Source organism: Larus michahellis, chromosome 6 (genome assembly GCF_964199755.1).
Source record: "Larus michahellis chromosome 6, bLarMic1.1, whole genome shotgun sequence".
Lineage (NCBI taxonomy): Eukaryota > Metazoa > Chordata > Aves > Charadriiformes > Laridae > Larus > Larus michahellis.
The window spans coordinates 48,781,394-48,853,482 of NC_133901.1; the positions used below are offsets into that span (position 1 = coordinate 48,781,394).

Here is a 72,089-nt window from a genome sequence, read left to right on the forward strand (position 1 = left end):
GCAAGAACCTTTGGCAAGGGAAGAGGTAAAACCAGCGTGAGTTTTGTCTTAAGCTAGTAAAGCAGTTTCTGCAGTGAATGTCAGACCACAGCCTGAATCAGGTTCAAAACTTGCAGAGAAAAAGGTGGGGGGGAGAGACAAGGAGGATGGGGCAAGAGAGAAAAAACAATGGGAGAGAGAAGCAGAGAGAGACTACTCTTTCCCTCTTTAACTCTATGATCTGTTACCAGCCCTCTGAGCAAAACATATCTGTCTACCAACAAAATAAAGGCTAATGCATGTGAGCCTTCTCTAAGTTTCACCCAGTCATTTATTTGTTTTAGTGATTTTCTTCCCTGCCTTGAATAGAAAAAGATTACTTTTTAAAAACCAACTGCAGCAGCGGTGACATGAGTTATCTTCCAACCAAAGTACATTGTCTAGGATTCAGTTATCTCTGAGACTGCCTTTTTCTCTGTATCTTCTGGTGGTTATAACTTACAACTGCCTGGAGTGCTTTTATTGTCTGGTTCAAACATCCTGATGGACAAAACATTCCCACTGACTCTCTCTGGAACTCTCTCTCTCTCGAAGTCTGCCAAAGCCTGAGCTTCAGCGTGCACAAAACACACTGCAAGTAAAGTCTGCTTAATCTCACTTTGCATTTAGCAAGAGGATATTGCGATAGTCCCAGAAAAATGCTGAGAGATTTCTGTTGATCTAATGAAGAAGTTAATAATGCCATGCTTATGTGGAAGCATGTACTTGTGTACACTGGTTAGTGTGGATGAGTTGTGATACATAAAGAAAGGAGATCCCCAGGATAAATTCCTAATTCCAGCAAAGTCAGAGGTAAAACTGCATCTGACTGTAGTGGGACCAGCATTTTGTCTCTGTAGTTTATCCATTAGCATATCTGTATGCGATCAGGTCTCCGTCTGTATAAGACACATAGAGATTGCTGTCGTACAAAGAAATATACAAAATTTTTAATGTAACTTTCCTCAAAAGTTTCTTGACAAGAAAGTCAAGAATCCACTTATTGTCCATTAATATGAGCAGAAATATTAGAACACAGGATAGAGTATATGTGCGAAAATAAACTACTGCTTATCTCATTGCTGAAGTTTTTAAAAACCATTTTTAATGGTCTTGCAAGCAAAATAGACTCAATAGGTCTGATGTACCAATGTGTTACTCCACTTGTACATCAGTGAAACTCCATTGATTTTTGTGCTATTATGGCAGTGTAAAAATGAAATAACAGTGTTGAATCAAACCTACTCAAAGGCTGACTGATGGTCCTGTTCAGAAATCAGATGAATTAAGCAAAGCAAAATATGTTGAGAGGAGGTGACGTTCCAGCTGTGCTGTAGTGGGAGGAAGGATCACACACTATAACAAATAAGCTGGTTTCAATGATAAAACACATGTTTCACAGTGGAGAAATGATGTGAAGTGTCAGGACTATATACGATTTATTTAAAAGCCTCATCATTGCCTAAAAATAGCCTCTAGCTTGTGTTTTTCCTCTTTGAGAACTATACCGATCCTCAATTCTGCATCTCTCTCTCTTCACAGAATAAAGTTTGCTAAGTACGGGTTGCACAAGCAGTAAGATTTGTTGCTTTGGGGCTTGGGACAAAATCTAATTTTAGTAGGCTCTATGCTTCTGCTTATAGCGGCGAGGCAGAATATCAAATGAGCTTTTTAGCTGTGTTAGAATCACACGTTTGCACTGGTTACAAGGTTCATTTTCATAATTCTTTAAATGACTGGCCTTCACCCTAACATGAAAACAAGCCTTATTCCATTAAGCCCTCAGTTCACCCAACTTACTGAAAAATGGGCCCTCTGTATATTCTGAAGTTTAGTTCACATTAGCCAGCTGCTTGGTTAGGGTAATTTAAACCAAAACAAGACTAGTGCTTTTCTCTAAATAGGTGCTGTAGGCCACAATATGTTGTGGGCTTAAACCGTGTTATATCACTTTAAGATGTAAGTCTCAAACGTGAGAAAAACGTGTGTGATAAAATAAGACCAACATTGTTTTTGACCTAGTTTGAACAAAGGTGCAGAAAATCAATGAGCCCCGGAGCAGCCTAAATGCTTTGTTAGCCTTTTACTACAACATTATATATTACATGCAAATAATGGCACAAATTTAATGCTACTATTCATGTCAAGTGATTTCTTTGAATCTATATTTTATATTTTACAGATCTTGAACAGTAACATTTTTCTTTTTAGTGCAAAGTTGCTCAAGGTTCACTGGAGACTCTTTTAAATTGCTGCTTTCAGAGAAATAACAATGTAAAATGACATTATGATGTATAGCACCCTTCTGAAGACTTGAACCAGTGCAGCAGCAAGCCACTAAAACCTCTGGGAATGAAGCAATCTCCAGAGCACTATTGTCCAATTGTCCTAACTGGATCATTTTTAATTAGCTGCAATTAATTTAAAGTGACAGCACACTGAAATATCAAATCAGAAAGCACAGAAAAACACACTGGAATTTGAAAATTATCATTGCTAGATAGCTTTTCTATTCCAGAAAAGAACTGGATCCGAATATTACCTGCCTTAATCTGTATCATTTTTCATTAATTTGTTTCTGTAATGAAGATAAGACATGCAATGATCTTGCTAAGGTAGTGACAGAGCTTTAGTATTTAGCCAGCTGACATGCATCAGGCTAACAAGTAGTCCATACCCTTTTGCTGTTGGAGAGATTAGTATCTATCAATTCTAACAGTTGTCTCTGTTATGGCTAAAATAGTTTAGGATTACGGAGACAACAGACTAGAAGTTAGCTACATTTTTGTCCCATCGTGTCCCAATGGATTGGTTATTCCTGGAGGGGACGTAAAAGACCCCAGTTGAGACACAGTCCTTATCAGTAGAATTCAAGAGAAACTGAGATTTACCCCTCTGTGAAGGTAAATGTCAGAAATCCTGCACTTGTCAGTGCCAGAGGCATCCAAACAGAGGGATTTTGCTACCAAGACATGAAACGGTACCTATGCCCACACAAGCCTCCAGGCAATGCTAGCCTTGCGGCAGTTACCCTATCCCTGACTGCCCTGGTATGAGTAACCTGTACCCAATTCAGCATGGCTTGAGGGTGAGGAACTGCTGGATCTTCTCCTTTCTGATCAGTGCAGTCAGAGCATTAGAGAGTTCACGCAGAGGTTTGCTGTATCCTAAGGCTAGAAGAAATACATACCAGAGAAGTGGCTGTCTTTCCTTCTGCGTCTCCTTAGCACCATCAATTGGCACCAATGTGCCTTAGAGATATAGGCAGAAGTGCTATAGATCATATGTATCACACCAAGGATAGGTCACGGAATTTAGAATACTGAATTATGCAGTTAAGTGTTTCGATTTTGTAGATATTGTCAGGCCATATCTATGACAAATTAAAACGCTACATCATCTAATCTTGACACCACTAGAGGAAAAATATGTCCATGAGGTTAAATGGGGCCAAGTTTTCAATAACGTTATTTTAATGACAAGATATACCTCCACAATTCACCGTGCAAAACAAACGTTCTTGAGTGAACTTAATATGAATGAAAGAAGCTAAATCATCATCTGCAGAAACTGAAATCCTAGACTGACAACACAAGAGACAGGGGAAGACACAGTGGTCACTATTCTGTATGACTGTGCCCTTCCATCGCAGCCAAAAGGGAATAAGTCCTCCAAGGAACTGGTGTGGGTCCATCCAGTCCTTACTAACTGCACTGAGCTTGCTCAGAGGAGATCAGGTAGTATCATGAGGTACTTGTCCCCTTCTCTGCCAGCTCCTCTGCATGTGAACTAAAATAACTAGCTTGCTTCACAAACTAGTTTTCAGATGACAGCTACTGATGTAGTCAAACCAGTTACATACAGCAGAGAGGTTGTGTATGATCTGTGTAGTCTCCTCTCTTATGAACACCATGTTATTCTGCCTCTCTTACTCATCAGATTTTTATAGTTTGAGAATTTGATCATGAAGATGACTGAGTTAAGGGGACTGACAATTGTCTGAAATAATAATAATTTTCTGAGCATTAATGTATTAATATGATAGGTGGGTCAGTCAGCCATATTTTTTTCAGGAAAATGCAGTTGGAGGGGCAGTTATAGTTTCACCACCATTTGCCAAAAAATGCAAAATAAGAACCTGTGTAATTGTCAGAAAGGAACTTGTACTCCCTCAAACAAGGCCTTTGTTATTGAATCATGTTTGTATACCAAGAACGTCTAATTGGCCTTATGAAGTCAAGGAATCTACTAATTATCAAATGATTTCATGCCAGCAAATATGATAACTAAAAATACAAAAAGACTTCCATGAAGGTAAACTACTTATTATATCCTGTATCTATCTAAACCACTTTCCTTCTCAGCTGAAAATGTCTATATTTGTTCATGTAACAAAGGCAAAATGTTTGGAACGATTGAATAAAGTTAGCTCAAGCATTTTTAAATATGATTTACTCAAAACAACTTGATTGTTCTGTCTTATATTAGAGCCCCCGAAGATCAAGTTTATTTTACTACAGCATCCTGCTCCTCCACCTGCAATCAGGGCTTCCGCTAGGCCAGCTGCAGTGAGCACACACAGCAAGAGGCCGTCTCCTGGGACCTTAGGCTAGGAGTGGGCAAGACTTACGAATGATACAGTAAAAAGCAAAAGCATGGTGAAGTGAAGTCTCAGTACAGAAGTTCCATGAAAAGCCAGGGTCTGATCCAGAATAAAATTCTGGTATTTTGGTACCCTATCCAGAGTCCTCATTACTGGACAGATTGATCTTTAATGAGAAACTAGACAGAACTGGACCAGGCTCCCTTTTACAGCACAACCTATCTAATGTCTGCTGCATCAAAATGTCAAAAGTGATATAATTTCTTTCTTTCTTTTAATACTTTCAAGGTCCTTTTTTCCTTAGAGAGACAGAATCTATCTATAGCTGAGAACCAATGCAAACTGCAATAGGACTGAGGACTATCTATCACTAGAACACAACTTGTACATTCACAGCAAGACAGAAGGAAAAAAATACAGAACTATTTCTTTTTAGTTATGTACATGATTTTCTTGTTACACACACTAGATTGCCCCAAATTACAGATGTGTTAGTGGAAAAGATTAACAACCTCTCTGTACTTCTAAATGCTGGCTAGTGCAAGGGTTTATTTTTTCTTGTAGGTTTCTTTTTTTTTTTTCCTCCTCCTTTTTAGTTACTTGGCTAAATTAACAAGATTCAAAACAATATGACCTTTGATGCTTTTCTCTGATTCGCTATATCCAAGAGCATCTATTTTTGTTTGTATAATATCACAGCATAAACAGTATCGTCTTTTAACCGAGTGTGACAAGAGCTTAATTCCTGGCGCCTATGAATCAGGTCAAGAGCTCTGTTGATGACAGTGAGTTAGAGATTTACAGTAGACCAGACAAACTATAAAAACCTATGGTAGGGATTATGAGTTATCAAGATGTGCTGAGCTGGCACATGCTGCTAAGTCTGCGGTCAGCATTATCCAGGGGGAAGCTACAGTGCCACAGCTGCACAGCACTCTATTACTACCAGTTAGCATCACAGCAAGTATCAGCAATGGAGAGACTTTAAAAAGGTCTGAAGGCAGGAGGATAAAGAAGGGAAATCAGAAGGAAAATGCATGACAAACAGTAACGTCTCCAGGACTGGCAACTCGTAAATCCAAAGGTTGCTAGCAAACAAACTGTACGTTCAGCGCTTTAACAAAACCATTCAAGGAAATAACGTCAACATCAAATTGAAAGCTTTCTATTCCCTTGTTCTGGCAGGAAGCATGAGGAAAGCAATAACTGTGGGAGGCTGCAGTTTTTCATGCAGTGATTCTTTGCTCATTGCACATATCATCAACTGATTATTTGCAATGGAGGAATGTGCCAGGTAGGAAAAGGGTTTCCTGTTCTGTCAAGCTTTTCCTTGAACTCTATTCATTCCTTTCTTGATTTTTAATATATATAAACACATTGCTTATGGCTCTATGTACTCTTGCATCAATAAAAGCATAGGGGCAAACCAGCCTTTCTGAATCACTGGCTCTTCACAGACAACAATGAAGTTCACTGATTCATATAGCAAAAGGTTAAGCCTAAGTTTTACTTGCTCCAAATTAACTAGGTATCCCAAATGAGAGTCAGTTTGAGAACTAAGGTATGTTTAACAACGATTTGCCATGCTTCCAGCAGTTTTCAGCCTTCCTCACTGCAATATGGATAGGACTTGCTAAGGTCTTATATGTTCGATTATTTCACTTTTCATTTAGGTGATGGGCCTTCAGGACAGACTGAGAAAAATCATGGCCACTGTGACAGCTTTTGGGTTTCTCTAGGTGCTCTCTTCTGCACAGAATTTAGAATAGAATGAGAAGCAGGGGGTATGATACTTATTCCTGCCATGAGTTGTCCATCACAGCTTGCAGTTTGAGGTACCAGTGTTCTGTTTTTCTTCCAATGGCCTGTGCAGGGAACTCGATAATACTGAAAAAGGTAGAAAATCACAAGAACATACTGGTTTTACCAAAGGAAAATAAAAATGTAGTCATACTTCTTTAGAACAGAGAGAACATTTGCCCTGTCAGCAGTCATCTTCAGGAACATCCCCCCATCTGTCCAAATTCCATTTTATCTGAATTGAGGTTGGTCCAACTTGCCTTTTAGCTTCCCAAGTGAACTGGTTCTACAAGAGCAGAGAGATTAAACCTTCCGGTGTGATAAGAGAGAGGGAGACAGCTGAGTGCCATCTGCACATTAATAAGTCTACTTATGGTCTCAAATGTTCTCACATACATATCAAATAAAAGAGCTGCACAGAACGCCATCCTGTAGAGTTTCCCATAACAAAGAGTCTACTAAAAAAATCATCCCATAACATTCTTTAAGATTTATTGGAAGGAAAAGATCTGACTCAGCAAAGATCAACCATACCATTCCTACCAGATACCCAGGCAAGCCAAGAACATCTTGTAATTAATCGTACAAAAAGCAATTGAAAGATGCAACCATTACGCGTTTTGGTCTGAAATGAGCAAAGTATACATGACTTCCTGAAATAATTAGATGAACTGCATGCACTTGTGCCTTGCGGCAAAAGCCCTTCTTCCTCAATTTCCGAGTTTGATCTCTGTCAGGCTTAGCACAAGATTGATACAAGGCAGCTGTACCAGCTGTTACCCATTGCAGGAGATGGATTTTTGAAATGTGTTCCAATGACCTGCTAGAAGTAACCCACGTCTTATCCTTCTACACAGAAGTGCTGAAAACTCAGCCAGTGAACCACTGCTTTTTTCTCAGCCATTCTGGGCAACACTATCTTTCTGTCTGTAGAAAAGCAATGGATAAGTACCTCCAAATTCTGTATATAAGAATTAAACACCACCCAACCACTTTGATATATATGTCTCCCCTAAAAACCACTCCCACTTCACAGAATCTCCCTGTTAAATTTTAATATTATGATCTGCAAAGTACACTGAAATTTACCCACCACATGGAAAAGTGGGCCATCTCCGTGTCTGCAAGCAAGATGCACACTGACCTGCCGGCAGTGATTCCAGTATACAGAAGCTTACTAGCAGAAGACAGCCGTATAGCAAATGGTTTTATTTACCCCTTTCCAACTTTTTCAACATGCAGAAGCTCCTTGAACTCAATGGCTACTAAACCAAAATCCATATCAAACAGAGGCACTCCATGAACAGATTTCTTCCTTTCCCCCCAGTTTAAACAGCGATGCTACTATTAATGTACTGGGCTGTGGCCAAGTCAGCACTCATCGTACTGAAAAGCAAGGTCAGTGATCACAGACGATTGTTACTGGTTATGAAAAGATAATGGCTTACTATTCTTGAATTGAGCTATGCCATAAGAGCTGTAGTACTTTCCTTGAGATAGCCTAAGCAGAAAAAGTTTAGTAAGCCATCCTTCTGTTAGAATTTCCTGTTTCCAAGCTACGAATGAATGTTGGACAGATGTTTTCTCATGCAAAGCAAGTCCCCATTTTAGGATACAATGAATTCTGTAATACAAATGTGATATTTAAAATTTGAATAACTGATTTATGTTGGTGACCTGGAAGGCTTTATAAAACGTGGCAGAAAAGAGAACTAACTCATCAACGGCACAACGAATGTACGACACTTCACATACTAATAATGGCAGTACATAAGTGAAGTAAAATGATTTTTCATGAAATATAAGATTTTTTAAACTATTACTTACCAGAGTAATTGCAGTTGGCAAGGCTGAAGGAAGAGATTTTAAATCCTACGGTTTGGTGGCACCACATGGGTGGGAAAGCAGGAGCGAGTGGATTTTAAGACCAGGCACTTCAAAGCTGACTGAGAACTAGCAGTAAGCTCTATACGTGAGACAAAGGAATGAATTCAATTTGGAAAGCTTTACTGTGCCATCCTCGCACATCATATTACACGCTACAATTACGGGGGACATACTGTTTTTCACCCTTGGGACACTCACTTTATGATGAAGTGCGTGCTTCAAGAACAGCCGCTCAGTTTGGTTTCTGCTCACTGTGCAACTTATAACCTACATCCCACACCCCCTTTGCGCCTTTTGTGCCACAAGAGTCGCACAGGCTACGCAGCTTCTGGCCAGAGTGCAAACACTAAGCAATGCTTTTTCTGCAGTTGCTGTGGGCTCAGAATGGTAGATGAAAGATGGAGGAGACTCAATTGTGGGAGGAGTAAGGGTATAAAGGTATAGCCAAGAGGCCGTTTTCACAGGGGCTGAGGAGCTTATAGCTGCAGTTCACATCCTGGAAACTGAGCCTAGTGTTAGGCCTCGTCTTTTCCCCTGTCAGCCGCTGTTTGTGATACTCTTTGGTAAAGTTTGTGGCTAATTCCTTTCTAAAGGCTAATGTAGAGAGAGGATAACAGCCCTTCTTTAGTAACCACTTGATAATTCAAATGCTAGAAGTTTGTGCATTGATCTAATAATCTAAAATCCCCTGAAGATAAACTAGCAGTTACGCTGTAAGCATTGTCAGTTTTAAAGGTGGAACAATAGATAAAGTTATCTTATAGTAGTTCTGTCAATCAAGATTTAGCTAACGACAACCAAACTGGCCATGCAGCCTTATCATATTAGTTGCTTTACCATGTACACCATGAAGCATCCTATTTATTCCATAAAACTACTGCCCTATTCAGGGCACGGGTTGAATGCTGTGCCCAGGACAGTGCAGTCAATGAGCCTGGTGTGAGGTAGGATTCTTACCTCATCTCTTCCACTGGTTAAAACACATGAAAAAAAAGCAGTTATGGCTAAACCCACTGAACACCACTGTGAAGAAATGAAGCTTATCTTTCTTCTGCCAAAGAATTTTTATATGATGCTGAACAAGCCACTTTAAGACTTTAGAGGGAGTCACCAGCTGTGTTATTCCTTAAGCTTCAAGTGATCAACATGAAACACTGGCCAATTCAAACTGCTTGCTATTGACTGGAGCTTCATTTTGAACTTTAGATTCTTTTTGTAAAAAGCCGAATACTGAGGGAAATCAAAACTGTAGGTGGTTTTGAAGTTTGGGGTTTTTTTGGGGTTTTTTTTGGCCATGCCAGAACTTTGTGTATAAATAAGAAAACAACTGAGTGAGAAGGGTGAAAAAGGTAATCAGTAAGAAATTTTTCATTAAGAGGGTGGTAAGGCACTGGAACAGGTTGCCCAGGGAAGTTGTGGATGCCCCATCCCTGGAGGCGTTCAAGGCCAGGCTGCATGGGGCTTTGAGGAACCTGGTCTAGTGGGAGGTGTCCCTGCCCATGGCAGGGGGTTGGAGCTAGATCATCTTTAAGGTCCCTTCCAACCCAAGCCATTCTATGAAATAAAGTCTGTGGCCATACAGTGAACAGAAAATTGTAAAGAAAGGTAAACAACTTTTTTCTCACTGAGTAGCAGGAGTCTGATGGAAATAACATGGGATCACAGTAAGGCCTAATCATAACACACAGTTTTGGGTTGTTGGGAGAGGAATGAAGAGCATTTTAGATGTTCTGTTTCCTGAAAAGTAGTTGATTTAGAGAAACAACTCCAAGCAAGAACATTTCTGGAGAAGTATACAGAAGTCCTAGGAGGTAGGAGCTCCCAACCAACCTTCTGTACTCTATTGTGGCACTTCTTGAATCAAGACCTTAAGCTGGTGTAGTAGTCAATTAACAGTTAAACTTGGTCTTGCAAAGGTATTTCATTATTTGTGGAAGGTATCTATGTAAGGAGAGAGGGAAAAATCAAGACTGACAGTGATAATGTGTGTTACTGTCCAAGCTCTGGGATAAAAGCAAGGATTGACTTCTCATGGGGCAGATGATTCTGAGCATCACAGTGCGATATGGCAAACTCACACAAACAGTAGTCACATCTGGCTGCCGTGCTGGGAAGGGTTTGTGGAGAGGAGCAGAACAGGCCTGGCCTCTCTGTTTTGGGCTCTACAATTAGGTATTGCTAGTCAAACTGCAAACCAGCAGAATTTCTGACCCACCAGTCAGCCAAAGGGAAAACAGAAACGCAGCAGAAGCCAGCAGAAGTACAGTTGCCAAGAGATGTGCTGCTTGTCCAGGAGGAGAAATATGAAGAGATCAGTCTCCTTTATACCTGGAAGTGGAATATCTTTATTCTTCCCTATAACAGTTGTCTGGCAGGCAGACAGAGACAGTTCAGCAGCTTCCAAACACAAAGACACCAGGCCCTGAGTTCACCAGAACTCACGTTGAGGAGAGGCAGGTTTAACTGGGACTTAGATGAGAGACTTAAATCACAAATCCAACCAGGCAGAGGAAGTGGCACTTGCAATTTGCTTGAAAATGGTTTTGAAATAAGTGTCTTGCGGCACTGCACAGGTCCATGCACCAGTGTTGGTGGAGGGTTTTTTTAAGGCTGCAGTCCAACTGTCTTGTGACAATTACAAGTAATCTATCTTTTTGAAAAAGAGAAAGAAAGGTGATTATACACAGCCAACTAAAAAGCCCTGGCATTTAGATTGTTAACTTCCCTACTGTTTAATTAAACATTGTATCATTCTCCATATTAGGTCCCCAAATCTGCATGGCTGGTCCTGTTACATGTTACTTCAGGCTTTGGGGTTTGAAGTGAAGTTATTACCTTTGTAATGCAAAACATCTATGTTTATAAGAAAAATGTCTTTATGCTTATGTACAAATAATGATTAGAGTTCTACACAGGCTTTTGGAGGTTTGTAAAGACTTCCCTTTAAAACTGCTAATATAAATAAATTTACTGATATCTATCCCTACTGTTAACTCTTGATGTTTTGTACATCATGTCTGATACATATGATATACACAAACAGCAATATAAGGCCTGCCATGTTAGAGAAGCGTTAAAAATGTTTACTTCAAAATAAATCTTGGAAAAAATAACATAATCTGGATTATTTTCTTGTCATCTCATTTGCAGGACCAGTGTTAGGCACACTGTATTTGCTACTTTTTGCGGGACTCTACATTACTTATAGAAAGATATTTTCCATCTACTATTCAACAGACATCAATTTCTCACTTATTTATCAAAAGACATCACAGACACTTAGTTTCCTCTTTGTATTGCCATATTCCCCGTGCGCTGGGACTTTTAAAACAGACTATGCTTTCTTTTGCAATATGAAAGAAAAAAAGAAAAAGAAAAAAAAGATGTTCACTTTGGCTCATCTGCTACGTTAATCACAACTGCTTGCAAAGGATTGCCTTATGACCACTACTTTAGAGTTTTTGAAAGCTTTATAACATTTTTCTGTGCTATGTAAGCATGCTTTTGGGCAGCCTGTCAGTCAATACACTAGGGCTTTGAAAGGATTTTAATCTAGTACATGCTGATTGTGTATCTGGTGCTTTATATTACATAATTACAAACAGCTTTGCTTTAAACAGATATGGGCTTCCTTCATCCCAGAAGCACAACCACCTCTAGTTGGAAATACCAGCAGCTGGTTTTCAATTGGACAGGACATTGCAAAACCATTTTGGTCAAAATATGAAATTGCAGCAGCAGGAGAATACTCTGTTGAAACTATTTGGAAAATTCAAATGGTGCCATATCTCCAGACTGGAACACAGCACAGTGAGACAAATAACGCGGTCTTGTCAAAATACTCAGCTGGCGTAAGTCACTGTCATGCCACTGCTTTCAAAGTAGCAAGGCTGATTTACATCAAATGGTGAACTGGGCCCTCTTTCTCAATTTAGGGTCATTAGAAAGCTGGCACATGCAGCAGCGCAGACACCCCCCTTCATCCTACTGGGACACTGGCTCAGCGAGACGCCTGCCTCCTGCACCACAAGGCTCCTCCTTGCAGTTTTTCCCCTGATGTCTGTCATCCAAATATTGATCCACTGCTCAATTCACTGACAAGATTGCAACTTTGGCTGGTATGACAGGCTGGTTTTATTCCAATAGGGTTTTTTATAAGATACACCAACATTTAGCTGTGCATTTTGTAAAAAAAGTTTAAAAATCTCAAAGTTGTCTCTTAAGGTTAAAGGGACAACTTCTTCCTCCTCTCTCTAAAGAGAAGCAGGTAGATAAAAAATTCAATAGTTTTATCAGAGGCAAGTGAAATTTATTACATGAGAAGGACCTGAGAGGCTTGGGATTGTAGACGGTATTGATATATGCCTTCCAGGAGCTTAACTAAAATGTTATTTTGTATCTGCCATAAAATATAAGAAAATATTGATGGCTTTTTTTAAACTTGATGTCAGCAGGGTATAATCAGAAGAGGAGCGGATGAAATAAAACATGGAAGATCTTTCTTCCCTTGCTGAGGGGAACTTACATACCTTTATTTTTACAGATGAAAATCTAATGTAACGCTTATTTGGTTAACTGGGCTTCAGCTTGTGGTTTGGTTTAAACATTTTTTTGCTCACTTTAGTCTTACAGGGATTGTCTCTGTGACTGTAATGTCTTTTGAAGGGACAAATTGGCGAGCCCAACTATTAGCTGGGTGACATCAAAGAGCATTAATCTTTTGTTCTATAGCAAGGCCAAGACCACATTAGTGCATTTCACCCAGTCATTATTAAGACTGTAGCCCAAGGGTGTAATAAATGTTTTATGGCATGCAAACCAAGGTAATGGAATGCAAATTCCATAATACATCCATACATTTATTTTCTAATAGAGTAAATGATGATGTATTTTATCCAAGAAGAGCTGCTGAATGACAGCACAAGTTCAGAAATTCAGAACTGAAGATAAATTTAGCCCTTACTTAGTTTGGGACAGCTATGTGAAACAAAAGAAAAAAAAAGAGGGCTATTTGTTAGAAATTACTTGGTAAAAAAAGCTCTAAGAGCGAACACTTTCATCTTATTCTTTAATGTAAATCTCTTTTTGGGAAGGTGGATGTGGTTATCTTATATTTTTATTTCTAATTACATTTCCCTCTTTGAATACTAATGGATTATTTTGCTTATATTTGCCTTAGAAATACATGGGAACATTAATGCATGAGATTTTATAAGTATCAGGGAAGGCATTTTCCCAGCAGAACTTAAGTTATGCTTTATTATATTGTATTCAAAACCCGATGGATTAAGAATTATTCCTGAGGTACAGCAGTTTAAGTAACCTAAATAATAATATAAATACGTGTCAGTGTTCTTGCTACTTTAACCTCTCAAACTGCACTGCAAAGGTTCCAGTAAACACAGTGCTGGTTGACTGGATTAGTGTGTGAAACCTCTGTAAGCCATTTTATCTGCCCCTAAGAAATGTTTTCATTTCATTCTTACCTTATTTCCTGATGATGCACGGTGCTTTTGATCCCACCTAATAGACAGTTTCATGTTCATTCATTGCTGTGTTTCTCAGATAGAAATACAGTAACTGAGAGAGTAAATTGTATTACAGAGTATAGCCCAAGTACACACTCAGGACTGATAAGTAAGTTCTAAGACTATAAAAGGCCTTGTAACTAACTAAGGAGAATGGACAGGGAAAGGTTCTCAGAGACTGCTGCACACCAAGGTCTGGATCTTGCACAGCCAAAACAATACAGTGACCCACAGCAGGAAAACAAAACTGGTTGAATTCAGTTCTCTCAATCCTTATTCCCTGGGGTCATATCTTTCTCATGTCGTTCATAAGACAAAAGGTTTGTCTATGCAGCATAAAAGTTAATGACAAGGACATCAAAGCATTCTAGCCCCTCACATCATTTTTTACTGAAGGAAGTTGTCTCAATGACGTTGGATCATCTGTGGGATCCAGTTCCGTGTCACATTCCTGACTGAAAGCATTTATAGCTAATCCAAAGCATACAAGAGTTATTGGAAAGATTCCCACTGACTCCACTGATCTTTGGATCAGGCCTTCTATAGATCTACAGCATTTAACATGTCCCTACTTGTGTTTTCTATCCATGAGCGTAAATTTAGAAGAGAATAACTCAATGGGACAAGCTCATCCCTAGTGTTGCCGGAGTTACTCATAATTACACTTGGCACCTGGGAGCCTCATTCTGTATATGGAAGCAATCCCTTTACGTCTCAATGCTCCTGATGGCTAGGGCATGCAAGCACTATTCCTGTGGTGACTGAGTATTTCCAGGTGAGGGGAAACTTTTTCTGCCAAAGGGAAAGAAAGAGAATATCAGTTTAAAGGGATCCTTGAGCAGCACTGATTCTGATAGAGAAAGCAGAATTAGTTGCTGCGCTGTGATCCCTGCCGTGGTTGTCAGAATCTCACGGAGGTGGTAGCGCCCTTATTTAGGCTTCACGGCCCAGAAGTTCTAGAATGGAGTGATGAAAACAAAGACAGGCAAAACCAGACAGAAAATATTCTGAACAAAGCAAACCATTGCACTTAATTTCAATAGAACAACAGAGGAAAAACCTGCTGTTCAGACACACAGCCTGGGGTGTTGCTGAAATATGACTCTCTTAGCACACTAGGCAGTCAGACCTATTACTTTGCAGTGGAGAAGGAAGCCAAAATGAGGAAGAAAAGGCACACACTGTAGTGCATATCTCTTACCTAATTGTGACAAATATGCCCCCAAGAGAAGAAATGCAGTTGTTCTTAACTTTGGGAAGTGCAAGAAGGAAAGAGAACATTTCTTCTCACAGAGATATAATATACTGGATCCGCTAGTTGCCAACCATGATAACAACCTCTGAAATAGCCCAGTATTAGCATGATGTTTCTTTACAAGCTTACTAAATGTAGAAGCCCACCTAAGTTATGTCTGTGTCCTATCTCCTATGCAGAAAGCTCAGGATTGATGAGCGACGAGATTACACGGAATACCTGACTGCAGTCCTTTTGGGATTCAGGGAGCCTCTGGCAGGGTAGATTGAAAGCAGCGTGTTGGGTCTTATACTACTGCACCGTGGAGCTTTCATCGAGCACCAGGGGCTACTGGAAATTTTTAGCTGCAGTGTCCTCTATGACTTGGCATCACTTTAATTTCTCCTTATACTTTACTCATAAGAATCATAAAATTATTCAGAGTAACTGCCTAATATTCTGAGTCTACAAATACCGATACAGATGCTGTACCTTATGTAACTGAGCAGCTCCTTTGACTTTATTTTTCCTGAGAACAGGACCAGAACCACCAGACTTAAACGTAGTTTGTATTAGTAATCTAGGTTTGGCTAGTAAATTAAATAACTTCAGTAACAAGAAGGATAAAAGTTGTAATGAATGAGTAAATAAATAATCAATCAATATTCACCTGGCATTTCATATCCAAATTGAACATTTAAGATAGTCTTTGGCATGATGTAAGCACTCACTATCGCAACAGAGGGTATATTGAATATCTGATATGTGGTGATGGCCTTTGAAGACAGCTATTAGAAAGCACTTAAGTTTACTGCCCCCCTTTATAAGATTTTTAAAAAATAATTGTTATAAAACAAGATGCTAACTTAGCAGTTATAAACCTGTCTATCATATAAATTAATAAGGGGTGGAATCTCATTGGTATATCAATTAAAAAAAGTTTAATTTAATCCTTTGAACATACTCTTTTGTTTAAAAAATATGAAGCATATGGAGATAAAGTCTATTGGACTATTTATTTTTTGGACTTGTAATAAAAAAAAAAAAAAAAAAGAAAAGAGGGGGACACGGCTTGGACACTACTGAAAAATAGCAAGAACCCCACTCTCAACTTATCCTGGTTTTTTCCCCCCCAACTGAAAAATTCAAATGTGACTTTCTTAAGAAGTCCTTTGGTTTATTTGTATTTTACCATGGAATTTCATCTGCAAACACTGACTGTATTAATCATTACTTCATCAGCTCATTCCAATGACAGTTAGCATTAACCTCTGCTAAGTGATATGCTAAACTTACAGTTTGCTAAGTGTCAAAACTAAAATGCAGTTCACTTATCGGTGTGCTCCCCTCCCCTTTATTCTGGGAATGAGAGCTCTTTCATTTTCTATTTCCTTATGAATGATTAAGGTGAACTTGTTCAAGTTAATGTTTAATTCTTAAGCAGATATTAAAGAGCTTAAAAGGTAAAATGCACAGAAGTTTATGCATTTCTTAAGATTGTGAGAGGTTTATTCCATTTTATGTTCGAAAGCTATAGAGGCTAATTAACTTCTTTACATCATTAGTGCAGACAATTCCAATTTGAGTTTAGATTCTTTTCTTTTACTGGTAGTGTGGATTTTAGAAAAACAGGCAGGATAGTTATGAATACCCTACAACACAAATGTCTTGAAGTAGCACAAACGTTACATACAGACTAATCTCAAACTATTACAGCAAGACCTAATTTAAGGTTTGAAAAATCAGCTATGAATTTGGGTGCTCCTGTCTGAGAGAAAAGCAGTTCGACATTTTCTGCTTTAAATTGTCTCCAGTTAGCCATCCAGAATCCTTAATAAGTTATTAAAACCACAGGTACTTGTTGTAATTTCAAATCTATCCCCAATAAAATAAACAGTAAAGATCCTCTTGCTGTTGTGGTTTGGAATAAGACTCCATGGTACCCCTCACCCCAGCCCCCCAAAAATTCATTCAGGAAGGTAGATCCCAGCTTCGCTGAATTGCAGCTTCGCTCATTTACCACCAGAATTTGCAATTAATTAGGTGCATGACATTTACTCATATGAGTGCAGCTGCTGAAGCTAGAGGGTATAACAATCAACATTGCTCTTCCATGTTCCGCTCCACTTCCATTCTCCCTGCACCCCTCTGAGCAAAACTCAGGAGCCAGCAGAGTTGTTGAGGAGGGAACGTGAAGGCAGAAAGGTGAAATGACACCCTGCTAAGGAAGGACGCTATTGCTAATGGCAAATCCGGGGGGCGTGGTTGTTATTTTTATGGGTTTATTGAAGAAAAAATTAACTTGTACTTACAGCAAAGTAGTATAATGTGTCAGGGTTTGTTGGAATTGGGATCTTAAAAACCATGTACTAGAATCTTCTAGAAAATCAATATGCAAAAAAAAAAAAAAAAAAAGACTATACTGTTTAGCATTTCTCCTTGCATTGATTTGCTCAATTGTTAACAGCATGAATATGCTATATAACCCTTAAAATGCTAATGAATTATTCTGAGTCAGGTTCTCTCTATCAGCCTGAATATATAGTAACGTACAAAGGTGGAATGGGAAGGACATGCTTTACAGTTTTCCTTTCAGCTAATGGCTTGCCTGTAAAATGAAGACACCACTGAGTCTGGGCAAAGACCTTTTATATAGTGGTATATTAAGAGACAGCAAGTGATTCAGCACATTTCCTGTATGCTGCTTCACTCCCTATATAAGATAGAGAAGGTCAAGTGGTTCCAGACATTTTAAATGCCTTTTTTTTTTTTCCCTGCCAGAATATCTCTCTCTGCCTTTCTCTTGGCAGGTTAGGAATGGAAGCTTTTTTGACTCACTCACAGCCTTAGGATATTTTCTTGAAAATTTTCTTTTAGCATCATATTAATCTATTCTAGATGAGACTAAACCAGAAATTACAGTTACAATTTAAAATCTATCTGGTAGAAGAGAGTGATGTGGACAGTGGCAACTCACCTGTCACTTCTATCACTGCATGTGAGAAAGTAAAGATCTGTTTTTTAAGCCAATTCATTTCTCTGTACCATCCCAGGGAAGACCTACCCTTGTATCTTTAAGCAACAATCAAATGATCGGACTTAGGTCTACACCAGAGAAACAAAGAAAGAGACAAGAGAAAGGGAACTGTAGGACAACACAGATTAATTTTGTTAGCTGTTATTGATAGCAACAATTTCCTGATTTATGATACAGGTCTATGATTACAATAAGTCATTAGCCAGCCAGTAAGGTGTGAATGGGCAAAAAGGAGAAACAATTTTGAGACAGACAGGCAAGTCAACATTTGGCTACAAATGCTAAACGAGATGTTCCAGTAGCCTTGGTAATGTGGTATTCATTCACTAATTCGACTGAGAGCATCAGATTCTTCAGATCACAATGTGTGAACCCCATTAATTTGACAATTGTGCAATAGGTTTTAATTTTTTCCAGATTTCCAATCCCAAGCACCTTAATCTCCAAAAGCCTCATTTAGTTCTGTGCAATATCAGTGGGTGAGGACGGCGGTGGAGAAAAATCATTTGAGAGTCATATTACTACTTGAAGGGGAAGGTGAGAAGGAAGTTCTGCTAGAGATGGTACATGAGACTGCAGAGTGGACTTCTAAATTATTCAATGCTCAATTGATTTGCGCCCAATATTCCTGCTGAAATTGATTTCAATCCAAATTTTTGCTGCACTGATGGTTGGCTTGAGAGAGAAGAGAACTAACTGTTGGGAAAACTTCCCCAGGCCAAAGCCATAATTTTGGAGATGCCCTTACACACGGTCCTAGAGTAGCTGGATACAGTGGCCGTAAATGCAGCTGATGACATTGAAGTTAACATCCTCACAGTTCACTTAGAAATGTGAAAGTCCCTATATTATGTATTTTTTTTATTACAAGCTCAACACAAGTGTTCCTATTGTGGACTTTTTCAGAACCATAAAGACTAGATGTCTGTTTAGCAGATGACTGTTCAGCAGAAGCTGATAAAAATCACTAAAGAACAAGCTAGTCCAAGATTACTTTTGGTAGAGATTCAACATTACTTCCAAGAGTTTCATTGCCTTAAAATTTCACATGGTTTAAGAAAATATAAGTTTTGGTGCGTATTTCTCTACAGAAGGAAAAAAAAAAACAAACCACCCTCATTTTTCATGCCATTCCCTCCAGACGAGGTAAATGCTTTCAGCTAGTAGTTTTTAAAGTTGTCAACACAGTAATGGGAAGGCTGTTACTGTGGCTTGACCACAGGTAAGAGACATATTCTGTCACCCATTATCACATCTCCTTATGATATATGTGTCTTCAAAGAAGGAAAAGGATAGGCAGGCTTCTTCATGATACCAAAATATTTGTATTCGTTCATTTCCTTTCTATTCTAGCCCTGCTGCATTGAGACACTGCACTGACAAATACAGGTCAAATCACAACCAATAGTTTCCTCTGAACTATTTCCCCATGTCTGGAGAAGTTACACCTAGAGAGAATTGGGTCAATATGTTTGATTGGGGAGTTTCTAAGGAAAGGGCAGGCTGTAGCAAGAAGTGATTAAAGCTATTAATTTAGCAGCATTTTTCCCTTCTAAATCACTAATAAACCAGTAATAAATGTGCCCACTAATAGAACTACTGCCTGTTAGAGAGATGCTGTCTGCTACAGCTGACATCCTGACAAATGTGACAACTGTAAATTCCATTGTGCTCTTGCAAGAAGTCCTGAGGAATTACATTGCATGTACCCCAAATTCCCTGTTAAGTTTTAGCTGGAAAAAAAAAAAAAAGGCATTTTATGCAGTGAGTGTTTAAGGACTAACTAGCTCACTAGGAATTGCATTACTGGGAGAAGCGATTCACTCATATTCCCTTATCCCTGGAAACAACTGCTCATGGAAGGACTTTTATCTGTGCATAGATCAAAAAGTTAAGGAATCACAGCCCAGTGGAGTCAGCTGATGGCTCAGGTTCTACCTTGCAAATGATTTTCCAGAATTTCTAGAGTGTGCTAGGTATACAACAGATGAAATAGGCATTTAGCACGTTTATCATTCTTCCTGAATGCAGTGAGACTGTTCAGTGACTTTACAGGAACAGAGTGACTAAGCACTTGGGGGAAACTGCAATGAGAAGACTGTCTGCATGGTTTGAAACTGTTGTCAGTGCAACAACAGCTTCAAACATCTTTTTTCTGTAGGCTGATTCCATCATCTGCTTTCTGTTAATACCCACACACAGAAAGCTAGAGGGAGTAAAAAGGACAAACGATTTTTTACTAGCAAAATAACGGCTTAATCTTAGCACGCAAGTGCCATGGAAATTGGTGCCTCAGCATCCTGTAGGAGCTTTCACACCTGCAGACTTTACCCATTGCCGCGTCTGAATTGCCAGTCTGCATCCCTGATCTTTCTCGTGCTATGGTCCCAAGAACTCTGTCCATGCCTGCACTTTGAAGTTTGATCCTGACTTTCTGGAAAACCCTACTTTCACATATGGAATTAGATTCACTTCTGAGCTCAGGAGCAGCAGCACACAGACTTTGTACTGATCTTCCGAACAGGGATTAAATCCATTTTATAAAAGGTGGCTAAGTTCACTAAGTGAAGAAGCCTTGATCTGGGCAGAGCATTGTAAGTTCCTACTACAAAGGATCCAATTTCCTCAGGAGAGGCTGACCAGGAGAATCTGGAAACAACCTACCAAGCCGTAACTCCGACACAATGGCTCTGCAAGGGAAGGCCATGTGGTTAGAAGATCTGGATAGTGCCAACCTCTCTCATTTTGGTGGTGGTTTTTTTTTTTGTTTGTTTGGTTTTGGGGGTTTATTTTTTTCAAGTATATGTTTGTTGTCATTCTTTGTTTGCAGTGAGCAAAAAGCACCTTTCAGCTTCAACCTCCGAGTAAATTTTTCGGTGACTGGTCAAATTAGCTATAATATCCTCTCATTTTAAAAAGGACTTTTGAAAGGCTCAACCATAATCCTTAAATGCTGAAGGATATATTTGGGTGAGGGTCACTGTCCTAATTTATAAGGGTTTTCTTTGACCAGAACAAACCTGTAGCATTGATTTGTTTCTAAGTTTATTTACTCTCTATTCCACGCAAAAGTATTTTTCCCCTACAGAGAAAACAAGAATTGTAAAGAAGGATATAGTTAGCTTTACATGCCACAGTAGCCCATCACATTACTTACAAACAAGAGGAAATGTTAATTTAAAACCGCATTCCTAATTATAAATAGGAAGTTATTTCTTCAGGTGAAGGGTAGATCTGAGAACCTTTACTATTTTAGTGAGCTATTGTATGCCTTACAATAGAGGTTCTGGTGAATTTATACTTCAGATTTAGCATTTCAAAATTTTGCAGCATCAGTGACCCACAATCACCAATTGTCCTCCAATCTCACTCTTCAGATGTCTTTATGTCATGACTGTTCTCAAGTGATAAATATTTATAGCTAGCTGCAGATGTTGTTTCATTTGCAAAAGAAAGATTTGCAAGTAAGGAGAAACTGGAAAAAATGAATATTAATAAACTGCACAGGAAGAGAAAATGAGAAATACTATATGGCTCAGATCCATGAGAAGAGCAGGGCATCAATTTGTAATGGGCAAATAATTCATAACAAGTAACATATTCAATACATTTCATCTCTTTTTTTATTCTAGCAAATTGCACACCAGCAGATAGTGATTTTCTCTAATTTACTCGTAATTCACATTTTCCAACTAAGTACTTTCTGCAAAGAGTTATTGGTCCTAGATAGTTTGTTGCAAAGTATTCCATAGTAAAAGATAAGAGCTGGGTTTAGAGCAATTTTAATTACAAACTTTAGATAATTTTTTGTCCCCTGACTAGACAGGTGTAACTCTTAAGATTCAGTTTTCTGATCTAAATTCTCCCATTTACAGGCTTCCTTACTTTCAAGAAACATTCCTAATACCTAATTGAAATATTCTGCTACTACAAACTGCCCTGCTAGAAAGCTCATTGCCTTGAGTAACTCTAGGTGACTAGAAAAGTAGCAAAAAACCACAAGCAAAATGAAAGCATGTGAAAAAAAATGGAACTGATACCCAACAATGAGTCACAGCAGCCTTTAAGTATGTAATGGAGTACCATTTATCAAGAGCTACAAGACAGATGGAAGTCAATGCATTCAATAACTTTCTACATTAGCTAATAAAAAAGATGGAAAAAGACTGGTCCTTCCTTCCATGTGTGAGTGAAAAAACACGCACGTGAGTGGGAAAAAGGGTTGCTTTTGTATTCTTCTTTCCACTATTATAGACCATCCAGATTTTTTTCTGCACTGATGTAGCTTACTTGGGTTAATCAAAAAATAAACAGAAAATCAGAACTATACTGGAAATGCATAGCTGAGAGAAACATCTGTTTTTCTATGGAGACTTGAATGTCAAAGGAGATATCTTAGATCATATCTTTATGTGAAGGAGGCCCGGTCTTTTCTGGACTAATACAAACTCCGTTTTGACTAAAAAATAAATAAATCACATGCTCTGCACTACTCACTTGCCTTATTCACTCACAGAATTATGAGGCGGGATGCCCAGAGTGACCACTTCAGATACGCGCATTGGTGTAGACACCTTTTTGCGAAGCTGACTCTGAAGCTCCTGCAAGGCACAAGATGCCATGACCGAGTCCTCAGCCTTCGGTACTTTGGAGAAAGCACCTGGGAGAAGGATAATCTTGTGCAGAATTGCCATGACGCTTTGACAGCTCTCTGTGTGTGTGTATTCAGACTCCAGAACTGTTTAACTGATGCTGCATTCACATATGCGTAAGTGTGGGAGAATTGTTTGATTTCACAATGGAAAGAGAAGGCAATTTTTAGCTCTTTAAGGGAGCTCGCTCTTTGTGAGGTAGGCTGAGGGGAAGAGCCACAGAGCCATCTTCCAGCAGAGCTCAGGCACTGCTTGAGGAAGTAACAAGCAGTGACATTAGCCTGGGTCCAGCTATAAGCGTCAGGCATACATCTCTTGGCATACATGCAATGCTGCTGAGAGGGAACTCTATCCAGCATGACGCAGTAGTCTGCTCTACTGAAAGCATTTATCTTCGGAGTTGCACATTTTTAAGTGCTGTTGCTCATTTTTAAGTTAGAGATCTCATTTTGATAGGCAACAGAAGACCATGCATGCCTTCAATAAACACACAGCACGGAAGTCCACAAAAGATCATGCCAGCTCTGACACGCCCAGGTGGAGGCTCATGAATACGCTGGATATCAAACCTCAGTCTCAATTACAGTGTGTGTGAAAGATTGCTATCAAAATTCAGACAGCTTTGTCATTAATTAATAAGATCTTACTAAGGGCTTGTTGGCTCAGATATATTTTGTTATCTGCAGTTCTTCACTTTTAATGACTATACTGTTGAACTCCTGAGTGTCTTTCCAGGAGAGCAATACTTTTACCTGAACTCTCAAGGACTGCAATAGCACTCTCAGCCAGAATGAGAAACCTTGTTTTAGTCAAAGTAAAAAATTTATAAATAGGGCAGAACTGCTCCTCTTAAATGCAGTATTAAATGTATCAGCATTGCTACCTCTAGAGACTGTCCTGTCTTAAGGCAGACATTTTTTGCATTTCCTTCACATACCGTGGTCTTAATCCCAGAGAAATCTTTTCAGAGTTCTAGCTTAGACCTCACAGTACCTCACCACATATGATCAAGTTGTCCCTAACCTCACTGGCAGGCATTCTAATATCTCTCGGCTGTATCCTGCAGGTGCTGTGAGTCATGCAAGCTTATTCAAAAAGTGAAAGATCCGTGGGAATTTCCCCAGGAACGTAGTTACATCCACCATGAAGATTGCAATACCATCAAATACACCTGAACACTTTCGGGAAGACTGAAAGTGACAATGAGTAGCTATTTTTCTATAAAAGTTGTCTTACAACAATGCCATCTGTCCAACAGTCCATATGCTTTTACATGTACACTCAGGGTAACATGTAACCTTTTCTTCATTTCTTACCCAGACTGACCATGTGGTGCCAAAGCAGTAAAATAAGAGAAAGGCCACTCAGGAAAGCGTGAGTAAACTCAAATATCTTAACTCATATTTTATGAAAGTAGTAAGTGCAATATTGAACAATGAAATTTTGTTTTGTTAGAGTTCTGTAGGCAAAACAGATTCTGCTGCCCACAGATAAAGAATGTTATTATTTGTTTTGACCTTGTTGCTTGGAGCAACAACATTCCATGCTGCGGCAAAGGAAGAGTGTGCTGTATGGAAAGATTTCTCTTTTTTTTTTTCCCCCCCTTTCTCTCAGACTGTGAAATAAAAGTGGAAGTCTAGGATGTGGGAAGATTTAGGAAACCTAGTAGAAAAACTCTTTTCCTCCCTTACCTTTCCACCACTTCCTTAAATAGCCTGTTATCCACACCACCTCATTCCAATTTGCTGGGACCTGATTTTGTAGGACTTTGTGCTACAGCACAAGTGCAGGTTGTGCTGGCCTGGGCTCTGATGGCTCTGGTCTGGCTAACGAAGGGTGTTTTGTCTGCTCCCCCAGCCCACTGACCTCAGCCCCAAATCTCAAAAATTTTCCTTCATTCTAGGATGCTCGTTAAAGCCAGCCCTTTGTTCCAAAGCTATGCAGCAGTAATAGGGTATTTTTAATATAAATACTGAAGAAAGATGACAAGACAGACTACCACGTACATTAATCATGTCAATGATATTTTGGGTTTATTTTCATGCCATTTTTGGAGGGAGCTCTCAAAACATGCAGAAATCTGGGCTGAGTACTTTCTAACATATTACCTCTGTTCCATGGCTTGATTTTTGCAACCTGCCTTTCAAGTTAATGTAAGCTTTCCAGATTCGGATATCTTTTTGAGTTATCATCAAGGCCCCTAACACCTTGTAGTTTGTGGTTCACCAAGACACACTTTGTCTGAAAGTGAGAGTCAATATAATGATATCCTTCAAGGACAGTTTCAGAGAACAATGGGAAGAGAACAAGATGCTGAACGTAGTGGATTTTTTTTTTTATTGCCTGTCATGGATTATGTAGCCTGGCAGCTAGTTTGCATCTGTAGTTAAACTAATACAGCTTATCTCAATCTGCTTAACTACTTGGTTTATAATTTTTTACTTCTCTCCCCCCCCCCCCCCCCTTCATCGGAATCACCTCCATTTCCAAATATCATTAAAATTCACGGACCTAAGTTTTCCCATGCTTACTTGGGCACATTTCAAATGTTTTATGAATAAATTAAGTTCCCCACACGTGAAGTCCCATTGCTTAAGAAATCTCAGTGTACTGCTGGAAACAATCCTGGCTGGATGGGAGGATGAAACTGATTATTTAATAGAAGTTTTCCAACTCTCCCAGTTTTTTTACCCTGTGGGCACAATGCTTTGAACTGGACAACTTCAGAAGTTTAATGGAATTTCTCCTATTTATATCAAGGCCAAATCTAGTTCTGCAACAAGAAAGCAGTTTGTTGTTCATGAGCAATACCTTTTGCCTTTAAAGCCCAGTCAGGATGTCTTTCAAATCAGGCTACAGGAGGCAACGGAATATATATGAAAGAATTGGAATAAAGGAATGAATAATAATGTTCCAAAATACATATTTTTCTAGTCCTTATTGAAGGAAAATTCACCTTGATATAAGTGGCAGGTTTGCTTGGTTAGAGACAAGCTGAGTGGCCTATGCATGGAAATGAACAATCAACACTTCCAATATTTAAGGGTGTCTTTTCACCACAAAGACAGCTCAGAAACCAGCTTTATCATTTGACACACATAAAAAGGAAGGTTTTATGGACAATTCTGTAAGAACAAACACTCATTATTGAGTTAGTTAGTAAATAATAATGATAACAGCATCAGACTGGTGATTGCTGTCAATGAGTAATGAGCTTGTGCTCTTTGTGTATTTATTATTAGATTTTTCTGTGCTCATCAGAAATTGAGTGTAGCTTTGTTCACTACATATATCTTCATATTGCAATCAATATAATGGTAAACTTTTCACAGACATCAGACTTTAATATTAATTTGTTCTTATTTATACACCACAGAAAGACACAGAACATCTTCACTTCTATGATAAAGCCTTCATTCAAAATAAAGTATGGTTATATCATCACTGGGGTTAAGAAGATTTTATGTTTACTACTCAAAAGATTAATGGGTCACTCAAGCATTTACATTCTCATACATTTTTATGACAATGCTATGAAGTAAATTTGATGTATGTTCAGAAGAGAATGATAGGTTTAAATGTCTAACAGCTGCTCTTTTGAATTTCAGCAATGTTTTAAGTGTTGCTACCATTTAGCACTTCCACTGCTCACTGCAATTTACTGTTTGCCTGCATTCATTATTTGTATTTGCACAGAAAGACAAAAGGGAAAGAATTAGGTGCAGAGTAGAAACAGTTTTACTTCCTTTAAACCACCTGAATCCAATCAATCTTATGGCAAGCACCACTGGGGAAAAAAACAACACTTTTCAGAGTGTTTATTGAAAGATTTCAGTGAAAAAGCATCTCAGGCACAGAAGCTGTGTGCACAAATACACACCCTTTCCTGGATCTAGTTTGAAGATTATTTCATGTTTTGAAATGCATTTGATGTCCTCTATATCGCAAAACCAGTTTTGATGAGTAAACAACCCGGAGGGGGGCTGATTTCAGCAAAACAGGCCATTGAAATTGCATGGGGTTGGGAGTGGCAGTAGCAGCAGGAAGTTCTGGTCTTTTAGCTCCAATCAACTGAAACAGCTTCAACTGCTGCTGCAGCCTTTTCCTACGCGAAGCATACAACGCTGAATGTAATGCACTCTGTACACTTCACTTAAGACAAGACTGTTGAACACAGCAGGGAAACATGGTTCTCTAATCACCCCCTACTATGAACCAAAGCCAACACAGGGGCAATTAAATAAGAAAGATCAGAATGTCACTATAGGCAAGAACAAGCTGTGTCAAGGGACAGGGTAGTCATCACTAGGGACCACACAGATCTGCTTCCGCATGCCTCTGCGACTCCTTATTCCATACGTAGCACCAGTTGTTTCATGAATACCTGTGGACAGTAGCGGTCCTCGTAGCAACTGGAGCAGGAGGGGATGTAGCAGGGAGCTGGGGGTGCTGTACATAGCCCTTCTCTAGCAGAGTTTGTGCTGCATACAGAGAAGTTGCGTGTGTGTGACCACACATTCCCATTTGTCCCCATTTTGAAGCAGGCTTAGTTCACCCCTGAGTCAGGGTTTCACAACTGCCTCATTATGTGAGTGAGCAAAAAGACGACTACGCTGAATTCCAAAAGCAGCCAATAAATCTTTCAGAAGCCTAATTTTATTTTAGGAATGGTGCCTCAGGCAAGACTTGTGTGGCTTAGAAAGGAAAATGTTTAAAACATTTGCAAAAGTTCTGTAAACCTGGTTTACCCAGTTTCTGCTCTCTGTGTTACGCTATTCTGAAGAGACTCAAAGCTTAATGGCTCCATCAAGTTGGGAAATAGAAAGAATACCCTGTCACTTGCAGGAGACGCAGGCTGTGGTTAAGTCTAAGGTTATCATTGCAACACATTTATTTCATAGTCAACTTCGTGACTGCCTGGAGGAATATAACATGGAATTTAGTCAAAGGAGGACTCTGTTAGAGCTCTAAAGTTACAAGGCAGATGTTTACCACCCATCCTACCATCACTGTCTGGCCATGCAGAACAGACAACACAATCCTGGTAAATACCAACTATGCACCCTGCTGGGTTGGTTCTTACCTTCCTGAACAATGTTTTCACTGTTCCTAACCACGTTACTCAGATATCCTCTAATCTCAGAACAGACTGCAGAAATGCAATTGTAACAATTAGCCTTGGTCCCTGGCACCACGTAGCCCCTCCAGTCCCTCAGTACCATGCCCACCATTAGACATCCACAACAAGAATCCTGCGCCTTCTGCAGAGGCAATCTATGACTAGATATCACGTCCCAGTACAAAGGCATTTTACTGTATGAGAAGCAAAAGTAGAAAAATCACTTGCTAGCTCCACAGCAAGCCTTGCTACTTTGGAGAGGCTAGAAAGATAGCATCACAGAATTAAAGGGGGAGAAGGTGGTGGGGGGGGAAAAACCCTGCAGAGATTATTTTTCATAATATGAAAACTAAAGGGGGGGGGGAGCAGACAGTTTCTTTATCATTCTCTAAGTGATGTGCATCTGAGAATATTCTCAGCCCTCCTACATTAGCAGCCATCCAAAAATCTATAAAATTTGAAGAAAGAACAAAAGGATAAAACGTCTTGTGAACTTTTAGACGCCTCAGAGAAGTGAGGCCAGCTGACTCAGGCATGCAGAGAGAAGTAACTCAGAACTACAAAACAGAAGTAACACAATAGAGCCACCCATCCCTAATCTGAATGCTGGCTAAGCAATGCTTTGAAATAATCCACAGACTGTAGGAGAGACAAAAGAAGATGCAGAAAAAGTTTATACGCATCCATTACAGATAAGTTGACTTCTTAAGACATTTTAATTAAAGCGTACAAAAATTTGATTATTCAAATTATTAGTCACTTTATCTAAACTCATTATACCTTGTTTCCCTGGGACTGAGGTTTCTGCTGTATACGGTGAGGCTCATAATAGTTTTCCTCTTTTCTTATATATTGATGATTGATTTAAAAACATTTATTTGGACTGAAGGAGATGTGTCAGCAGAAATACAAATTCTTAAATTATTTAATATGTGGCATTATGCCTAAGGAATAACTCACTCCAACAGGAAGATTTGGACAACTTGAACTTCCCTAAGTTGGTAAAAATACTGGAATGAAACTTTTTCCCACAAATATCTTCCAGAGAAATTAATTTACATAATGAGGTATCAAATAATTGTAGGTTTGGTTGGCGTTAAGTTCTTTTAATAGGTGACTTCTGAACAAAAAAATTCTGAAGTTCATTTTTGGATTTCATTTCCAGTCTTAGATACAGACTTTTTTCTATTTAAACCCTTGTTATGCAGACCACTTTCCCTCAAATTAATTTTTTTAATATATTAAAAACCCTAATCGCAAATTTATGATATTATTATTTCTGTTCAGTAAATCAGAAACAGCCTCTTATTATTATAATGATATTGCCTAGCATTATTTTCTTCTATACATAGATTAGTTGCCTGATTTCTCCACACATACATCATTATGACTAATAAAAAACCCAGATAAATAGGTGTAGATACACAAATTAGGACAAATATAATGTTATTAATGTTACTTTAATTTATACTCCCAAGAAAACTTACAGCAAGGTATAAATTTACTTGCTGCAGAAAATAAATGAAAAGATAATTAAACTCTAATTAAAAGTACACTCTGATGTACAGCTGCAAGGATGAGCAATTCTGGCTAGAGCATCATTAACCGTGTACGTTAGCATTTGTTTGTACTTAAAGCTAGGCATGAATTTATTTAAAAAACCCAAAGATCTCATTTCAGCACCCAAGCACATGCTTAGTCCCCCCTAAAGATGGTGTAATTAAGTTGCTCAATAGCAATGGATTATCCATATGCTTAAGATCAAGCCTGAGTGCTTTGCTGAATTCAAGTCAAAATGACGCTTAGTCACAGGCTTAGATTGTCCATCTGTGCTGGGGGGGAAAGATGTGGAACCAGAGTGCCTCCTCTGTCATAACTCCGTATTAGGGGTGCGAATTGTGTCAGTCCTTGAACTCCTAGCGCAGAAGCGGGAGGATTTCGCTCTAGGATGTGGACAGACACAGCAAGACCACAGCTTGCCCACTGCTTGACACCCAGCCAAGCTGGACCAACAGGCGTGCACTTAAAAGCAGAGATATATATATATCAAGATATAAAGTATAGCACACCGAGATCATAGTCTCAGCACTCTGCATGCAAATGTATACATAGTGCCTGCAACTGATACCATTCCATGCGCAGCTGCAATTCTTTGTGCATTGCTTTGCAAGAGCGTACAACAGCTAAAACGGCATGCCAATTGCCTGTGCAAAACAAATATGCAAAGTGAAATGCATATTTGCATCCATGCAAGATAAAACATATAGCACCATAAAATTTTTTTGAGCCACATAATGAGTCACGGAAGAGCCATGAGTACAGGGTAGCAGTCCTCCTTCAAGTGCATCTACATATACCCCCACCGCAATCTCTCTCATCTACTTGATATGATGCTGAACAAGTAGGGATTGCACATCTGTGTTCACTTTGATGTCTTCAGACACCACAGACAGTCCTTGCATCCTACAGCATCCCAGCAAACTAGACTAGACCAAATAGCTCAGTTGCAGATTTTCTTCCTTCATTACCCCACAAGCGTATTTCTGTGGTACCGTGTTTCATAGTACCCTGACATTTGCATCAAAGACAATTAACAGATGAGTTAAGCGATGGCAAGTACTTGCCTCTGTAAGCACAGAGGAGGAGCGAACAAGCAAACATACTCTTCCCTGCTTTGTGGGGTTGAAAAGGTATTTCCAAAACACACGAAATGAAATTCACCGATTTCTACATCCAAAGCAATTTCTCAATGACTCTGAGTAGCTGGAGTGAATGATCTAAACCCTAAGGAATCCATACCTACGTTCTGAATTGCTCTGAAGTTTGCGCCACATTTTGCAACTGCAAAGTGAAGACAAAGTGGATCTAAAATTCAGCAAGTCAGAATGATTCTGTTTTACATTTGCTTCCCTAGGCTGATACGACGCAAAGATACTGAGCAGTCTAGAATTACCCACTAATTTTTATATGCTTCTGAATAGTCTTTATAGAAGTAGAAACCAAAGTAATTTTATCTAGTTACAATGAGGTCTTTGGTGTCAACTGCTATTTATATGCTTATGTTTTCATGACTATCTACGCAGACCATTTGCAATCATAAGAAGAACGGACAGCATTCACTTGGGCCTTTTTCTTTTTCTCATACCTTACTGACTATCCTGACCTGCCTTTGCACCAGCAGGGCCACACTCATGTTTTTTAACTTTGGGAAAGGCCTCTCCTTTGTAGCTGATAGAAGAAACATCATGGGACAAAATACAAAGCACGCCAGATCGGAGGCTTCAGCTCTCAAACTGTGGTTAGCATTAAAGCCTGGATTATACAGCTAGAAAACTTACAAAGAGGCATTTCTGACTGTCTTGAATTATTTCTTATTAAAAAAGAAAAATCTATCTTATAGTCCTTTCTGAAAGGCCTCACAGGAAAGGAATAATTATGGAGGTCTCTAGACAAAGCATTTTAAAAATCCTACTGTACTTCCATTGAAGTTAATAACAAAGAAAACCCTGTCGACCTCAGGAGCATATGTTTGTAAACAACACATAAATGTAGGAAGTTATACAGCATTACTGATGCCATTTTTCCTTTAAAATTAATCTCATGGAATTAAATCTGTCCACACTGTGTTTTCAGGAAAACTCTTCTGCACTTGGTTCTTCCCACTGTACTGCATTTTGTTTAATTTCTACTCCAATCGGCAGCCAAAAAGGTTTAGGGTCTGCCCAAACATTTAATTGTTTCAGGCAAGAAAGTATTCAGCACCCACAACATTTGCTTTATCCTCTCCTCCTGGTTAGGGTTATTCTGATTTGCAAAGCTAGTTCATCAAGACTATAACATAAGAAAGCTGTTCGGAGCACACATGCTGTGAAACACTAATAAAAAAAGGCACCGTCAGAGCTAACGCACAGAACATGGAGCAGACGCATCAAGTGCATGAGGAGAGTGCCCTTGGTGGGAAAGGGCTAGCTGAAATGTGCCGCCGCTCTCTGGCCCTTCCGCGACTCAGTGCCACCGTCTGGCCCCTGCTCTTCACATCTTGTCGCTGTTATTTTGCTGAGCTCGCTCCAACGGTGTACCTGGCCGTTTAGAGGAAAACTCGAGCAGTCCCAGTGTAGACCCTCGTGGCTAGGAGGGGAGAGGCCAAGGCGGGCTGCACTCAGCAGTGCTGGGCTTCCTCGGGGGGCTGGGGGCAACACCAGCGGCTGTCAAGGCCCTCGCACAACCCTGCATTTGGAAGAGGGGACAGTGGCTCAGAGCACTTTGAAAGCCACAACTTTCCTGATCTCTGTCTTTTGGGAAGCAGAGGGAGCTTGGGCCTTAAACTTTTATTTTAATTTTCATTCCTGACAGGCGAAAGCGTTTTCTGTTATTTGCCTTAAAGAAAAACGAAAAGAAAAAGCAGAGACAAACATTTCTAGAATTATTTGTTAATATTTTTTGGCAGCTGTACATATACTACTCTCTTGCTGTGACCATAATCGAAGCCTAATGTTGCTCCCAAGGAATGCTGTGGCAGTATTCCCACTGACTGCAGTGCGAGCGGATCTGGGGCCTTTGTTTGGTCAAAGCTGTTCCAGATGGAGTCCAGAGGATTCCCACCCGGCATTCCAGTTGTAAAGAACGACCCTGCCCTTCTCCTCCAAAAGGAGTTTTCTGGCTCCAACTACGGTCGACCTGTTGGGACCGATAGTGGAAATGACCCACCACCATTGTGCAGTACGACCCCGCAGGAGAGAAGGGTAGTGCTGTGTTTTATTAGCTGCATACCTGTGTAATCAATGTTAAGATGGTTACATGTGGTGTAATTCGGTTCAGTGTTGTATACATTGAAAGGGTTTTGGCTAGTCAAACAACTGTAGCTGCTCCTGGGATAGAAACGTAATTATGGTGCACCAATGAGACAGATTTTTGAAGGCTGTGAACGCGTAAATCCCAGTACTGGTGTACCTACCTGCATGAAACCGTACCAGGAGTGTAATGCAGGAAAAATCTAAGCTATCCCAAAAGGAAATCTGACAAAAAGGGAAAATTCTTTAGTTCTCCAGTGACGTTTCCCTGGGATCTTTAATGGTGAAAAATTGGTTAGAAACTCAAATTTGCATCTCACTTCATAAAATACTAATGTTGTCTGTCATTATTAGTGAACTATTAGCCTCACAATAATTTCTGTGACCAACTGAGGTGGGCCTGGTTCTCAGAGGACAGATGCACAGGAACACTTTGGTATTTTCAGTTTCAAGAAACACTGGTCACACTTTTGAGAATTTAGGTTGCTATCATCATTATGTATTACTTTTACACAAAACTTTCTCTCCCTTGACTTTGTTAACAACTCACTGCTGACCTGTGGCTCTAATTCTGTAAGCAAACTGATGCTTGTTCATGCAAGCAGGACTTCTGAGCAGAGACTGCAAATTTAGGCCAGTAGAAAAATAAGCACTACCTCCCAAGTTACCACAGTACCCAGCTTGAATTTTTTGCTCCAAAATGTTTGATTTGACAATACCATAAAGTGCTGCCAAGCTCTCAATTCAGATGCAAAGATTCAGCAAGTCATGCATAGCAGTTTTTCAAATCCATACTTATTCAGAAAGTTCCAGTATGAAAAATTAAACTTTGTTCTCCCTTATGTTATGTGGCTGAGCCTGTGCAGGCTAAAAGCCAAGCACCGTGATTAGTATTCTAGCATGAAACCATAAAACACCAGTGACAAATACATGGACAGAAGGCACCTGCATGCTTAGATGGAAGATTTTTGATTTCTTGAGTGGGATAGGTGCTGGTAGAAGCATGCAGATACCTTTGGTACACACTGCAATCACCAATTTAAGAATTGGTTTCATAAATCAAGGTTTTCTTGTCTTTCTGGTCAATTTAGCTTTAGAAATCCAGATAGACCTCAAACACAAAAGGACATCCAAACACTGCGTTAACATTTTCTAAGAACTATTATGTTGAAATGTAACCCTTCAGTCAAATTTCATGAAGGCATGCATTGAGAAACAAGGGAGCATACCAAGCAAATTATTTAAGTGCTCCTGTAATACATCTAAGATTCTTGTGCGTTGAATCAACAGTCTGAGAAAAACAGGAGTTCTGACCCACTGCCTTGCTTTCTGTCCACACAATTACAATATGAGCTTTACTTTTTTATAAACAATTGTAGATCTACCTGTTTGCCAGAGGTGCTTCATTGTCTCAGTTATGTTACAAGACAAGAAATTTTACAAAAGTTTAGAGAAAGCAGCGGTGGTAGGGTGGAGAACAACTTTTTTTTTTTCCTTTTAATTAAAAAAAAAAAAAAAAACACAACAAAGAACCACCACACAAACAAAACCACCCAACACTATTTTTCTGTAAGGTTCGGGAGCTAAAAGCCTTCCTTTGATTTTACCAGACACTGAGCTGGGCTTTGAATGAATATCAATATGAGTGAAGCTGGTGATTGTCTCCAAGATGACACACCAGCGAAACAGACTTTGTAACCAAGAGGCAGAAATAACTATAATGCCGTATGGGCTTCCAAAACCTGTCTGACGGTTTTGCCTTTGCTAATACACATTTCAATCTGATGAAAGATAGGCAAGGAGTGGAAAAAGCACACACGATAAGGTGTGTGATGCTTTGTGTTCAGCAGGCAAATTTGTATGACATTTTCTCCTTTCCATTTTCTCAGTGAGTGAAAGCTTGCGCATGTTTGTCAGACTGGACCTCCATTAAATGTCTCTTCATGGAAATAAGGGGATATTTATGCACAGTGACTAATGAATGGATGCATTCCAGCATCTGCTATTGTGTATTTCCTGTAAAGTCATTTATTATTCTATCTAACAAACACAGTGTTCTTGGGTTGATGCTTAAGATTAATGAGGCATTTACTCCTATTCAAGAAACAAGTTCAGAAGACACATTTTCTCCCATTCAGCTGTGCTGATAGTTTAATTAATGCCATTAATACATATAACTCACCAAAAACTGTTTTATGGCAACACTGAGGAAAGTTGGCAAAGCAAGGAAATTTCAGAGGTAAAGCTACAGCGTAACACTTTCCTTTGTTTCCAGGTAGTACGGGATTCTCCAGACAGCGGGTGATCTTACAGACTACACGAGTAACAAAAACCCAAGATGTAATGAGCTGAGGTAATGACAGAATATCAGTCTTAACTCTCTGCTTGTGTGGGCTTAGTCAAATCCTTAATGTGATTTCATTACAAATTTTTTTGTGTGGATGCGTGTTATATTTTTTCCCCCCAGTGTTACAAAGAGACAAAAAGAAAGAAAATGCCCTCTCATTGAAATGTATGAGTTGATACAATAGACCATAACCAGTGCTATGGTCTATGGTTTAAAGATATATTAGGGGAATTTTTCAAAATGTGTACCATTACACTGGTACGACAGGAGGAAGGTAATGGCTCTTTCAGTGCTCCTAGGTTTGGTTTTTTTGCTGGAGTTTCTGCATGGGGCCTTTTTTGTTAGGGATGCGTGAACACATTTTGCCTAATTGCCAGGCCCACTTAGGCCAGCACCAAAAGCTTCGTGTGAGCTGGAATGTCACTGGGTTCACATTTCAAAAATGGAGAACTGGCAAGCAAAGAGTGAGTGTGGGAGCGTGCAAGTGTGTGTGGGGAGGGATGGCTGGAAGGAACCGAAAATACAATGAAAGGTGACACTTAACAGGGCTTCCCAACCCTTTTCCCAGGAGGAAACAACATATCAAGATAAAGGTATACTACTCAGGCACCCAAACACAGGCCTTCTCACTCTGAAGCGTTATCTAGAATTATCTTTTCAACCATAGTCTTATGATTGGGGTAATCTCCTCCCTGCCATCACCCAAAGTGGTAATTCAATGATCCCCACAGACTCCTGGATCTCAGAATAAGCACAAGATAGGAAACAGCTGGAGACATCACTCTTATCAAATTAGAACAGTGATCCAAGGACAAAGTCCATTGGCAATCCAGACAAATAAACAAAAAATACAGCCATGTTACAGTTATAGATATCTGCTTGCTGAGCTTCTGGAGACAGAACCCTTATTTCGTTTGTTTGAGCCTCCTAATTATAATTTTTCTCACTTTCACTTTTTTTTCCAAAGTCTGATAACGGGAAAAGAAACCAAACCAACAATGGGAAAAAACCCGAACCAAACACACTTTCAACATTATTTTGACTCTGCAAACAAGGGAAATAAGCAAATCAAAGCCCAACTGGAACTGCTTATAGAGGAGCAATAGATCAGTGCATCCGGGCTGCTGGCGTCACTGTACAGCTCTACGTCACTGTACAGCTTCGCTGCTCGAGCTGACACCTGCTAGAAGCCACCCCAGTCTGCAGTGGATGACTCCAGGCACAGAGATGGATGCAGAGTTTGGCTAGAACAAGGAACTCCTGGACAGTTGAATAGAGAAAAGCCCGTTAGCTCCTCCCAGTGTTACTGTAATTCCTGAATTAAAATAACAAAGTCCATGGAGGCCAATATGATAACCAAGAGGTCTTGAGAGATACACTTAGGTCCTTAAGAAATCTTTCTAAAACGTGTCCTACAAAGAAACAGGTTTGCTTTTACTGGAAATTCAGTGGTTAATAAAAGGAGACTGTATGAACACCTTTGTTACTTATAAAATCACCTCCTCTCCCCAGCTGTCCAAGCCAGAAGCTCTAAAAGGCTGTAATATAATAATTTTCTCAGCCTGAAATGCTGATGCTATCAATAGGTGTAGGGACACACTACAGACCATAAAGGAATAAGACCTGCCAGAGATGCACATCAGGCATACAGTTATTACACAAGAAAAGAAAGATACAGGAAGCAGGATTTCCTTCACAAACTTTTTTCCACAAATGTATTTAGTTATTTTAGATGTTTATCCCTTTCTTGCAGGAGTAATACAGATACCTGCACATAGAAAACAAAATAGAATAAAATATAATGCATAATCTAATTCTCCGTGTCACTAAAGAGAACAACCTTTTTTATTTAAACTTACTACTCCAAATTGTTTGGTAGAATTTTGATCAATAGCCTCAAGAAATTTTGTTTCTTTCCTACAACAGTTTCCTAGTGCTTAGCCTGTGGCTGTTAACATTAGATTTCAAGACACACTGTACTAAACTGTATTAGGCATGTGAAAGGACTTTCATTCCTCATTAGCTGCGCATAAGAAAGGATTGTAACTTTTAAAAAGAACTAAGCAGCTTTGTAAAAAATTCGAACTTCCCTTTAACAAAAATCATACTTGTTAAAACTTTTTTTTTATTCCCAGCTGAACTATGCTTCAACTCAAAGCAAATAAAGTCATCAGTTGACTCCATTCTATTAGAGGACAGCATTAAAAAAAAAAAAAAAAGTCCAATGGGTCCTTGAACAGTGGTCCCTTGTCTGTCACATCAAGACATGGCTTATACTTCACACACTATTGACCATGAAAAGCAATCTTGCGACTTTTGAAGCCCTATCACACAAAAAAAGCGCGAGAGAAAACTTTTCTTGAAATGTCGAGGATGGGGGGCTGACTGCTCTCATCTCCTATGATTAATGACTTGTGGCCTTATTGTGTAGAGGCTGCTAATTAGCTTCAGGCTGATTAAGGCTGCAGAATGCAAAATTCAGCTCAATAAACCTGGACAGCCCCCGCTCCCCACCCCAGACAAGCCCGATGCAGAAACTCCGGCATCTCGTTTCTCGATTAAAAAACAAACCAAACCAAACCAAAACACAAAAAAAACCCCAACACCACCACGGTGAACACATTCTCACTGTGAACCAATATAATCCCAAGTGACTCTGGGCTTCACCTAGCTAGAAGCTTGAACTGTAGTGTTTTTCTGTACAAAACAATAATTATGTTTCAGTCCTATTCAAGTTGCCTGCTTTTTGTCTAAAAATTTGCTTGGTACCTTTAGTAAACAGACATCATAATAACAAATCTTATTCAAGACCCATTTAAAATTTAGTTAAAGAGCAAAACAAAGTTGTAAGTGGATACTTTTAATTCTTTTGTTATCCACTTGTTATCACATGAGAGCTAGTTAATTATAACGTTTCTAAATAGTTGCATACAGCCTTCTTAGATGCTCTTTATAGACACATAAAAAAAAAAAGAGCAGAAAAGTAGCAACTTCTAAATTGTTATTGCCTAGCATTTTGACCACCTGCTTTACTGAAATACATCCCGAACCCTTCTTTTGGTAAAAATTGCTTGACATAACTATAGAGGTAGAAGTCTACTACACAGAGGGTTTCAATCCTTTCTACCCCAACCCCCCTCCTCCTTTCCCCCCAGTGTCGGATTAAATCCGCTTGTTAAGTTGATCTTCGCATGGAAAAGCATTACATTCCACTAGCACAGGAAGGTTGCAAATACTTATGCCAGATTTTTAACACTAACCTCATCAAACTGATGCACTCCAACATAAGGCTGATTAGCTTAATAACTGATTACTCGTCCTCTGGGCACCAGCAACCAAAATTAAAAACTTTAGCAGCTCATATAACAAAGTAACATGAGCTCGCTTTTTCAGAGACCTACAGTTCCAAGAGGGAAGAAAAAAATATTTTACATTTACAGAACAGCACTGAAGAGGGAAAGTTTCTTCGTTTTGGTGGGATGTATTGAAATGCTGAACCTAGATAATGACACCATTTAAATGTCTGTGCACAAAGGATAAATTAACCAGATTGCCTCAGTGAAATTATTTTTAATTTCAAGTATATACAAGTCAGAATGCCTTCAACACATCAGCTGTTTGAATTCGAGAGGTTTCCTTTTGTGCCCTGTATTTCCCAGAGCATCCTTCACTTGCACCACCCCAACCAAGAGTGGCACCAATTACTTGCTTGCACCCCACAAGGCACCTGTTACACCAGGCGTCGCACATTGTGTAGCAAAAAGACCTCATACCTCAAAGGAGAAAGCTCCAGCATTGCAAAAATACTTCCACAGACGTTACTGCTACAAGTAACTGCAGCAGGCCTTGCCAACCAGAGCGTTTGTAGGGGCGGTGCTAAACTTATGATGAAAGGCAACAGATGGTCATTGGAAATAGTAACTTAAGGTAACGTGAGATGACTGTGATAGGCAATGCAAGTAGAAGGGCATCAACCACAGCCCCTTTCAAGTCCCCAGAAGAAGCCTAAGCATACGCCTACCTTGAAGCATGCAAGTAATGCCTTTGAAGTCAGTAGTAATCAGGTTTTTAAGTACTTCTGTGCCTACACATTTATTTTCAATTCAACTGTACAGCATATACACTGTGTGGTGTAAACACTAACAGACCAACTTCAGCACTGCTGTAAGGTAGTGCAGTTCCTCCGACACCAATGGATCAATGTCTCGCTCAAGACCTGGGATTCGACTTAATGTTTATAAGCGTTTTTTATGCCTTACTCTGTTTCTTTTTCGCCTTGTTTTGCTTTCAGCAAGGCTCTTTGTAGTGTCATAACTCACAATCTTTCTAGTCAGACTTTGTTTATAAAACCTTTATTGTTCCAGAACAATGGAGTTGTGACCTGTTCAAAGGCAGGGTTGCAATCAGGGCCCTCTCCGTACTTTCTCAGGGTGCACTTTCTGATGGAGTGAATAGACCACACAACCCTATTGATGTCAGCCAGGAGGGGAAAAATAGGCTCCCCCAATAAATCTAAGTGTAAGTCTTCTTCCTCCATCTCACCATCTGCATGAATTCACCTAAAGCACAAAATTAATAAGCAGAACAAGTAACTCCAAGACTAAAATACTGCTTGCAGACCAAAATGGAATTGGTTTATACTTATGGTAGTTTCAGAGAATTCACAGGCATAGAAAACAACAGGTGGAAACATAGCTTGGGCCAAGACAAAGCGAACATCATGAATATGCTTCACCCTTGTGTGTCAGCTCCCTCCTATAAATTTCCTCAGGGAGCGGTTTGTGGCTTCTGATGCTTTTTAAATTTTATTCCAGGACTCTCAGGGCAAACATTTCAGTGAATTTTCATGGGGAAGCAAGCAATTTTCTTCTGCACTCTGAGTAATGACTCAGGCAATTTGACTTACATGATCAAAGGGCACATCAAACACATTGTCCTAATACCTGAGTGGCATTTGAGGCCCTAGCTGGTAGCAAGCAACTCAATTCCATTGAAATCAGAGCCATGCCAGCTTACACCAGCCGTGGAACTGACACTTCTGCCTTAGTTTGGCCCTTTTACCTTTTATACAGCCCTTCATAAAAGATGGTGTTGCTTTTTTCATGCAAGTGGAAATCACAGTTGCCACATTTTTTTTCCTAGTCTGTGGGCACCCTCAAGCATCCTCTGCTATTTTTCGGGCCAGTGCTTACCAAAGATGCTCTCACAGACACATATATAATTAAGAGAGGAGTGAATTGTGGAGCAACAGCAGAAGTAGCATTACCTCCTTTTCCTTCCCTTGGCCATCACACACACATTTTATAGTGCAAGTTCCTCAGGGCAGAGCACATACTGTTTTGCCTTCTATGATCCCACCTGCAGGCGTGATACTGATTGTATCAGATAACCAATGAACTAGAATCAACTATACATACAACTGTAATACAACCAATGCTACTAATATTGTCTCCCCATCCATTTCCTCTAATCCATTTGATTATTTCATTCCCCCTCTCCCTGAGCTCCCACCCTAATGCATCATTTTCCTATGCCTTCTTTACATGCTTAGGGCCCTTACGGCAATTTACACTACACTAAACTAAAACTATTTTAATTACAAAAGACTGTGGGGCTACTAGAGGCCTTTATAACTATCTAGATGTACCTTGGTGGCTAACAGAGCTGATAAAAGGTTTAATATATTAATAGAAAAACACTTAACCAAATAGAATAGTGCAAAATACTTATTCAGGCATTGAAACACTATCTAACGCTGGTTAATTTTCAGGCCATAAAGGAAATACAGCATCACCCAATGAAACATATACCTTTTGCAAGTAGAGATCTGCTCAGTGGAACTCATTTTCTGAATTCACTGAACCACAACATAGAATAATTAGTGCTGAGTATATACTTAAATAATTTATTCAGTTACTTTGTCAGTATTTAACACTATAATGAAATGAGCAAGAGCATACATCTAACACCTTTGACCTTTGCTGTTCATATCCTGAAAAAGTGGAAAAAACAACTTCAGAGTCCTAAACTGTTTAGATTTCATCTTTTTCATTACACAAAAATGTCTGCAAACAGGTGTTTCTCTCATTTATGCATTATGGAAAAATCCTATGTAGTTATTTACATTAGTATCTATACACTAATCAAACTAATATCAGAAGTACTCGAAGCTACAATTTAAGCTTTACTACTGTATGTATGTACACACACACATATCACACACACAGGTGTGTAGGCACACATACGTTTCCCTTTCTGAATCTCACAGGCCTTGGCCAAGGTGCTGTTGCTAGGAAAAACAAATTAAACTGTTTTAAATTTATTAGCTGGCTACAGATTTTAAATTTAATTCACACCAAATAATTCTGCAAGTGAATGTAGGCCCCTTTCTGGGGAAAGAAAGGTCTTAGATCATTTAAGACCCAATTCCACCCCCAAGGCGAATAGAAAAACTCCTACCAGCTCCAGACCTTAAATGACCTTCAGATCAGGTTTAGCAGATGAATGCTGGGAATATAATATTTTTGTGAAGCTGACCAGTCCCAGCAGAGCAGGCTTAGGCCCTTCTTTAATACCACCGATGACTTTGGTTTTCTAATTTTGCCTCCAATGTCACAGAGCAATTATACACACAAGGTAAGTGTAACCAGTGAAACAGCCACAAGAATTTTGCCTTATTTAAAAATGCCATGTTCTGTAGTTCTGATTTTAGAGGTCGGGTTAGGATTACCTAGAACGGGTTGAGGATTGCCGTGATCCTTTTAAAACATACTTCTTCTATCACTAGTCAGTGGCACTTACCCTCATTCAGATTTACCATGGGTTTTGTGTATATGTTTAAGACCATGAGGGAGGATAGTCAAAGGACAGAGAACTTGCTGCAGAGCAGAGAAGTAGAGGGAAGGGTTTTCCTTAACTTCAGTGAATGAAGCCTTCAGATAACAACACCTAGATGTGTTCTAGGCAATTAAAACAACATGTGCATTCAATCTAAATTTTCATACAAAAGAGCCAGAGCAAGCGCCAAAGCAAGCAAACAAACTGAACCTCCAACTTAATTGCTTAAGTGCTTGTAGGAAAACTGAAAGCACTTCAGAGCAGTGGCTACCTTTTTGTCCACTGTCAATACAGCTTCTAGCACAGCAGGGTTCCAGTTTGTGACCAAGTCTTTCAAACACTACTGCGTTGAGCAACAACAGCACAAATCTAGCTTAAGTTAAGTTATTTCTAAATTTGAATTATTACTTATGTTTTTTAGCATTCACCCAGTTTTGACAGCAACAGAATTCTTCTATAATATCTTCCATCTGAGCGGAGCATATCAAAGTGCTCTGCAAGAAGAAATTACTGCTTAAAATGTGGGAAAAAAATCAAAATAAATATTTAATTGTTACAATAGAAGGCAAAGGATCCCATCTCAGTCAAGCCCTACTAAAGGGAAAACATTACCGTAAATGCATCAGAACTAAAAGCGTGGCAATAACTGATTTATAAAATAAAAGTTCTGCTGAATCAATGAATATTCATCACATAACCTTATATAACAAATTCCAGGCAACTTTTTTCATATTCCTGCTTAGAAAAGACTTCAGTGCAAAGCGATTGTTCAGGTAGCATTAGTGAAATTGCACTCTTATACAAGCTATTAACATCAGATCGACATTCTTCGATCCATATCAGCTGACCTGGTCATACCTACTCAATGGCTAACCACTCCTCATGAGAGGAAAACAAAGGAGGAAATAAACCAACCACCCCAAAGCTATGAAGCAAACACTTACCTTGGACAGTCTCAACAGAAGACTAGGGGAGTGATCAAACAGAGCTTCTTACGTGCGACACACACAGGGAACCAGCCTAAGAGATGAAGCAAGGCGGGGGAATCCATTGCTGTTCCTCCAGGACTCGTGAAGATAAACGGAAGTTGTCCATCCAGCAACTTTCATGAAGAATTCATTCATTTCTTCATGTTGAAATACAAGAGAAAAAATTGAGGAAGCTAAAGAGAGTTCTATTATAATATCCTTCCCCTAGCACTCCTCCAGATAGCCAAACCTTTGCACAATGTCCACAATCACGCACAACCTATTAATCTAGTAGCACAGAAGTTATTTATCAACTCACAAAAGAACATGTAAAAATTTAGTTACACGTATTTTTAAATCCCACTACTAGTAAAACTAGAATAACTATGCTTTGCTCTAGCATAAAGCACTTTATAAGGCACCACAACGCAACCCTACCATGCACAGACAATGCCTTTGCTCCTTAGTATTAAACAAAATACTTCGTTAAGCCACCTTACAGCTTTTATGGGCTGGTGATTGGTTCAACAGCTGAACATCACCACCAAATCAATTCAAGTGCCCTCATTAGTGCCTTCACTCACTTCAGCTGTGGGTTGTATGCTGATTGCCTGGGTACTGAAGGGGTAGCAACAACTCCTAGCTGCCATTGCTCCCGTTAGCAGGGGGACTGGGGGAGACTGCAAGGACAACTAGGGTTCAGAGGACACTGCAGTCCCACAGGAGAGGGTGGGGTGGTCAGAGGTACGGTTGTCCAGGCACTGTCATTTCTACTAAGATACTGGGCGCAAAATTAATTGCGGTAATTGAGAAGTGAAAATGTTCACTTCTACATGAGAGCTTGTGTGCCCCAAGCACAGCACATCAGGCAGGTAGCTAAGAAGTCAAAAGTAGCAACCCATGAGATCAGAGCATGGAAGCGCTAGAGGAGGGCACATAGGAAGAGAACTAGAGCATAGCTTTGGGGTTGTGAAGACCGGGGGCATCAAGCCAAAAAACAACATTCAGGTTACGCATCTGCTTGATAAATGATATCTGAAGACAGATTGTCTGAATATTGTGTAATAGGTCTAATTACTAGAGAGCTACAAGATTGTAGTAGGGGCATCAGGGATAATTGTAGGTCCAGCAATAAAACCACCATAATCTACAGACATTTTTGTGGCAATATGTTTTGTTAGACCAATGGAATACAGTAGGTGTAAGGGCAGCAGGCTTTTGAGCATACCAACTCTTGTCTGATGGCAGAAAGGGCATAAAAATCAACAGCAGAGGGAAAGCTGGCGTCTTGACATTTTAGTTGTGATACAGAAAAGTTTGGAGAAATACATTTCTTATTGCACAATATAAACCAAGCTAGATCATAACTGATTAAAGAACACCCAGAGCTTCTATTTCCACTTAGCAACTAGGAAATTAACTTTATTTTCAACTGTTTATTGTGTACTACAAAGCTATCCAAAATAAAACCACTAAGTATATTTTAGATGCTGTATAAAAATTAGTGTCCTGGGATGTGTGTGTGTGGGGAAATCACCAGTACTTAAAGTTGGTAATTGAAATTATTAATAGTAGTGAAAATAATATATCCATTCTCCAAGCAAGCCATCATAATGCTTAATAATTGATTGCAATTTCCTGTAATAAATACTAATGAATTAATTTACAAAGTAATGTAGCTTTATATGTTTATTCACTTTCCTAAGAAATATTTGTGTTTATGTTACATCAACAATTTAATACGCTAAAGTAATTTATAAATATTTATTATTAGTTTCAACAAGTCTTAATAAAAAGCAGTTGTTTCACATAAATACCAAAGCAATCTCCAGAGCACATCTGTGTCCCCAGCAAGCACTCAGGCTGGCTTGTGAGTACTTTTACCATCTGCGAGCCTGCATGTGGAGAGTGCACCAGCCAGATAAATGTCCCAAGGAGCATACTGAGGTGGCCGGCAGGGACCTTGCCCTAACCTGGGATTTACCAGCATCCAGTCTGTCTCTTGCCAGCGGGAAGAGATTCAGTCACTTCTCAGAGAGAAAATCATCCCTCCAGCCCAAAGACACTGAGTTAAGCAGCTCTGAGTAATCTCTCCCACCCCTATACAGTTTCCTACCCTTCTTGAAGTCTGTCCACATACAGCTTCTACTGCATCAGCTTCTAAAACAGCATTCCTCTTCCTCCATTAACTCCGCTAGGGCTGCAAATATTTCTGACAGCTTTTTCTACTCAGCTGTTTGATTCATCTGTGAAGGTTATTAGGCCCTACATTAACCTCTTTTGTGCCACATGGGATGTAAAAGTCCTGCTGCAGTTGCATGCCTGATGTGGAGTGTTTCTCGGCAAGAGAGGCAGCAAAAACCGGGGCAGTGCCCTCTTTGGAGCTCCAGGAATGGGATTGCAGGCTGTTCCTGCAGGGTGAGGGGACACAAACCTCCTGCTTGTCGTGGGCTCAAAGCTAATGATGAGACCAGCTGTTAACTGTTTCACCGTGCATGCTGTGAGGAAGACGTTTCCCCATATGAGAAACGTGAACCTGCAATCCCAGATCAGCGTGTGAATGTGATCATCGCCATCCTGACCAGTGCCTGGGACTGAATCAGGACTGAACCAGGTGTTGTCCCTGTAGGCATAAAAGATCACATCTTCTGCAGCACTAGCAGGGTGGTGGTGAGGCATGTGGTAAATAGGCCACATCAAAACTCTCTCCTTATAAACCTGTCACACCTGGGTCCCCAACTCCTGTCTCCTAGGGTCCCCTCAGAAAGCCCAAACTGCACCTGTGCTGCACAGTGGTCTGCATGCCCTTGGGTACGCCACTGTTACTACCAGCTGACAATGCCTTTCTGGTAGTGTTTCGTCTGATTCATCTCTCAGCTGTTCATCCTCGTGACTTATGCCATCAGCACCAAAGCCTCATAGCAAACAGAACAGGAGGAGGAGGATTCACACCATCCTTCTAAGATTTATGAGTGTTGGCATGCCTTTTTTATCCTACGAACTTGAAATCCTGGGCACATCCAGTCGCTGCCTGCTTTCTCAAGCACCTCCGTGCTGTCTGATTGCAGCTAGTTGTCATCTCATTTAAAGCGAATTATGTATCTGACTCAAAAGCAAAAGAACTAAGATATGCAGTATAGGTTGTTGTGGATCAAGGAATAGACCTCACTTCAGTCCAAAGTACAAAAGTGAAATGAGAACGTATAAGGGCACCTGTTCTTGATCCCCAGCAAAAGACAAAAATGTCCTGGGATGGCAGTAACTAGACTTCCTCATCTTGAGAGCAGTGTGTCAAGAGTTGGATATTATCCTAGTGCTTCCCCTGCTGTTTTAAAAAGGCAGGTCTTGATACACCAACCAAGACAGCATGAAGAGTTGCAAAATTTGGCCCCTCCAAGGTGCCTCTGGGGGCATTGCAACGCAGCTGCTACTAAAGGGAGGAAGCTGTCCCCAGGGAGCTCAGGCCTGGGGCAATTCTTAATAAACGTAAGGCTGCCATTCTGCCCATACCTTTGTTGTAAACACGAATCTCTACAGTATGAGGTTAAGAGCTGGACTCTGTGGCTGACTCAGCTAGCAGACACAGAGCTCCTGTGGGCTGTGCCGAGAGAGAAACACAAGGAGTAAAGGGATTAGATTGTATTGTAGGTTGAGAGCCAGTTTTGGTGGAGTGTTAATCTCCAAGAGTATCATTGCCAAAGTCACTTCTTAATGTAGCAGTTCAAGAGACAGCCTCTGTCTTAGGACCCGAGGCTAACCTATTTGATGTCACACTACAAGTAGAGCAGGTGCTGGGTTTGCAATGTATATTTGATGTCTAGTGTTGAAAAGTGAATTGATTGAAATGCTGTCAGGCTGCATTTTGAATGATTGCACTACTAATGTCACCTACAGGCATCTTGATGGACATTCTGCCATACACAGAATACAGTAGGCTGGAAATCATCATTTGCAAATCATCACCTTTGAAAGTACAACTACCAATTCAGCTGAAAAAAAAAAAAAAGAATTGGAAACATGTTGAAGAAACATTAACCTGAGGAAGTGAGCAAATCAGAAACACCAAATATTTAGGCTCATGGATTTCTCATTATGGGAATTTTCAGCCTACTGTATTTCTTTCAGGGTGTTGCATTTCGAAACCTATATTTCGTTTGATAATATACTTCTACCACAGGAAATCTAATCAGATTGTCTTCTAACTTTTTACTGATATTCATCAGTATGGTACTTCAGGGTTTTGTTCATTTATGAAAGTAGTTTTACAAAATCTGTCACCATGTATGCATGTGACAAAATTAGTAGTAAAACACTGGTATATTTTTGAAAGGATACGGGGATTTAGCTAAATAATTGCCATCAAGATTAACGAGAACTCGGTGTTTAAATTCTATAGCTGATCATATAAATCACAGTTCTGACCTATATTTCCTTGCCCCTGACACCAGCCTGGGTTAGAGTTAGTCTTTTATTAACATTCATGTCACAGGATAGAGGTGAGCAAGGTTTCCTTATTTCCAGTGGCTATTATTCTCCATAAAAGTAGAATTCTGTGATTAATTTTACATCAATCTGAAGATTAATTTTAGCAATGTGGTAAAACCATTGGCTAATAAGTGCTCTCAGAACCAACACCGCAGAAAGATGAAGAAGCAGGACTAAGGAAATGCCAGTATTTCACCACAGTCATCTGCTATTGTCAGCTTATGTTAGCTAGTCACTGAAGCCTTTCTTCAAGTTCTCTTCTGTCAAATTTTCTAAGAAATTTAGTATGAATTTACTTTGAGTATATGCTTCTAAAAAAAACGAAAATAACAGCAGAAACTGGGATACAGGCTAGATATTCAACTGTTTCATTTAGAAATACTGTTTGGGCTCTTTTTCAGATACCGGTGCATTTATTTATATCCCCAAAGAAATTATGCTTTCCTTGAGGATCACAGAACACAGCATCTCATCCAGAAGAACATTTCAAATTCCATATAAATTTGGCACTGCATCAAGGAAACTCTACCCCTTCCACTAACAAATGGGGACAGGGAGGCCATTTTGAATCTGCACAAAGTCACACAGCAAGTGAAAGAGTTCTATACCTAAATAAAACAAAAAGATTATGTGTCGAGGCAGTAACTGCTTATACCGGTGCAAAACCAACTAGAATCAGTAGTGGACTTGTCCCCAGCCCTTTGAAAATGCACGCTCAAGGGCCTGAGAGGAAGGCTTCAACTTTGGTGTAAGAGCCCTGAGCAGAGTTATGCCATGTGTAGCAGTGAGATGTTCAAGCAGATCCTGATTATCTTGAGCAGGGAACATGGGACGGGGCCACAGAGGGTGGGAGGAAGGCTGTCCAGGAGCTCTCCTGCTGCATAGCATACTTATTGATCCTAAATCCTAAAAAAGGCCACCCATCGGGGAACAGCAAGACCAGGGCTTCTCCAAGGAGAAAACAAGCTGGGAAATGAGGGCTCAGTGCAGGCCCACATTGCCTGAATGGGACTGGGCTGGTGGTTGTGATGGGGTCCATTGACACTCCCAGAGAAGGTAAGATAAATTGTCAAGTGCGGGATCCTCCCAGGGAGCCCAGCCAGGAGAGGAGGTTAGAGATAGGTCTGTGGCAGAGGTCTAAGGTTCACTCAGGTCACGGGGCAGGAGACAAAGTTACCTTGCAGGGTAGGTCTGAAGTCCACCCCAAAAAACTTGTCAGTGAGCCAGGGGTAGCAGATGGGTGGCACAGGAGTGCCTATATATCGGCTTAGGGGACAACTGTGTGCCCAAGTCTGAGCTAAAGTGGGGCTCCTGGACCTGCAGGCAAGGGTTGTGGGTGGGAGGCCCAGGTGAGCCTTGCCAGAGCCATTAAGGCTAATCACGGCCCTGACACAACCCAACCTATACTTTGGAAGGAAATAGGAGTCTAGAGCCCTGTTTAAGCATAAAATGCTGCTGCTTACCAAAGACCTGGGTTTTACCATTCAATAAAAACACCCACCCGCTCTTATGCTTCCAGGCTGGCTTCTGGCCAACAAGAGATCAGGTGTTTCTTCAGCACCTGGTATCACCTCCCACATAGGCGTGTGCTGGGGTAAAAAAAGTTCTTCCCAAAGGATAATGGGTAGTCTTTCTTCTTGTCTGCTGAGTAAACCAAAAAAAAGCAGTTTAATGAAGAAAAGTTTAAATATATAAAAATGTACATAAGAAACAGAGAAAAAAAAAGCACCCAGGTTTACATTTTTTGGTTCCTCACACTAAATTAAGCCTTAAACCATTAGCTCCTATTAAAAATTGGGTAAAAGCCTTTCATGAGTAAATGGTAGGCTCATTAGCTCGTGTGTCAGTTTAAATGTAAACAAAATTAAAGGCTTCCAAAGGAATCTTTCAATATTTAGAAGTTAGCTGGCTGCCTGATTACTGAGAATTTGTATGCACATTCTTTTCTTTCACTGATCTGCTCTTTCAACATCAGGCATGGTAACACTCTGGAACTGTTTACCCAAGATCAGCGTGGTTCAAGTGTTACTTAGGATCTCAGTTAGGATTTCTCAGTTTTTAAATGTTTAGTCTTTGGGGGGAAGTGAAAATGACAGCAGGAAGAACCTGGAGGTACTAAGCACTGCTGAAGCTGGCACTTGATGACAGGAGGGGAACGAACACACCAGGCGCTACACTTTATGATACAGCAAACAGGGAAGTTTGTATTTGATGGTATCAACTTTTGCTGTGCCTTGAGCACATCTGAAAGGAAAGAAACAAACTGATGAAAGTTACAGGGTACAAACGTGAGAAGAGTGCATGGAGGACAGGAAGTTAGGAATATGCGTAAAATGGAAATAAACATTTGAGAATAAAAAAAAAATAAAAAAAAGAGCCGTCACTCCTCTCATGAGAAATATTGTAAGCGATGGTTTTGCAGTTCAGATGGGAAAGAGTGTGTTCCTTCCTCCCTCGCCCCCAGCCCCACCAGAGGGGGTTACTGTGCCCAGTGGGGAACAGCTTTGGCGTCTGATGATCTGAGCCTTGGCTCAGAAGGACAAATAGATTCATTTTCTCAGAAGTAAAGCAGGCAACCAAGAAGGGCAAAGCGTGTGGACATAGCGTGCATAAGCCATCTTTGGATGGCCCAGGGTTTTAGAAGGGCATCCACCATGTGGGTAAGTGATCCTCTCATAAGAAATGCTAGGACCTGTGGATTCTTGTTTTCAGAAGGTTAACGTCAGGTTGTTTCAGAGCCATGAGACCTACAAGGGCATACTGATTTTAAACGTGAGTATGAGCGCTCAGCTCTGCGCACTAATGCAGAGTTCAGACACATGGAAACTGGCAAGCATCTTGCTGACCCTGCTTTAGGTAACCTTCTTCCAAACTCCTACAGATGTTGCATGCAGTCGAGGTCCTGCCCTCCTGGGCAGCGTTACTGAGTGCAGATTGTGGAGCTTTATTTCCTGGTCCCATCACTTGCCATCGGTCAAAGTTACAGCAGGGTGGTAACCCACTGCAGAACCAGAAAGGTTGTAACACTCTTCCAGGAAGACAAGTCATTTCTGAGGCTTGCATATAGCTTATAGCATAGCCAGCCATCCATCCATCCATCCATCTCTGCATTTGGAAACAAGCTGGTTTAGTAAGGATTCAACAACAAAAGACTTCCTCTCCCTTTCAGGTGTGCTATCCTCTTCCTCAGTGGGTCAGACTCCTCTCCCCAGGCTGCAGCCATGCTCATGAAATGCTACCAGGGGAAAAGCAATGCCTGCCTTTCCTGGGCTACTTTCATGATAAAATTGTAAAGCTGCGACAACCCGAGCAGGCCACAAATTCCACAGGCCAAACTGTAAACACTGCAGGAATTTGAGGTCTTTGACATTTCACGGAAAGCAAAACTGTGAGACTGAGGAAAACAAGCTAAAGGCTAAGTTAAGATATGTCTACCAGCTCCTAAGAAAGATCAGTTCAAATAAGGAACTGCAGTTGCAATTTCCTGCTTGATTGTCACTTTCTTCCAGTGAAGAAATAGTCTGCTACTGGCCCTTGTCAGGAACAAATTACTTTCCTTTCACTGCCAACTCAGCTCCACACGCCCTGCGCAGAAGAGAAGCAACACTGCAAAAAGCCAGTTTTCCCCAGAGGATATGAACTACACAGACTGGCAATCTGCACAGATCATTTTACAGGGGTAACTTACTCCTCTATACTGCTCTCAGTAAACGTAGGCTAAGTGAGAATTTTGTCCTAAGTGAATTGAGAAAAAAAAATTACCATGCAACTTTTTGCATAGGTATTCTCATCAATGAAAACTTTTAATCCCATGAGAGTAAGCTTTAAGGACAGCTAAGACAGAATCTAAATCCAGCCATAACACAAACGTGGTGAAAGCATCTTGGTACTTTAGCTTGTGTTCTTGGACAGATCCAATCAGTGCGAATACAAAAACTATTTTTTGTAGTTAAAATTAATTACAAAGAGAAACGTTTTGAGGCATACTAATTTAAGCCTTCCCAATTTGTTTGCTTTTAGTGTGGGCAAGATACAATGAGCAAAACACAGGCATTTTGCTCAGGACTTCTTCATCTTATCCTTTCAAAGAGTGTTAAGTGTATGAGAAAAAGGGAAAATCATCAACAAAGAGGATTCAAAGTGCAGCGTACTCACACTGGAGGGCCACTTGGTGTTTATTCTACGGCACAAACCAAAAATCCTTATTCAGCAGTTAACATCAGTGGTAGTTTCACTGAGGAAGGCACGCCCTTCAGACTTCAGGATTTTAACCTTAAGAAACAGTTTTAAAAAACTGAGAACAAAATCACTAAAGCAACAATGTAAGCTTTAAATTCATTCCATTACAAAAAAGATTTTCCTCTTCAAATGTAAATACCCTAGTTACTCAATTAGGAGGTGAACTTTGGTGCCTTGCTTTTCTTAACCAGGATTTGTTCAGCCTAAATGAATGTTTATGACTTTACTGTACCTATCACACTTTACTAAGTCCAGAATTGGACAACCCTTGCCTGCTTACTCAAGTTTCTGGACTTGTTCTCTCCTAAGCAGAGAGTAACTCGATCCGTGCATCCTGTTGATTCTTTCAATGTCTAAAATTAGCACTGTGCACACACGCTTCCTCTACCTGATGGCGTGCTCCCCGACAGAACCAGGGGCAGCACTCACGCACAAAGGCCCAACTGTTGCTTTTTTGACAGGAGAAACCAGAGATTTTTACCTTTTACTTTAAGTACAAGGAAGAGATCCCACCCCGCTCTCACATTCAGTGCACAAGACAAGTATTATTTTGTTCAGCTAAATGCTGAGAATGATAACATGGTTTCTGAGCACAAGTGGTGGCATCCATCCTAACATATGATTACCAGTACCCGTGACTGCGACAAGTCCAGGCGTGGTAGAAATTACATGGCAATCACAGACTGCACAGTTGGAAAGGTTAAAGAGAATCCCCCAGCCGCTCATTCCTCTGCTCCTCTGCTCTTCCGTTCTCGCGAGGATCCCTTGGGACACCCCTGCTAGAAAAATGTTTGTCAGAAAGCGGAAGGCAACCCAATGGGAAACATCAGCAAACCTGTGTTTACTTTATTTAGAAATGACACCCCATCCCTGTCCCCTGGGGCAAAACTTCTTTTCTAGACATGACCTCAGAGATGTGCTACACGCACCCTGCACAATTTATCACCATGCTGCCTATAATTAGGTTTGTTAACATACAGCCCAGTGCAGTCTTGTTGACTGGGAACTTAATCAAGTTACTATTGAGTTCTTGTATGCATTGCTTCGGGTGACTGTTTTACTTGTAGAATTATAGCTGCGACCAACGTGAGGAAATTAGCTCTGGACACAAGTTTTTTACTTTTTTCCCCCTACATGTGAAAATATTTAGCAAACAGTGACAATGATGGAAAACAGTAGGAAACAAAATGTTCTACATTAGTATAAAACATGAAAAATGCAGCAAGGACCCTCAGTGGTACAACATGTGTTATGCTGGCTGGCAGTCCATTAGGCTTGATAGACATTTCACTTACCTAAGTCAAATATAACAGTCTAGTATTCATTAATATAAGAAGGGGGTTGTGGAATCAAGCCTACCATCTGGTTAGAACGACAGAATAATCTACAACTCATGATTAGGTCTAAGGAGTGGAATTTCACTTTAATCTTTTTCATTGCTCGAAATTTCCATCTGCGCAGTACGGCACATCATTTTTCTTCAAGACAAATGTGCTGTTTTTCATGTTCCAAAATTAGATCAGAAGAAAACGATTAATCATGTCATGGCCTGGGAAAGGAAACAAAGCCCTGATATTTCTCTCTCTCTCTCTCTCCCCCCCTCCTCTCACTAGCTCTGGCTGTTTGCGAGGTCCTTTCTTTCCCTGCCTCAATTTTCATCACTACTTTCAGAGATTCACATTGTGGTGGGCTAGAAACATTCAGGAAATGGGAATCTGAAATAAAGACACGGCTTTGATTTACATAGCCGTTTTTATTTTCCCCTTGCATCTCCCCCACCCCCAGTTTGCCACTTCATCTTTTCCTCCTCTCTCTCTCCACCCCCTACCATGTGCCCCCTGGCACAGGACGACAGATGGTGACCTGTTTGCATGTGACACCGTAACTGAATCTAAACTCAAGGAAACAAGTCACCGGGCTGCAAATTAGTGAGACCACACAACTGTCAGGTGGCAGTCCCCTTTGACAGTTGTAGGCCATTATAGGAACATTGATGTTTTCGCAGTGTGACAAAAAGGAATCCTTTTTGCAGCAGACCTGTCTGTCAGCTGGCTCTCAAGTCATAACAAATCCCTGGCACTCAGCTGAGGCTGAACATTCGCAGCGTCAGGAGGATGATAAATGACCTGCAGGGCTTTGAAGTGCCTTGGCAGTTCAGATGGGTCCGCAGTGCTGACAGAGAAATATACACAACAGCGTAACCAATAATGAGAACATTAAACATTCCTGCTTTGTGACAGGCTGACAGAAAAACCCAGCCTCACATCAATCATCCTTGGAGATATAACCTTGACAATTAGCCCCCTCTCTGATACTCAGAGTAACCTTCCCCCCACCCATCCAGTGTTCCCCCCCCCCCTTTTTTTTTTTCTTTTGCCTGGCTTATCTTCCATGATCTGTTTTTCTGGTATGGCAGAAAGGGAAAAAAAACAGCAGAAGGAAAAAAAAAAGCCCACATCAAAAAAGATCTTTTCCTTTTCCTCCATGCAAAAATAAAATATGCCAGGACAAAGTTTATTTGATGGACTTCCACCTATTTCCCTTTAGGAGAAAGGAATATTTTTTTTGCCCTATCTACCAAAGCATCTGTCACTACAAATAATCCTAGCAGAATTTTGTTTACATTTTATGCTTATTTTGTTCCTTAGGTTTTTTTTCTTTCCCCAACTGTTACATTCATATCAGTGCATTCTGTTGTCAAGCATCGTTTCCACTTGTAAGAGTGAGATGATTAAGCATGCGACTGTCCCCTTGTTACTGTATTCCAGGATCATTCAATAAAACAGATAGAATCTCAGCTTCTTCCCATAACCTTGGTGTTTTGTTCTTTTTCGTGTGTGCCTGTGCACTGGTTTGCCATTTTTAAAATCCTTTTACAGAGCAAAAATAATCTTCAAAGGACAAATGAAAGGTGCAGCTAATCTTCCTGAAAAGTAAACACTTAAACACTGCTCTGGAATCATTCTTACCGAAGAGCTGGGATGCATCCTGATCTCGAGGACGCTCTCCCTGCTCACGGGGAATTCCTTTTGCTTTACCCAGCATGGGATCGTCAGGAATTTCTTCCCATACACACGGCATACTTCTTGCCATGGGTCTCCTGATGGCTGAGGGGTCCAGGCAATGAGGTCAACGGGAGTGGTCTGTGCTCTGTGAGAGGTGAATTAGGCTCCTGGGCACTTTCTGCGATTTCTTCCCGGTGGCCTTGAGTCTCCCAAGTCACTAGCTCACTGCACGCAGAGGTTTCAAAGGAGCCTAAGCATCCTTGGGAAATAGCCTCAGTCATAAGTGAGGTTCAAAATGGCGTACGTTGCAAAGGTTTTCATCTGGAGGAATGCTAACTATGTAAAAAAACCCAACCCTTCTGTCATTGAAATTAGCAGCAAATCCTCTAAGGTGTGCTGTGCTCAGGTCTCTGTCTCTCTGTTCCTGGAGGTATTTCTGTTTTGCTTATGAAATGACAAACATGCACTCTCGCTCTCACTGAGTACAGCACCGCTCAAATACTTTGATGTGAAGTTAGGGTAGTGAAACAGATTTACACACAACTAAGCACTTGTAAACTAAAAAAATCTGGGTTTCTAACCCTGAAGTAAAGCTTGTCCCCAAGGCCCGTTTTCCTACGCATACTTCAAGGTCCCTCTGCAATGCCGGTGAAGTGGAAAGGAGCAAAAGATGAAAAGGAGGAAAAAAACCCAAGGCCTTCAACCTTCAATGCAGTTATAGAAGAGCCAGCTACAGACCCAGATGACGCTGCTGAAATAATATATTCCAGAGTCTGTCAGCTGAGTCCTGCTGCTGTCAAAGTATGTCCCGTGCACGTGGCCACAGCTGTTGACTTCACTATTAGAAGAGGTCAGCATGAAGGAGAAAAGAAAGGTATTAGGAAAGACGATCAGCAGTAAGTGGCAAAAACTGTTCAGCAATTGCATGGCCTCATTTGTACTCTGATTATATTATTCTGATAAAAAGACAAACCACACAGTGCCTGTTTCATAAAACAATGGAAGATTGGCCTCTGCAGCACCGTGAGGAGCCACTTCACTGTCAGGTAAGAAAGCAGACTGACAACGCTGGAAACAGAAAACTTCTCTTTGCCTCCATTATACCTGCCCAGTAGCTACTGACCGACTGTCTGAGAGCACACTGAAAACATACTGTGTTACCACACTGGAGGGTACCTACCTGGAGGGACTGGAGTCAGACGTGATTGCTACATCCTGCTCACAGGCTTTGTAAAGCGCAGACGCGGTAGTGCTTGCCCAGTGCCGGCTGAGGCTCCAGCAGAGCCAGGCAGAGAGGGACTGTGCACTCAACAGCAAGAGAGTCCTCTCTCTTTCCTCTGGGTCTGAGACTGGTTTCTCGTGACAAAGGGACATCATTCAATCTTTGGCTTCTCTGCTGCGAGAATGAAAAGTTAATTCACACCACTGATTTCCCGAAGACACATTCCTTAACTCATTAAAACTACTGCTCTGCTTGTTATGAGTCTGTCTTGCAGCCAGAAGACCTTTTCTCACCGTGATGCCTGGTACAAAGGGAAGGGCGCTCAGCCTGCACACTGTATCTGTGTGATCTCTCACGTGCTTAATTTCATACCTTCAAAAAAACCAGCCATACCCCAATTTTTAAATTTTAATGTACATCAGTTCCAGGTCTGCAAGACAGACTAGCTAATACCATCCCCTCTGCAGACAGGAGCACAGAGTGGGGAGCCAGACATGCACGAGACACTCTCAGAGCTCAATTCCCCTTACAGCCAGGCTCTGGTCCAAGCAGGTATGATTTTCAGCCCATGATCGCTGAGGGCTTGGGAGGTATATCTTCCCACTTTCCTAACCCACTGCTTTTATGGCCTAGGCTACAGCATCATCAGTAACTGTGTTTGGGTACTAGCTGCTGCTGATTGAGTCTATAAAGGATCTTTGTAAGATAAATGTGCGGAGTAAATGGACGCTTTCCTCCCGGCAGCTTTCTTCCCTTCCACCTGCCTACCTGCAGAAGAGGACGGGCTGCTCTCAGTACTTTTCAGTGAGGAGAGGGACGAAGAACCTCCTTTACCATTGGCAAGCGCCAGGCAAGGAGCCCCATGTCTTTTGCAACTTATGTTACAGAGTTTATCTTGTAGACCGTGTCTTTTAGAGTTGATGGATGCGTTCAGATCCCACCCTAACAGGACTGTCAGTGGAAAGGGATGAAAGCCCTATGCCATATGCTAAGATAATGGAGGTAGAATGTAACCATCCACTCGTTTTTTTCTTGCAGGGTTGAGCAAAATCTGGCATGCCCAAAGATCTGAGAGGCCCCAAAAGTGGACTGAGGCATAAACCACTAGTTATCACAAAGCCAAAGGAAAGAAGGAGTCTGGAAAAGCTATTTGGCCTCTCTGCCAGATCAGGTGGCCATCATTTGTATTGTCTTTTTCAAGAAATCTTTAAGAATCAAATCGTGCTGGAATTATATGATACTAATCAAATCTCCTGGGCCATAATTCTCACTCTGACATTTTATTTGGCTCACAGCCTTGAATTAATCACCACTCCCTGCCTCAGTTTCCTCACAAACAGGAATGGATGCATTTGAATCACACTCACCTGAAAGGCGTGCTGTAAAATTTAATTAAGCCCTGAAAAGCACTCTGCAATTGTGAGATGAAAAGGTGCCATTAAAGGCTTCTAGTATTATATTTCACTAAGAGTCTCAGAAATATTTTGGATGGAGTTAAAGAGAGAAAATAAAAGGGGAATAAATCATAAACATTGCAGAATAAATGCTGCCCGCCCCTTCTTATCTGTAACTCACAAGGCATATAGATTAGATCTAAATAATCCTTTGTATGAAAAACTGTCCATACATTTGCGCGCAAGATGTAAGGACAATGCTGGTTTTATATGAAAGAGAATATACATGTTTCCTTGCACACCCTCAGTGAAGTTAAAAGGGTTAATAAAATATAAGTTGAGATCAAAAGAAATCTGAGGTGACATTTTGGCCTTGAGGCCTTCTCTTGGCTGTGGGAAAACAGAACGAGGCTGCTCTGCAACCTACAAGCTGAAGTACAATTAGTAGTGTTTTCAGAGTGCATGGTTTTTTCTAGGTTAAATCCGTATAGATATAAGCATATGCAGCGAAAGCACTGTGAATTTAGTTTTTCCAGTGGAGAATTACTAACAGCGTTAAAGATGGAGACAACTTGAGAAAATTCGAAGTTATGTAATTAGATTATACCCTCCCAGATCAGAACCAGATAAAACATTAAAATCATCATTATAAAATGCACTCAAAAGGGAAGGGCTTGGTGCGTGTGAGTGCAGCTGCAGTGTCATGCACACATCCTGAGGACAACTGGAGGCAGTTGGCCTTTCATCTTTTGACTCAAGACCTCCCCAAGACCTATGCATTACAGCATGAAGAACCACACACTCTATCAAACATCATTATTTACATAACACATGGCAGGGAGTGGTTATGGAATAAATCAATACTTTGTGATATTTGTTACAAGCCACATGGCACAGCTGAGCATTTCTAAGGCCTTACCCAAGGTCTGGCTTAAAGGGAGCTTGTTACAGCTATATTAAAATTGCCTAATAAGTGAGCTTCCCAGAGAACTGCATGGAGCCTTTTTTTTTTTTTTTTCTCCACTGGACTGTAGCCTAGTGAGGACAGGGCTTTCGTTTACAGACAAGCTCCTGATCTGACCCTCTGCAACACAGACTTTTTCTGTGTAAACTACGAGCTGATCTCCTTTCCCCACTGCCCCCCTCCCAATAGAACTGATTCCCAAGCATAGCTGCGATTACAGCTGTGGATGATTGCTCTACATTCCACGATATACCTCTTAAAAAAAACCCAACATGATTGTTCATTACTGAGACTCTGCCTGTTCAGAACTCTGCTTGGATATGGCTACACAGTGGGACAGTGACACAGTCTTCCCTTAGGTCCCTAGGCTAGGAGGTTTGTGTGTAAGTGGAACTTCCAGAGGACTATGAAGTTATAGGTACCTACCTCTTTTTATCGAGTATACGAACGGCCTAGACACCTAACTTACACACACAGGTTTGGTGCCGGAAGTTTGACTGTGTGAATGCTGAATACCCTGCACAAAAAGCTTTGGGCATCATGACAAGCTCTTGTACAAACAGCACCATTTTAGTTTAAATACTGCCTGACCATCACCTTCCTGTGGTCTTGGAAATTAGACTTTGGTTTAAAATCATAATCAGGGAGCCCAACTAACCTTTTCATTTTCATTCTGCCAAAGCATATTCATTAAAATCTCCAGTTTGGTGAGGATTGTTTTAGAACACTAACGATGCTTAAAATACAATGTTATCAGTTCCAAACACCAGAACAGCTGAATGCACAACACCACTCAATATGTCGCAAATTCACTGGGACAAAGCCCATGCCTTCACTTTGTGTTTGCTCAGCGCCTAGCACCTGGTTCACAATTAGGCCTAATAAAGTATCTAAAATACAAAGTGTCAGTAATTGAGACACATGATCCATTATACTGGGGATATAGCTATTAAATAATAATCCAAGAACCACTAAATAAAAATTCCTCTCGGAATGCAAGAAACACCTTTTGTTGTGTAAAAACAGTAAACAAAATATCTCATTATGTTCTTTTTTTCTGTAGTAAGAACGTAGGCAATCACAAAAGGTAAGGGAGAGAAGGCAATTCATAAAGACATGTCAGCCCAGTAAGGAATCTTCACTCAAGTCAAACAAGTACAGGAAAAAATAACCTGCAAGAACCGTGAGGTTGCACGAAGCAGTAACAAAGAAGTTGCATAAGGAACTTGCCAGAGAAAGTCTTACTGAACTGCTGAACTGCTAAATTTAAAAAAAAATTAATCAACGTATGATACATTACGTGTTAGTAAATCATTTAATGGAAAGTCACCTGAAATCTTTGACTATGTTTAGATGCTAGCATAAAACTGGGTCTAAAAACTTTAAAAATTCAACCTTTTCTTTATTCTACTGCTCAGAGTTCATACATTAGTCATCTGCTGCCTCAGCTACATCAACATAAATATTTTTTTTTTGCTCTCACAGCTTTCTTACTCCCTCTGTTTCAATGGCCATTTCAAATATTTTTCTCTTTTCATGCTCTTCCTTCTCAGCACCTTGGTTTCCAGGTGTTATAAATCAAGTTCAAAACACCATTTTAGAGCACCACAAAACACTGCCCTTGGATGTCTTTCTTTACTACTTCTTTCACTATTCCTGCTCCTTAAAAGAACTATCAGGCTTGTTTGGACTGCCCGAGTCTTCTTTTCCTACTGCAGTCTTTATTTTTTCACCTACGACATGAAGTATGTTTGTGACAGCTTTAAATTCCCTTTTGCTAGAGGCTTCCCATAGGAAATTCACATGTTCAATGGTAGAACCATGCCCCCACTCCCTTTTCATGCTATTTCACACCTTTGAGATGTCTGTAGACTAAGTCTTTCAGAGCAAAGAACACATTAATCGACGTCAGCAATTTCTATGGAATAGTCTTATGCACATCCGCAGTGTCATATACACTAACCATACGCAACCTCCCCTCAAGAATAAATGATTTGAGGGAACTGCCCCTTGGGAAATTTGCAGAGACTGTGTTAAACTCAAGTTTTTAATATTTCAGTAATATTTTAAGACCACTGATCAGGTGATATAAACAGCTGATACAATAATTAAATTTGCAGATGATACTAAATTAGGAAGTGTTGCAAACATAAGTGAAGACAGAGAAATAACACAGAAGACCTGAAAAAGCTTAGAAATAAGAGCAGGAAATAACAAAATGAAATTCATCCGGGAAACATGCAAAGGTACAGTACATCTGGGGGAAATATTTCAAAATTAAATACCAAAAGTAATCCGATCTTGTGGTTCAAGGTGTAAACTGATTGCCACAGCTGAAATAATCCTCTCAACCCTCCTGCTCAGCAACATATAACTGGCAAGGTACATTACGAAGGGTTTTGAAAGATCAGGCGCAAGTTATTTTTAGAGGCAGGATGCCTGTCTCTTACAGAAAATCCTCTGCAACGTCTATATTCAGAGAAATAGCCAGGTTCATTGAGAGCACATTCCCATTCTTGGGCAAGCAAAATATTTGCTTACCTTCCCCCTTTCATGCCCAACAGTTGCCTCCATCCCCCGTTCATATGCTTACTGACAGTTCAGCACAGACCTATGACACAACGGTAGCGGTACTAGTGGGTTAGAAAAAGTTGAAAAGAACAGGGGAAGGGGATGCCAGGCTAGAGGTGAATTATCTGGGCTCTTAGTATTCCCAGCCTCTGAGAAACTGCCTCAGCTACTTTTCACTCTCAGCAGCCACAGGGGCTGCTATACCAGACAAGCAGTAATGTTGTCAGAAACACAGAACCAGATACTCAGTTGATGTCAGTCAGGGTTTTTCTGCTGACTTCAAAGAGAATAGCAAATTTAATGTGAGTTTGCAGTGAAATAGGATATTGAAATGCTTCAGTGCAGCTTAGTTTTCCATCCTCAGGCTCGCCACAATCAGGAACTAGAGAAGAGATGAGGCTTTGTATGGCAATGATAAAACCACAGCAAATATATCACAAAGCTTTGGCCCTCAAATGCCATCAACTCATACAGAAGCTAGAAGGAGCTGAACGGAAATCAATAACAATGAAGGATCTCAGACAGATGGACTTTGAAGGAAGTCACTATCTTCTTTTGTTACACATAAAACAAAAGACAAAAAATGTCATTAAAATAAATAAATTCATGATATCCCTTATAGCAAATCAATCTCTCTCTCTCTGCTTCACAGCAGAGCTGCTGCTTAGGAATTAGCTTCCTACTACAGATCTAAACAAATAGCACATATATCCTTACACGTTCCCTGCCCTGTTCTTCCTAGATAAACAATCTGAACAGGAATGAAATTAGAGACTAAGATGAGTCATTGGTTTCACCACTCATTCAGATCTGTTCATTGTCTAACACCCCACACGCCCCCCCCGCAATGTGTTCAGTTGATTCAATATATTATGAAATTCCAGAGGCGCGAATGGCTGGACAATAGCTTAGGGAGTCTTTGCAGCTGGATTACCTCTCATCACTGAAGTGTGGTATGGTTCCACACAGGCCAAGAACAGAATTTCGTAGAAATTAAATTGAGATTGAATATATTTTCAAAAAGATTTGCTGTACTGTAAGGAACAAATCATACAGTTTTTCAAAAAATTCTTTGAGTCAAGTTTACAGTTTGTGTCAAGTTAAGTTGACAACTTTTACTTCCATCTGATCAATCTGAAGAAAGTAGTCTCCCGTGGTGCAGCTATCCTTAAAAAGCCATACCAAAACATGTGAAACATCCATCCCTTCCTGGTCTCATGGAAATTAGTTTTCTGAGGGTATTTCTGATAGCAAATAGAAGGAAACAAAAAAGAAAAAACAAATTTTCTGAATAATCTTATTATAATTGTTGTCAGCTTGTCACACTGGAGTGGGTTGGAACCTCCAAGGAGAATACGTTGATGGGACTAAAAACATCTAATGAAGAGACTGTTAACATGTAGGTACCATGGCAATAAGGATGATCTCCAGTTAAGGACAATACTTGGACCTTAAGTTATCCGTGGTCTGTTCTTCACTGTGCTATGTGTTTCCTGTACAAACCCAAACAAATCGCTTTATGCTTACCTTAATTCCAGGTCTGTAGAGCTAGTACTTTGTCAGCTATCCCTATTTGTGCTGCAAGCTATGCACACATACAGTGTATCTCACAACAGGGGACAGATTTTGAACAGAGGAGAGAAGGTATTTCCAAAGTAGGTGATACTATTACAGGCAACTGTCGCTGTCACACCTCATTAGGCATGTATGTCTACAAAATCTTCTCCAAACAGAAGAGGGAGAAGATCTGTGGTTTGCAATCTCTGGACCAACAATCATTATGAATCACTTTCCGTGGGCTAAACTTGCACTTAATCATCAAAACCTATGCAGAGGTTATGGGGAGCACCATTATGCACAGTCAAATAGCTTTCGCTCTGCTTGGCATGTAGGTTTTCCAGCAGTCATAAACCCCCACCCTCCATAAGCTCTTTATAGTGTATAAGAAGGTTGGGCATGAAGATGGAAATGCAATCGTGATATAATGGAGGGTGGTGCCTGATACTATCAGGGCTTTTAATATTAGTCTCAATGCTGCAGGGTCTGAGCACTTCCAGCTCAAGTTGGGTGCTGGCATCATCCAACTGTCTGATGGAGAGACCTGCAGGCAAAGTTGTGGTTATGAAACTTGAGACGAGCAGATCTCCTATCTGTATAATGAGCTAATTAAAAATTAATTTAAACATAGTCTGTATAAAATGCTGAAGCATATGATGTGGGGTATAATCCCCATGCTGGATTTGACAACCCCCAGCTGCTACTGCATATTCAGTGGTTTTGGATAAAATTATATGCTCCTTCTTCCAGACTCCAATGAGAATTTTCCCTCACTTCACTTCAGGATCTGACTCCAGGATGCAGCCTGAATAGTTAGTCCGTGTGATTATGTGCAGAGATAAAAGCTCAGATCTAGAGGTCGTTTGGCTGCGTTTGCACAACCAGAACGTTTCTTAGACAGAGCAATGTTCTACAAAGAGAGCATGGATACATCCACTGTCCTTCCCTGCCATTTCTAGTTCCAGACTTTCTTCATGCTGAGCCAGCTTGTGTGGCTCAGCACTTTTAGTGTTGATGTATCCATAAACGGGATGAAAATATCTGTATCAGTAATAAGCACAAAAGGTATTTTGCCTGCAAGGCATGTAGACCTCTGGGAACCATGTGGAAAGCTGAAAGGCAAGCTCTGATTGCATTCCTCTGCCAATGAGTCTCAACTGGGACACAGATACATACGAGGCGTCAGGAGCTGAGAAAGCAAAAATCAGAGTAGTAGGAGTGCACTCAGGAAGCTGTGAAAGAGAAAGAGCTCCTACAATTCTTGCTCTCTTCTTGGAGAGCTACCTACCACAAGTGGTAATTGAGCCCTGCGCCAGATCAGGTGCTAATTACTGTACTGGAGAGACATCAGGACTAGTGGATTCTCCAGTCTCTGTTCCTAGACTGTTCATAGCCAGGCCAAAGCCATGATACAGTGCTACGGCACTGCTTGCAGGACCAGCTAGAAGAAGAGGTGTTCCCTTGCTTGTCTGTTTCTTAAAAACTATATTGAAATAGCCTAGATTGAACAAATACTGCAATGGACTTTGCTAAAAGAAAATTCTGTTTCAGTTTGAATGAGGACAACCGGATGGTTGCCTTGGATTGGAGACTGAAAACCATATAAACATGACTCCAGCTATATGAAGCAAGATATTAATTAAAAGGATATACTTACTCAATGCAATAATTAATTTTTGAATCTAAAACCCACTACTATCACTGATGGTTCACTAAACGTAGGGATGTTTGTGGTTTGTTTACAGTATTAGTATATAAAACATTTTCCTTCTTGCTTAATAAGCATGTTAATTAATCATATAGAGATACAGTCTTGAAACACAATTAGGTAAGAATTACGCACAGCCACACTTACTTTTGTGGTGTTACCAGGTAGAGAATCACTATGACTCTTGATAGGAATAGCTTCAAAAACAGTCTGAGCAGAATAGAGCAGCAATCGTGAAATAACGTCCTACTTACTTGAAAAATATCTTGCATATTCAGGAAGCAGGAACACATGTGGCCTTTATTCACCACCCTTATCCTCCTGCCAGTGTTCCCAAAGCAGAAAAGGCACAGAGGTGCAAGGATTCTCTCTGTGTTGCCGTGGAGAAGTCCCGGAATGGTGAACCTCTTGGATTAAAAAAGAGAACCAAGAACAACAGGTACCCCGTCTGTCCGAGACACACAATATTTGAGAAAGAGCCTTCTGATAGTCCCTTAAAAATTCAGTAGTAAAAAAAAAATCAGTGTAGAATAAACCCATGTTTAATTTGCTGATTCTAGCCAGCTACTGTGTATTGCTTATTGCATTCTCATAGGAGTTCCCAAAAGGCTAGTTGGTTCCCATAAAAGGGCACATCTGTATGTTTCATCAGTAGTAGTGTCAGCATGCCACCTTTGTTCTCTGCTACCTACAATGACTTTCCATAAGATTTCAAACCGAGATCAAAATTTTTTTTTTTTCCAGTGTTCTTACATATACATCCAGGATGAAGACCATAATCATCAGTTATAGCCCCCTATCCCAATAGGACTCTCCACAGAAAGGCCAGAGTTCACCTGCACAAGAGACAGGATCTCTTGTGGGGTATCCAAGACTTCGTCGTGAAGTGGAGAACAAATCTGGAAAAGAGCTAAGTAACACCGGAAACCTTAGTATCTTTTGATCTATGCACATAGTGCGTCTCTTTGACCTTGCTTGCTCTGCCATAAACCAGAATGACATGCAGATGATATTAGAGAGATGACCATAACACAAGAACATATACAGAGCAGAATGTATAAGAAGAGAATGGATACAACATTCCTCCCCAACCCAATAGATGCCAAAGATTTGGTAGTCCTGACAATGAGCTTAATGTTTACCAGATGAGACCTGATTGATGCTTTCCCTGTCAGAACTGGTCAAATTTGTAACGATTGCCTGTTACAAAAGGAAGAAAAGCAATACATTTACTGTTCAGCATAAAAACATAAGTTAGAAAAGAAAAAAACCTCTTCATCATAAGAAGGAAGCAATACTCTAATGCCTTGTACATCACACTTCAGACTTCTCTTTTGCATGATTTTCCCTTATCACATGTATTGATTGGTGCTTTGTACAGCCCATTCTTTAACCTTTAGTCATTTCTCCACGAAAATAAGATTTAAAGGATGACAAAATACACACCATGCTTATTCCTTCCTGACAATTTTATACAGAGAAATTTTAGTCAAAAATTTTTGAAGACCTGAATTCTCTGAGGGAATTTTTACACAATGCTGAATAAGGAATTCCCCAGGAGCTGTCTGGAGTTCTCTTGCAGTCCAAACTGTTCAAAATGGAGGCTTATCGCAACAGTTTGCCAGAAGGAATGAGCAGAGCAAGGTTCCCATGACAGTTTACTCAACTTGTGCTTAAGAACAGTTTTGAAAATCCACAGTCCTATTGCCAGAAATAGAGGTTTCCCCATATTCTTTTTTTTTTTCCAGCTTCATTTGAAAGGGAAGACTAAAATTATCTCACAACAGCTTCCTTTTTAGGCTGTGGTTAGATACTTGGGGAGCAGATGAATCTTGTGTAGGGTCCATGCAACAAGGGTGAGAGGTCTGAAGTAGAACTGGATCAAAGACTGTTGATTTTTATATTTCTCAGGCTTCTCTGACATGGCTTTTCAACCACACCTCTTTTCAAATTAAACTCCTGCTTAGAAATACCCATTCAGTATATCTTTTCAGAACACCCCTGTATGTGATGGCACACGATGCCAACAACAGTCTTTTAGTTTCCATTTGCAGCAGCGCCAATCTGGTCTATTTGGAATGTAAAACAGCATCAGTATTTGCAGGGAATGGATGGGGTAAAAAAGGTGTCTTTTTATGTTGCATGTTTCTATACACATTAATCATGTTTCTTCTTTTTTTTCTTACCTGCTGAAGAAGCCATCTACCAAACTGAGGCCTAAACAGAAAGAGTATAGATGCAGCTACAGTAAGGATGTGATTTCCTTGAAAGGAAAAGACTTTCCTTTCCACCACCTCACCTGTCTCTCCTCCACGCTTTACATCTGCATGTGTGGTTGCACGCCTCAGCAATCAGCCAGATCTGCTCCCCTGTGCAGGTGCCCGCACAGCTGGGTGAGTGCCGCTGCTGACACACCAGCAGGACAGGGGACAGACACCCTTTCACCCCCTTTTCAGCAGTTTAGAAATAGGTTAGCCGTGGCTGATACAAAACTACACTCAAGTATCACCCCATTTTGGTGATGGAAGGAAACAACAGATCCCTGTACTATTTGCTGCACAACATCAAATAACATTACTGACGAAGCATAAGCATTTCGGACACCTGCCTTTATGATACCATGGTCATTGTTAATACAAATGGAAACAGATATAAGTCAGAAAAATATTTGTTTCCAGAGACGAGACAATAAATGGAAAAATTAAACCTAGTGAAATGAAATTCTAAGAGAAGGTTTTGTGGACAGAGAACTGTAAGGCTTGAACATTCATCTTTCATTACTTTCTCATCTTCATCTCAGAGAATATTACTTCCAAAACTATATTTAATATTGGTGTCATGCTAATTAGTACTACATCAAAAGCTGTCTTAGGAGGCAGATCTAAACCAAATGGTAGAAAAGGCAACACACTACTGGCTTCAGCAGGAGTTGGATGAATCCTTTAACATTTGTTTCTTCCTATTATCCATCTCCCACTCTGCTAAATTCACAAGGAAGACTGCAGAAAAACTTCAAGAGGTGTATAAAGAAAAATCTAAGGGACTCCAGAATGAATAGTGCAAAATCAACTTTTTTTTTTAGAAACAGAAATTCTTACTATTGAGGAAAAAGAGTAATTTAAACCCACATCAGGGAAAGAATTAAATAACGTGAGAAAAAGGGCCAGCTTCCTCTACAGCAGTTAGCACCATCCATTATCAGTGCCAAGATATCAGATTGGATGGATCACTCCGATCTTGAATGATGACTTCTATCCAACTTGCTGCCCTTCACATCACCACCAGTGGCACGGTGCCTCAAGCCTTAATCCTGCAAGACAGCAGGATACAGACACCAGTGGTCTGTTCTGCAGTAGGATATTCAACAGCAGTTCCCATGGCCATCAGGAGGAGCTGCATAGATACTTATTTCCAGGAAGGGTGGGGTGAGAGCACTTGGAATGCAACTGCTGAAAGTTCAAGTCAACAGGTTTGGAAACTTGGCAAAGACAACACAGACAAATAAGGTTTGCAGGGCACCTCTGCTACGGGTATAAATCAGATGAGTACTGCTCAGTTCAAGGGAACCAGCCAATACACGACAGATGAGCACACGCTCCTTTGCAATGCTCCTCTAAATCTCAGTATCTGAACCCCTTGGATCTCATCCAGCTTTCTAGTGCTTCCTCCAGGCCAGGAAGAAGGTGAAAACCATGCAAAATGTTCTGCCGTTCTCAGGGCAAAGAAAAATAAAATCACATTTGCTCATGAAAGTTGATCCTCCATTTTCACAGAACAGCAAAGACAGGAAGAGGAGCTGTAAAAAATAACAACTTCCCTTCTTTCAGATCCCTGCCCTCTAAGTGTTTTTCTTCTGCTGACAGAAATGAGAGTCAGGTCTAGATGAACCCAGTGGAGATACCCAGAGGCACCACAGCAGCGCTGGGCCCCTCCCAATGCCACACCATAGTTCAAAGCCTTGAAAGGCTGCAGAACTCCCACCGTGCTGCAGTTCAGCTCCCCACCCGAAGAGCTGCATACCTACCAGCATACCCTCTTCTCAGTATGTCTCTACTGTGACAATAGGTCCAGATCTTCTCTGCCTTCTACCAGTATAGTCACATACTGCTCTCATTGCGCGCAAATGATGAGCATCTCTGCACCTCCTGCCCATTGTACCTCCAGCAGCAGGTCAGTGCCAGCCAAAGCCCTTTATTTGTTGAGCTTTACCGACTGCATCTGCCCCAGCTCCCCCTTTCCATGTGCTGACTTTGACAGCCACCTTTCTACACAACAAGGTTGTCTTGAGGGTTTTTGAGACCACGGACCCTGTAGTAAAAGGGAGCCTTGATAATGCCAGAGAGATAAGGTGTCATGCCTTGAGATGCAATGTCGCTCCATGCGTGCTGTGCACGCACAGGTCAGCTGCATAATGTATGCACTGATGTGCCCCGTGCTGCAGCTAGCAAAATTACTTTCCTGCATATGCACAGTAGCTTTTTTCCTAGCAGCCACTGACACTGCGTCAAAAAAGCACCCAGCTGATGCAAAATAATGGAGAAAACTTTTCTGTGAGATTTTTGTATGTACAGAGGACATCTGGAAGCTCCTTCACTGGCTGATGGGATTTGGAGATGTCTCCACACTGGCACTGCAACAGACTGCTTAGTCCTGGACCTTGCAGTCTTCAGGCCTACTGATCGAAATAAGCATGAAATAAAGACGTAAAACACAAATTAAACAGAGGTCAAAAGCAAACCAAACCTTTTTGAAAAACAGCAGGGTTTCACCCAAGTTTAGGAAGAGGTTCGTTCCTTAGCAGAGCAAGGACTCTGATACCTAGACTCTTGATTTAGCCAATATATTGACAACAGCAAAAGATGGCTCCTAGTTGCAAGACCTGGCTATTCATACCAGCATCCAAAACAACTGAAATTATCGAGCATCTAGTTCGGTCTGTTACAGAAAGTTAAGCAGGGCCCAAACTCGTGATCGAGATTTGAATTTTACTGTATTCCAGGGCTGATGGTGAGAGGGTTCAAATATGGAGTTCTAGGCTTTCTCTGGTATATCTTCAGTAAAACTATCGCAGTTCTCTAACCCCACTGCTTTCCCAAGATGCTGCTGCAGTGTGTGCTGAAGAGCTGGGAGGAGAAAGGAGTGGAGGAAAAGAAAATTTCTCATTCTTCCCTGTTGTCCTTCCCGTTTTCATGGCTGTGTATTTAGAGGATTGTCTTTTCACAAGCAAACGACTAGAGACAAGCTCACCCCAAATGTACGATCTCTCATGTTTCAAGCACTTGCTCTCTGTTCTTGCTGAATGTTTAGTTACAGCATGAAAAATGGATATGTGAAATGAAGACATTTCCCCTTTGACTAGCACATTTGCAGAAGGTATGTCAAGGATCTGAGGCAAGGGGTATGGGCAAGCTTTCAAGAAAGTTTTTTCCCCCCTTCTCCTTTGCTTGCTTATTGGAAGAGCAATAAATATCAAGCAGACAGGCCCTTCTCACAGTTACAAAGCCTACCTGTAACTGAGCTGGATAATTAGCAGCCTTGAAGATGATATATGACTTTCATTACCCTTTGGGACTGGAGACTAAATGAGGACAGAGCTAATTGCCGTGCAAAGCAGTTTGGCATGAATGAGAAAAATGCAGGCGCTGTCTCCTGCCAAAAAAAGGGCCCTATTGCTGCTCTGATCTCATGGCTGGTTTTTGCCGCAGGAGTTCACTTGGTGTCCATAAATCATGGTCTGCTTACAGCTGAAACTGCACTGAGTCATCAACATGCAATAAGCTGAGTGACAGATTCCAGCCTGACTACATTAGAACTTCAAACTTAGTCCTCCCCCCCCAACACTACCCGTACTTAACAGAAAATTAAACCCAGACTACACAGACATGAAGGCTGTGAGAAACACAAGGCTTGTTTACTTGACAATAGTTTTTTAAGACTGATGTTTCCAGGAAATAGCATCATGCATTTTGAAAGGGAGAGGGCCACAAGTACTGAATTTATAAAATTACCCAGTGCTATAGCATTTGGTTTGTCCTTCCTCACATAATTGCTGATTAAAATGTATTACCCTCCTTTAATGATCTAAAGTGGCACTTTGTCATCTTAGTTCTTATGGAGATAGATTTAGTCAGCTATCTGAGAAAATATTTTGCTGCTTTTTAAAATTAGGCCAGAAGAACCTGAAATCTGATTGTAAATCTGCTTCCAAAGTGACCTGGGGCACATTAACATCCATATTGTACCCTTAAGAAGTGTGGGCTTCTGGGGAATCTAAACCATCAATGCAAAAGAGAGTCCTTGAAGATACTCTTTTCTTCTCCCCATTCTGTTTTACAGAAGAGTTTTTGCTTTTCCCTAAAGGTACCTTAGGTCTATTTTTTTTTTAATGGAAGAGATTGTGCTGAATTTGCAATATGGTATCCTGTCAGTTCCTAATCAATTAGCCCACATCAGCTCAGTATAAGGCAGATACCAATTTAACTCACAGAGCTAAGCCTTCTGATTTTCTCTAAGGGCAGTCACATAATTCATTCTTTGTAGTGCCAAATTATATTTGACATTTAATTTAAAACTCAAGGTACCATAATGCAAAATCTCACTAAAAATAATGGTGATAAAGCAGAGGAACATTTCATTTGACAGTGAGGATTTTTTCAGCTTATTTATGCACCCAAACTTTCCCCCTCCCCCACCTTTCAAAGCCCCAAACTCACCAGTGCTGGTTATCCAGGCAATCACCTTCAGCTGATTTTAGCCTCTACAGGTGCTTGCACACAGTAAAGGGGCACTTGAAGGTTAAGCAAGAAAGCTGGCTGCTGCTTGCCTTTTGGTGGGTAAGCTCTCCTCTCCCTGATGACACACAAGCTCAAAGACATTTCATGTATTCTCACTGCTGTAGCTAGTAGAAAGAAATACTTCAATAGAGCAGCTAGGCTAACCGGAAGGGTTGCGTGTGGACCGAGGAAGGGGGAAGTCAGCCTGAAAAGACTGGGTTTTTTACATTTATAAGACCCAACACACAATAAAACCCCAACAAAACCAGTTTAATGGCTTCATTCACCATTCTCTGCCATGCAGTAACTCTATTCACAGCCACCTGGCGCAAAGGAAGTCTCTTGGTTCACGAAGCATGTCCAGACTCTGACAATACAACTTCATGCATAGATAATAATAAAAGGACTGAGTTGTCCCCTCCTTTCTTGAAATATGGAACACACTGCCAGACCATGGGGAGTTCTAGCCATGGGCTCAGTCAGTGCTTCCAGTGGATGAACAGTCAAACTCTAACAAACACTAGTTGGAAAAAACACGCAGCGATCTCTGTCACGGTGAGTTGCTTGTAGGGACTATTTCTGCTGGTAGTATGCAAAACGCTAAGCAACCAGTGACTTGCTCGTCTAATCCAGAGCAGCTCTATGAGAAGAGAAAGTAATGGATAACAGTAGGCTCTGCTTTGTTGAGACAATACCATACAGCAATAAGCAAAGTACAGTGGTAGCTTAATCCTTCTGATGACTCAACTTCTGTCCTGTCAAAATAACAGCTACTACTTTGCAATAAAAAGAAGCAAATGTCTAATGTTCTCACCCTTTATGTGCCAGATTAGCTCTTGGGGGAAAAAAACCCATCAGTGGTCACAACGGGCTTCTCAACATAAGATAGATGACTCAAATTCAGGGACATTAGGTCTTAACCATAGATTAGAGTCCCTCATTAAGATGAATACAGTCCAGGGCTGAACTCTGGTATTTTTGCAGTGAGTCTGTAGGCCTCAGGTTAGGCAGTCTTGCTTTCTTTCACATTTGCATGTAGGTGCATGCATATGCTACTGGGACTCAAGTTCAAAATCTTGCCCATTTACCCATATGAACAGATCCATTTCTTTTAGTACTTGCTATATGCTCCACATTTATTTTATAGAATACACAGGGTATTAAACGTGGACAGGAAATAAAGTTGCTATATACCAGAGAGAGCACATTATCAGCATACTTAGAAATAAAAGACGCTATATTTGATGTTGATGCAGTGTGCCTATGTGATAGGTTTAAATTAGTGAAGCAATTATGATGGCATAACACTGCTATAAGATTTTCCTGCATTCCATCAATAAAAACACAAACC

At 40.5% G+C, this 72,089-nt stretch overlaps 1 long non-coding RNA gene across 1 annotated transcript; it reads right to left on the reverse strand.

Moving 5' to 3' along the window:
• Positions 1 to 2,216: 2,216 nt before the first annotated feature.
• LOC141744842 (uncharacterized) lies at positions 2,217 to 43,326 on the reverse strand. The gene is made up of 3 exons (XR_012587600.1): positions 43,259 to 43,326; positions 42,797 to 42,978; positions 2,217 to 6,508 (listed from the first exon to the last, which is right to left on the reverse strand). It is a non-coding gene; the product is annotated as an uncharacterized LOC141744842 (long non-coding RNA).
• Positions 43,327 to 72,089: the final 28,763 nt, after the last annotated feature.